The 72,089-nt window shown below is 43.6% G+C and overlaps 1 protein-coding gene across 1 annotated transcript; it reads right to left on the reverse strand.

The window, feature by feature from the left end:
• Window positions 1-4,021: 4,021 nt before the first annotated feature.
• On the reverse strand, window positions 4,022-43,304 carry LOC147430868 (junctophilin-like protein). Its single transcript, XM_086493409.1, has 7 exons — window positions 42,864-43,304; window positions 42,725-42,756; window positions 5,424-5,521; window positions 5,249-5,331; window positions 5,034-5,111; window positions 4,780-4,944; window positions 4,022-4,677 (listed from the first exon to the last, which is right to left on the reverse strand). The coding sequence occupies exons 1-7, from the start codon at window positions 42,945-42,947 to the stop codon at window positions 4,384-4,386; spliced, it is 834 nt and encodes a 277-aa protein (XP_086349535.1). The 5' UTR covers window positions 42,948-43,304; the 3' UTR covers window positions 4,022-4,383.
• Window positions 43,305-72,089: the final 28,785 nt, after the last annotated feature.

Below are 72,089 nucleotides of genomic sequence, written 5' to 3' on the forward strand. Positions count from 1 at the left end.
ACTCAAAGTTTTGGGTTTGTATCTAGGTACACCAGTTTTCACTCATGGTCAGCTATATGTTGCAGTCCCATGTGAGATCTTCATCTGCCATCAAAATAGTTCTTGATGATGCTCAAAGATGGAATATAAGTGAATCCGTAGAGCTGCCAATGGTTTACGCTTGAAACATTGTGTACAAAGAGGTTTTACAACTAACAAATATATAAGGTTTGATACGATTTTTTTTTCATGTTATTTTTTTCTATTGTTTCGATTCTATCCCAATGTGCCTGATTGTCTTTGGTTTTTCTCAACAGAAGCTATCAACAAAAATCATGTATGCTATGAGAAGTAATGTTTACTTTTGATTATTTCTTTCATTTTGTATTAGTCTATGTGTATTGTGAGGTATGGCTTATCTTTGATCTTTCTTTTTGCCGCGGCAGGCGGCCCCTCCGCCTCCAAGGGAGTCTCACTCGTTGAAATAACAATCAAAGAAATCGCACAAGACACCATGCAAGCATTTTCCTTCCACATCTTTGTTTAGCCATTGGTTATGAGTTACATTATGTAAGCAAACACTAATAGAGGGAGCACAAAAGAGAATTTATCACAAATATAGCATACAATGGGCCAGAAGTATGTCTTCGAGAGATTTTCTCTAACGAAGGTTTTGAGTGCTTCATTTGGCTTTCAAGGGGGAAAAGATCAAAGTTTTATGACCAACATGCTCCCAAAATGCTTGTCTTCCTTATAGCGTTTCAAGGACAAGACTGTTGTTGAGAAGGTGCGCACACGTTTTGATATGATTTTTGGAGTCTCTTTACTTTTACCTCATGTAGAATGAAAGGTAAAGTAGACTACTATTTAGTCCAAAGGAGCTGGTTTGTTTGGTCAAGTCTCCGACCTCCATAACCTGGATCATGGGTTTCAAGGCGACCAGACAGCCCGTTAGTGCTCACGGACGTGTTTGTGACACCTCGCAAGGTAATGTGCAATCTGCTACCAAAAAAAAAAAAAAAAACTACTATTTATACTACTCTTTAATTATTATCAAGAATATTTACATCCTTATTTATTTTACATAAAAAATACATGAATTGATTACATAGCGATAGAATTAACCATGGAAGAAGAAGAGACAAAAAAAGAAACAAGGGAATATTAAAGGTCTCGGAATGTAGACATATGCAAAGAGCCTACTACTTATATTTCTTGATATCTATAAATTTTCCATCTCTCGTCCATTTGGGGAGAGTTTTCTCTATGTGCTTCACGTAGCAGAAGCCATAGCTTCATCCCATAGCACATGGGAGGAAATGAAACTATCTTCCCTAATTTAATACAAGCAGGAGTACCTTAAAAATCTTACATGTGTGGAAAGTAAAGGCATTAATGCCTCCCCAATAGTCCACACACAATGGTCCTTAGTTGCCAAAGTAGAAACTTGCAATCTTAGTATCTTAGATGAGGCACCTATTTCACACAATAAAATTGAAATAAATGAAGTAATTGTTGGGGTAATGGTCAATATGGTCGATCAGACACATCCATATTAACTCACAACTAACCTTATTCTTAAATCGAATGTGAATAAAGAGTAAGTACGCATTATATCACTACGGACTCCACTGTACACTGTGCACTCTTTCTCACCGCACGCACGGCGATGCTTTGCTTTTTAGGAGACCTCCCTCTCCAATCATAGCTAAGGCTTGTAGCTTTAGGTGAAGTACACACAAGGGAGAGGGGGGAAACGATACGAGGGACACAAGGACACAATGGGAATGAAAAAGATCCAAAGGAGGAAAGATGAGGGAGACATGTGAGCAACAGGGAAGAGGAAGAGAGAAAGATAAAGGGGGAAGGAGAAATGGGAGAGAGGAGATGCAAGGTGGAGGAGGGGGGATCTCACAAGGAAGGGACCAAATCCCTCACATTTAGGGAGTGAGGATGGCGCGAGAGGGGGCGGGGGGGGGGGGGGGGGGGGAGAGAGAGAGAGAGAAGAAGAAGAAGAAGAACTAGAGAGAGAAGATTGAAGGGAGGAACCCTACCCTCTTCAGGTGAAATGAGAAACAAGGAGGTGAGGGGAAGGGGAGAGGTAAGAGATTAAGAGAGAGAGAGAGAGAGAGAGAGAGAGAGAGAGAGAGAGATAGAGAGACCTATTGGTAAAACTTATTGCATCACTGGTCTATGCTCTAACTTTTTTTAGCAAGTTTTGGAGCCAGGGGTAGGTTCACATGGTTGATTTTGGTGCCCACTCCTCTTGATCCTTTAATGTGAAAGGGGAGTCAAGTTTCTTGTAATCTACTCACTAGGGCAAAATCCTTGATAAGGTGCCCACTCGAGCTATGCAATTGAAAGAGGCATTAGAAAGATGCTTATAGCTAACAAGTTGGAAGAAGCCAAAACTATCATCTCGTTGAATGAGAATCTTGTTATGCGTCTCCTTGTTAATGCCTAGCATTCAAGAGGTATTCTCACCCCTAGAATGCCCAAAGGGAGATTAAATATGGTGTACCTTGATTGAGCACATGGCACGTGTCCATTCACTTCTAGCACAAATAGAAGAGAATTTTTTGCGGTATTGGAAGAATCTCCAAGAGATCTCAAAGATCTAATTGACAAGTCTTGAACTCGACACCTAATATACAAGGGGGGATTGAGATAACCACGCTTTAGTTTACTTTAGTCCAATTTCTTCTTGTCATTCACACACACGTACACACCCATGAGAAGAGAATTTTTTACGTGCAGGAAGAATCCCAAAGAGAAACTTGCCTCTCAAATTGAAAGGAGAGTCTTCGAGAGGCTTCCCTTTCACGGGAAGACAATTTGCTTGTTTGAGAGAGAAGTCTCCTAACGACTGCACTTTCAAACTTGAAAAGCAATGTCACCAAAGGGAGGAACGAGAAAAAGATAATGCCTCTTTAGAATTGGCATAAAATAGACTAGTTTCTTCTTGACAAATTTTACAAAAGGAAGCTTCCTAAGGGTTTTAGAAAAATGATTTTTCCCCAACACAAGTAGAGCCTCTCCCAAAGACTTTTCTCCGCTTTATTAGGCCCTAAAATAATAAGTCAAATTGCATCTTCCCCCCTCTCACCTAACGTCTCTATCTCTCTCTCTCTCTCTCTCTCTCTCTCTCTCTCTCTCTCTCTCTCTCTCACACACCTACCCTTGGTCAAACTACCTACCCTCAATTGGTCCAACCTAACATCTCTCTCAACAACAATACTTTTGTGAGTGATGTTCTTTATAGGAGGAATTGCTAATGAAGGTAGAAGTGAAGATCTCCATGGCAAACATGACTCAGCACTATATTTTTAACTGGCTAAACTTGCAATCCCGGCTAGATTTTGAGCTTTCCATGAAGGAAGCCGCCAGGAGTGTAAATTTTGGCAAATGCTTCAAATTTGAACTTGCACCGGGAGATTTTTAAGTGGGCCCTTTTTTTGGTTGGAAAAAATTGTTTTTGGCAAGCCCTGCTGAAGATGGAAGAAACATTCTTGGGATGGAGTCCTTCCAAGTGTGGACCCATCTGTTTCCTTTTGCCCCCCTTGTCAAGTCTCTAGTAGTGAAGCCTGTTACAGGCTGACTTGTAGCCTTATGAAGAACGAGGAAGAAACAAATCAAGGTCACATACAGAAGCAGTGACCTCGTAAATACACGGTGTGAAGGAAAGAAACATGTCAAAATTAGGGAATTCAATAGAAAATGTGTGTGTGTGTGTGTGTGTGTGTTTGGGGAGGGGGGCGGGCGGGCATGCACACCTCTATGCACTAACCCTTTGACCAAACTTGCAACCTCTTACTGATCCAACAAGTAAATTAATTAGTGAACGAATAATAAGACATTCAAGAATGGATTGAGTCATTTAGAATACTCCAAAAGAATTATTGAACGAAGTAGCAGTGATGCCAAGTGTGTTTAGCAAGAATTAGCTTTGGCCCTTGGACTTTACTTGTGTATTCAAGAAAACTCGTCAGCATGGGAAAAGTTGCAGCCCATCAAGCTATTAAAATTTCAGACAGTCCAAAAAGAATTTGAAATGAACTTTGTGAAGCCAGAGAGCTGTCTCATCATCAAATTTATATCACAAAAGTTATAATCTTAATAAAGGGGGAACTCTCCATGGTGCCACGTTGGTGGGATATTTGGAAAGATGAGAGCCCTTTGATGAAGCCTTTTGAATAAACCAAATCCAAGATAGCTACAAGTTGTGGAAATAGCACCTTGGTACAACAGAGAGTGATCCAAAAAGCTTCTTATGTTCTTGTGGCTTGAGATGCAATCAGGTGATAGATAATTGAAGCCGCAACAGACGGAAGCTTCACTTCAAGCTCAACGGCCTACTACTTTCCAATCGCGACTAAGCACGACGTCGGAAGGTCTTCCTACTGGTTAGTTATTTGCTTCTGATCTATCATCAACATCAAATCCAGCTCCAGTCCAGCTATTGGCCTTGGTCTTCTGAGCCAATTGTCCCTTTAGAGGCCCACTACGACCTCTTGTAGGTCTACCGACGTTGTTGCGATTTCGTGATTCGCCTTGAATAACTTGTTGAGCAGTACTTGGCTTTTCTCCATCAGGAGGTACAGACCTTGCCAAGACCCTTTCAGCTACCGGTCTGGAGGCCTCTTCATCAGAAATCTTGCTACTTTTCTCCATTGCAGCTGATTTAAGATTTGAATCTTCCTGAAAAACCCAACTCAATGAGGTTCACATTTAAGCAGCATGCTACTGAAAAGAAAAATGGATTCGAGAATCTGGGCTCATGAAATGAAAATAGAAATGAACCTTTGGAAATTCCTGCTGGGATTGATCTTTGGGGTGAAGAGAAACTGCAAGGGACTCCTTTCCATTTGATAACGACCCACCTCCAGTCACTTCAGGATTCAATGCTTCTAATTTTTTCTTTAATTCTTCCAAACGAGAGTACTGAGATGCTGCACTCTCCTGGACCTACCAAACCAAAGAAAAAGCAAAGGTGGCAGCAATGTACGAAAGCATAACAGATGAAATGTCAATGCACAAAAATTACAAGTGATTACCAATCTGTTAAGGTCTTCACATAGTTTTTGTTTGTTCTCCTCTTCGTCTTTCAAAGCTTTGGCAGCTGCTTCCCAAACCTAAAGACAACAAACTTCTATCAACCAACAAAATTTCTTGCAGCATCTATATCTACAGCTACAACTAGAAACATGACAGCATGTCTGTGTGCATCTTAATATCGATAATTAATAACATCGATGGAAACTATTTTAACCTTTTTTGCCTGTTCCTCCCTCTGCTTTGCTACTTTGATCTTCTCTGCTGATAACTCTATCTTCTTTCTGAGGTGTTCAAGTGCTACAGAATAAAACCGGATTTCCAATTAGGAGGAGCATACAAAAGGAAACAGTGATAAGTGCCCTAAACCTAAGACACCCTACTTAACCAACCTGCCTTCTTTGGCCCAGCAGTAAGTTTGATTTCAAAGGCAAGTGAAGCTAGCTCCTTCTCCACATTTCGAATTTTTGAATAATTATCTTGAATGTATCTAACCAAAACAAAGTGTAAAATGAAAACAAGAAAACTTTGCTGAGTTTGCAAAAACAGTTACATGAGGTTTAAGAAAGGTTTCCTTCTTTTCTTCCTTAGGGGCCTTTTTAGCCTAGTGTATGAGAGCACATAGTTCTCTAGTTAATTATAGAGAGCAAAATTGTGCTGCAAACAGTGCTGCAGGGGCGACTATACGGGTGTGTGCGTCTTTCACTCTCTATTGCCACTAATGAAGTAGGTTCAGTCCAAACAGTGTATAATGGATACATGACTCATATGTTTGTGAAAAATGTTGAGGTCATCTATAATTCAACTTTTTTAAAATATGGTACGTACTGATATGTACATTAATTTTTTATCGGTGCAGGCATTACGTACCTTATATACTAAATCCATACCATACACCTACCTACCTTTCCACCTTCGGCAATGGTGACACGCATAAAGGTGTGACAAGTGTAAAGCTTGGAGAGTGATTCTAAAGGCAAGAGGTGAGCCAGCTCAAAAGATGCTTTAACCGTATGCACAGGTGGACCAGGTACCAAGGCTTGTAATAGTGGACCAGTGTACCATAATAGCCATGTAGACCAGTGTACAAGATGAAGGTTATATCTTCAGCGGCATGTGCCATAGGGGTTATGAGTCATTCAGTACGTAGTCTTATCCGTCATTTTGAGTCAAGTGTCGTACTCTCCATAGCGTGTGGTACTAGTCTGAGTCTTGAGTCTTTAGTCAACGCCTCACTGCACCTCTCCATTGCAATTTGCACCTCAGGCTCTACATCACCATTTTACCTCTACTTGAGTGTTGCTTTGGAGCTAGGTGTGCTGCCAGCCAGTCATCAATGTCAGGTCTTGTCTTGTAGTCGTCTTATGGCAATGCCAAAACAGTAAATTGTTGTCACAAGAGGGGTGCCACGTGCCAACGGAAAAGAACAAACTGAACAACTTTAAGCACTTCAATAACAATTGAACTGAAAGAGAGAGACAACACGGGGAGTGGCGAAGCTCCACCCCAGAGAGTATTGGCCCCAAACCTTGGTGCCCCTTATGGTATTTCTTTATATTACTTGAACTCAATACAAAGCCGGTACTCCACCCTCTGCACCTTCGTACTGAATCATGCCAGAGAATGAGCCCTTGGCTCATATTTAAAGACCCTTGGCCATAAAAAGCAATTACATGAAAAGCATTCAATTTCTAAAAGCACCACCACGTGCCAATGAAAAGAACAGACTGAACAACTTTAAGCACTTCAATAACAACTATATTGAAAGAGAGAGACGACACGGGAGTGGAGAAGTTCCACCCTAAAGAGTATTGGCCCCAAACCTTGGCACCCCTTTCGGTATTTCTTTATATTACTTGAACTCAGTACAATGCCGGTACTCCACCCTCTGCACCCTCGTACTGAATCATGCCAGAGAATGAGCCCTTGGCTCATATTTAAAGACTCTTGGCCATAAAAAGCAATTACATGAAAAGCATTCAAGTTCTAAAAGCACCACCACGTGCCAATGAAAAGAACAGACTGAACAACTTTAAGCACTTCAATAACAACTATATTGAAAGAGAGAGACAACACGGGGAGTGGCGAAGTTCCACCCCAAAGAGTATTGGCCCCAAACCTTGGCACCCCTTTCGGTATTTCTTTATATTACTTGAACTCAGTACAATGCCGGTACTCCACCCTTTGCACCTTCGTACTCAAGCATGCCAGAGAATGGGCCCTTGCCTCATATTTAGAGACCCTTGGCCATAAAAAGCAATTACATGCAAGCATTCAAAGCACCTGGCCTTCCAAAAGCAGCCGACACAAAATAGGGAATTCCGTACAACTGCCATGTCAGCATTCAACAACGCAAATCATAGAATTCCGTACTGGTTGCCACGTGGCACTGTCAGTGCAAATCACGAGCGTCTGTACAACAACCACGTCATCATCTTTTACGCATCTCTATGTGTGTGTAAGCGGGTCCTACTTTATTTTAATCTCTTTAGGTTCCCTGGGCCCAATCGACGGGGTCCCATAAGTCGGTAAGACTTCCTCTTTAAAATACGCCACTCGGCAAGACTTTGGAAGTTGGTAAAACTTCTTTTGCTGCTTCTGCTTCTTCACTTAGGGTTTAAGCCCCTCAGCCAGGATCTGTAGATTGGCTCCGTTCTTCAACAGCTTGACATGTCAGCAATTTGTGAAATCCTCCTTGAAAGAAAGTAATCGTCCGCGATTATAGCATATTTACAAAACAACTCAAGTTAGCTCAAAAATTTCCGAGGGACATTTCGAGGGACAATCCATTTTCTCATTCCAAATCGGAGCTCTTGATTTCCTCCGTGGTTGGCTTCCCAAAAGAATCTCATCCAATAAGGAGTCTCATTCCAGATCGGAACTCTTGATATCCTGGGTCGTTGACTTTGCAGAAGTATCTCATCCAATAAGGAATATTCAGTGGTTGGCACATCACAATGCAACATACGTGTTACAAGACATAGAAACATAGAGCCGCTGATGAATACTCCCCCCGCAAATAACCATCCAGGTCCGGGCCATGAGTTGTTCAACGACTGCCTCATCACTCCTCCCGCAAATAACGTGAAAAGGTCCGGGCCATGAGATAAAGAGGCCTTTTACAACCAACACAGCCCCCAGACTGCAGCCTGCGTCGTTTGGAGGTGCTGAGAGTAACCATTGCTCAAGACTTCCTAATACTCCCCCCGTAAATAACCACAAGGGTCCGGGCCATGAGTAAAAACGGCACTTTTCAACATTCAATACTCCCCTCGCAAATAACCACAAGGGTCTGCGCCATGAGTATGAACAAGCGTTCTCAAACAGCATTTTTCAATACTCCACCCGAGAGTAAAATGACAAATCAGTGAAACCAATATTAAAACCAAAGTCAAACAGTGCAAATCAGCACCAATACAGGTTCAAAACAGATACCATCCATTTCAAACAAATTCCAAACAAGATCACCAAACAAGTCCTCAAACAGAACTCAAACTTAACAAGCAATCTCGACATCAGTCGAACTCAAAAAGTCGATTGACTTCTATCTTGAAACCTGCACCAAAAATTAGGGTTAGGTTCCTTCCACAAGGTCGTAGCCGACCACAGCATGGTCCATCAACTCTTGGACAGACAGTGTTCCTTTGGCGGCAATGGTAGTCCCAAGACATAGCAATCACACCGGACCTCCAAGGTTATCAGCTCAAGAAGAGACCTATTGAGAGATGTCGAGAAATTTCAAGTTATAATCTGCTAGGGTTTCCATGGCAAGCATTTCAGGATACCCCACTCTGCCGGAAGTTGCACTCCGAAGGAAGATGTCAGAAACCATAACTCCGGGAAAAAAATTTCTTGAAAACTTGCCAAGTTCTTGGAGCATGCGGCTTGGTAATTATAGACTTCCACCACTATATGGCATTGAAGCAGCTCGAAACAAATCTTGGATCCTTCTCTTGCAAGTGATCTTTATGGCTTATGCCCTCTAAGACAGAGCGATGAAGACAGGAGCGCGCCCGATGCACGATGAAGTAAGGGTAGGAGTGGCTAATAAGTCCGGGTCAGCACACGAAGATTCTTTCAAATGAAATTTCCAATGAACTTTGAAAGTGCCACCTTGCTCTGTCTGCTCTCTCGCAAGACCGATATGCTTTGACAAAAGCACACGCCTGAAGCTCTGATACCATTGTCACACGACACACACCACGTGCCAACGGAAAATAACAAATGTACAACTTTAAGCTCTCCAATAACTACTGAACAAAAAGAGAAACCACACGGGGAGTGACGAAGTTCCACCCCAGAAAGTATTGACCCCAAACCTTGCGTCCCGTTCGGTATTTCTTTATATTACTTGAACTCAGTACAATGCCGGTACTCCACCCCCTACACCTTCGTACTCAAGCATGCCAAAGAATGAGCCCTTGGCTCATATTTAAAGACCCTTGGCCATAAAAAGCAAATACATGAAAAGCTCTCAAGTTCTAAAAGCACCTGGTCTTCCAAAAGCAACCAGCACAATACATGGGAATTCCATACAGCCGCCACGTCATCATTCAACAATGCAAATCACGGAATTCCCTACATGCTACCACGTGGCATTGTAGGCACAAATCACGAGCATCCGTACAGTTGCCACATCGTCATCTTTTACGCATCTAAGTCCGGGTCGGCACACGAAGATTCTTTCAAATGAAATTTCCAATGAACTTTGGAAGTGCCATCTTGCTCTGTCTGCTCTCTGGCAAGACCGATATGCTTTGACAAAAGCACACGCATGAAGCTCTGATACCATTGTCACACGACAGGCACCACGTGCCAACGGAAAATAACAATGTACAACTTTAAGCTCTCCAATAGCAACTAACAAAAAGAGTGAAACCACACGGGGAGTGGCGAAGTTCCATCCCAGAAAGTATTGGCCCCAAACCTTGCGTCCCGTTCGGTATTTCTTTATATTACTTGAACTCGGTACAATGCCGGTACTCCACCCTCTGCACCTTCGTAGTCAAGCATGCCAAAGAATGAGCCCTTGGCTCATATTTAAGACCCTTGGCCATAAAAAGCAAATACATGAAAAGCACTCAAGTTCTAAAAGCACCTCGTCTTCCAAAAGCAACCAACACAAAACATGGGAATTCCATACAGCTGCTACGCCATCATTTAACAACGCAAATCACGAAATTTCGTACATGCTGCCACGTGGCATTGTCGGCACAATCGCAAGCATCCGTACAGTTACCACATCATCATCTTTTACGCATCTAAGTCCGGGTCGGCACACGAAGATTCTTTCAAATGAAATTTCCAATGAACTTTGGAAGTGCCATCTTGCTCTGTTTGCTCTCTGGCAAGACCAATATGCTTTGACAAAAGCACACGCCTGAAGCTCTGATACCATTGTCACACTACAGACACCACGTGCCAACGGAAAATAACAAATGTACAACTTTAAGCTCTCCAATAACAACTGAACAAAAAGAGTCAAACCACACGGGGAGTGGCGAAGTTCCACCCCAGAAAGTATTGGCCCCAAACCTTGCGTCCCGTTCGGTATTTCTTTATATTACTTGAACTCAGTACAATGCCGGTACTCCACCCTCTGCACCTTCGTACTCAAGCATGCCAAAGAATGAGCCCTTGGCTCATATTTAAAGACCCTTGGCCATAAAAAGCAAATACATGAAAAGCACTCAAGTTCTAAAAGCACCTGGTCTTCCAAAAGCAACCAACACAAAACATGGGAATTCCATACAACTACCGCGTCATCATTCAACAATGCAAATCATGGAATTCCGTACATGCTGCCACGTGGCATTGTCGGCGCAAATCACGAGCATCTGTACAGTTGCCACATCATCATCTTTTACGCATCTATGTGTGTATGTGTAAGCGGGTCCTGCTTTATTTTTTTAATCTCTAGGTTCCCTAGACCCCATCGGAAGGGGTGTCACAAAGTGATGACGTGGCGGACAGCAGAAACCCTAATTTCTGCCAGAAACCCTAAAATTCCTGCAAACCCTAATTTTTGCCAAAAACCCTAAATTCCGGAAATCGCGGAGGCGGATTATTATTATAAAAAAAACAAAAAAAAAATTTGGAAAATGATGAGCGACGCGAATTTTGCTTTTGCTTTTTTTTTTATAAAAAAAAAGAGAAAAGACTCTCTAAGAGAGAGAGAGAACTGATGCTTTTGATTTTAAAAGCTTTTGGGGCTCTGCTTTTGGGCATCCCTTGTAACCTTTAAATTAGTGGTGAGGGCCTCACTTCTCAGAGCATCTGGACGCAGAGTCTGAGAGTGAAACCCTAACCGCTCTCTTGTACTTTGATGATTGATTAATACAAAAAGAAATACCGAAAGGGGCGCCAATCTTTGGGGCCAATATCTCTAGGCACGGAACTCCGCCGGGCCAGTGCAAATCTATTGTGATCTGTGAATTGTTTTGAAGTGGTTATTTGGTGCTGTCGCGGTTGATTCTTGACTTGGAGTGTCCAAGTTTGTTACAGTGGTATCAGAGCATGGCCGATTTCTCTTCTACGGGAAATACGATCCCCGAATTTTTTTTTCCGCGGCACCTATGGCTTCAGGCAATGATCAGTCGACTCCCTCTGCATCTGGAGATGCGGGCTGGGATCACAACGAAGATTCAGACAGAGAGTATGGCCCGCCTCAGCCTACTCAGGCGGAGCAAACAGAGATGGAGCGTCGTCAATTGATTGGCGATGCAACAAAGATGATGCTCAATTTTGCCAAGGACCCGAAGATGGTAAAATATATGAACCAGACCTCTTTGAAAGAGGTACAGATGGAGTGGCAGAGAACCACAACACCACTCCCGAAACCCGCTCTCAGGAAACCTTCTACCTCCAAGAAATATACGGAGAAGGAACTGGAGAACGTGGTTGATGCACGGATTGCTCAGCTTTTCGACGTGCAAAAGAAAGGCAAAAAGCACGGCAAAAAGCAGAACAAAGGTACTGACTTCCCGGGATATTTGGGTCGTCAGTCGACATTCGACAAAGCAAAGAAACGGAAGAAGCGTGTTCGATTTGAAGGAGTACCCAGTTCTTCTTCTTCTTCTTCTGACAGTTCTTCTAGCTCCTCGGATTAGAGCGAAGAAGACAGAAAAAAAAGCAAAAAGCGAAGCAAGACACAAAGCTTCGGAACGGGCAAGAAAAAGGCAAAGAAGGCTACATCTCGCCCAGAGACTGACAGTTCTACTGAGGACTCGTCTACAGACAGCTCAGATTCCGATGATGGAAAGTTTTAGCGAACAAGAAGAATTTTTACAAAGCCAACCAGTATGACTTTCTCGAAGATAACAGCAAGAAAGTCCGAGAGTTTAAGGAAGGTGGCCACTCGATCAAGTTTGATACTTTTCAGGATACTCAGATGCTTCGAAGGCTTTGTCTCTTATACAGCAGTTTGACATCGCTTTCGCGGGAGGACGCTATTCAGAGCACTCCAAGATTCGGAGAGCTGCCTCTTACTCTGAGGGGAATGCTCCTACTTGGTGGTCCACGCTTCTATTAAGCAAGACTGTGCCAGTTACATGGCTGAAATTCAAGAGGCTTTTTATTTCTTCTTGGTTGACTCAAGAGTTTGAGCGAGATATACGAGCTGCTTGGAACCATCTCCGGATGACCAAGAGCGATACAGTGAATTCTTATTGTGAAAGATTCTGGAGCTCTTTTCTACCCGCCTCTTCATTCAAGAAGATCTCGTTCAGAGAACAAATTGAGCGGTTTACCTTGGGTCTACCTACAGAGATCCGAGATCACTGCTTGGAACAGAAGTCAGCTTCTATTCAGGAGTTGATGAGTCATGCGAAGCGGGGCTTTGCCATTCACTCTGGCAGTCTGACTTACCCCACAGATGAGGCCATGACACAACGAGCCAAACAGACTTCTGGGAATGAAAGTAGAATGAAAAAGAGCAACCCAGAGAAAAAAAAAAGGATGCACGACCCAAGCTTACTCCTGAGGAGAGAGCTCGCTTCATCAGAGAGGGGAAGTGCTTTGGATGCGGGAAACATGGACATATTTCCGCAAAGTGCCCTGATAAGGCACAGAAAGAACAGAATGATAAAGACGACGACAGGTCTGAGAGTTCGAGAGCAGCTGAGGAATGTGGCAGAAAAGGCAGATAGAAAAGCAGAACTGGTACCACATGGCGTGGGACTTGCACCGAATCAAATGAATGAAAGTACAAACTTTGCCGTTTTTTTTTTGGGGCAAAGTGAAGGATGTAGAAGCTCTTTTGAAGGAGCCAAGGCCAACTTCTTTTCACTTGGAATTGGCGGCTCGATTTGGAACTGCGCCCGACAGACTGACGCCACTGGCGGAGGTAGTTCGACTGGCACCCGGATGGGATGTTGCCATTACACCGAGCATTGGCAAACTTCGTTTGCAATGACAGGGGTGTTCAGGGCACGAGAGTGACGTTCTACTCGAGATCCCTTGGTACCACAAGAACTACGCCGTGGTTGACTACCGGGCCGAAAAGCGACTTTGATAAATGAAGGGCTTAGAGATTGTACTTGATGAACTTCAGTTTTCTTACTCATTCTTTTGGAAGAACTGAACCATGGATAAAAGTTGAATATGTTTTGACCTGAAGAAAAGAACGCCAAGATTTTTTTCTCCACGCTCATGCCGATTGCTTTTGAGAGGGCCTGAAGATCATACCATTGATCTGATATCTGGAAGCACACCACGGAATCGGCCACCTTATTGTGTGAGCCGAGTACAGAATGAAAAGATTATGAACTCAATGAAAGACCTCTTGGAAAAGGGTCTTGTCCAGCTTAGTACTTCTCCGTATTGCTCTCCAGTGTTGTTGATTTTGAAGAAAGACAGATCTTGGAGAATGTGCATCGATTATAGCACTCTCAACGAAATCACCATCAAGAACAGATTTCCGATTCCTAGGATCGATGATATACTCGACAGGTTACAGGGATCCTCGTGCTTTAGCAGGATTGACTTGAAGAGTGGATATCATCAGATCAGGATAGCGCCAGGAGATGTCTACAAGACAGCTTTTCGGACGACTTTTGGGTTATTTGAGTTTTTGGTGATGCCTTTTGGCTTAACCAATGCTCCTGCGACATTTAACCGGATGATGGACAGGATTTTTCGAGAGTACAGGCTATTTGTTGGCACTTTCTTTGACGACATCATTGTTTTCTCGAAGAATGAGGCATAACACAGAGATCATCTGCTTCAAGTCTTTTAGGCATTACGAGATCACACGCTAGTGATTAATGCAAAGAAAAGTGAATTTTTTCCTACCATGGATACACTTTTTGGGACACATTGTGTCAGCAACACAACAGGAGTGCAAATGGACCCGGCCAAGATAGAGACTATCCGTGATTGGCCCGATTTGAGGAATGTCCATGAAGTTAGAAGCTTCTTGGGACTATGTTCATACTACAGGCGGTTCATACGAAAGTTTGCAGAGGTTGCTTCCCCTTTGCATATCTTGACACAGAAAGGAGTACCTTTTTCGTGGGGACCCACAGAGGTGACTGCCTTTCAGACATTGAAAGAGAAATTGACTACGGGACCTATTTTGACTTTGCCGGACTTGCAGAAGTCATTCGAAGTATATTGTGATGATTGTGGTCGTAGTCTGGGTGCGGTCTTGATGCAAGAAGGCCATGTCATAGCTTACGAGAGCCGTTTGTTCTCTAGGCCGGAGATGACAGCACAGATTTATGAGAAAGAGCTTTTGGCGGTTATCCATGCTCTTACTCAGTGGCGGCATTACCTACTCGGAGCGGATTTTATTGTCTTTACAGACCATCAGAGTTTGCGCTACTTCTTGTCACAGACGCAGCTTTCGGAAAAGCAGATGCGGTGGGCGAACATCTTGTCATAGTTTCACTTCCAGATTGTCCATGTGCAGGGACAGAAGAATGTGGTGGCAGATGCTTTGTCTCGGAAACCGTTGGTTCTGGCTATTTCCGCGATACATCATAGGAGCTTCGAGGATATGGTCGATCAGTGTGCCACAGATACAGATTTTGCAGATATTTTCACACGGATACGGGATGGGGAGACAGTAGCTGGATACTCCCTTCGGGAAGGCTACTTGATGAAAAAGACTATGTTGTGCGTTACACAGCCGTTGAGGGAAAAGGTTATGACTGATTGCCACTGTCCACCTTTTACGGGTTACCGCAGCATTGCTACCACCATGAAAGGGGTAGAGAGAGATTTCTTTTGGCGGAGACTGAAGAAGGATGTGGAAGAGTTTGTGCGCAGTTGCTTGGTATGCTAGAAGGTCAAGTTTGACAGGCATAAGGCACAGGGATTGTTACAGCCTTTACCCATACCCACCCACCCGCCCCTGGGAAAATATTGAAATGGATTTCATTTTTTTTAATCTCCCGAGAATACAGAATGATCACGATGATTTTCCGATTACATGGCACGCCTGAGACGATTGTCTCCGACAGAGACCCCAGATTTATGAGTTTGTTTTGGAAGGCAATTTGGGAGAACATTGGGACGCGGTTGCAGTTCTCGTCATCGTTCCACTTGCAGACTGACGGGCAATTTGAGATTGCCAATTCAGTGATTTTAGATTTATTGAAGTCTTGTATCTCGCATCAGAAGACTCAATGGGAAAAGAACTTACCTTTGGTGGAATTTGCCTACAATAACACGATACACTCTTCGACGGGGAAGACGCCATGAGAGATTGTTGAAACTGCTGCGAAGGTTCCATCCTTCCTGAGCACGAAAGATTAGAAATTTGAAGCGGATGAATATTCGCGAGATTTGGATACGGCTTTTGCCAAGGTTCACGAGACTTTACAGAAGTCTCAAGAACGACAGAAAAAGGCAGCGGATCGCCATCGTCGCGACTGGAAACTGAAGGAGGATGATTGGGTGCTCTTACTTTTGAGAAGGCACGCCTAAGAAAAAAAAAAGGGAAAGGAGAGGCTTTTTCCAAAGCTTAGTATGTGATACTACGGACCTTTCCAGATTACTGACAAGATAAATGATGTCTCCTTCCGATTGGACCTGCCAGATACTTGGAGGATTCATAATGCATTGCATGTGAGTCTCTTGAACCCTGTTAAGGGTGATGTGCCTGATGATGGGGAGCCTGATGAGCAACCCGAAGTGGAAGAAAACGAGGAGATCCTTGTTCCTGAACAGATTTTGGCACATAATGATACGAAGAAAGGTAAAGTCCGAAGGCGGTTCTTGGTTAAGTTCAAGAACTTTCCTGCATTTGATGCGAAGTGGATGGAGGAGGAGGACCTAGCAGATACTCCTCGGATTGTGAAACTTTACCTCGATGTTTTGGTTTAGCATAGTCTACTCCAAACGGAACCCAGAAACTCAGCTTGGCCGAAGATCTGGTGCAGTGGGATGCACAAGAGGGGAGTCGCTCCACTCCTTTGTCAACAGATGCCTCGATTTTGATACTAAAGTCACTGATGTCTCTTTGAGCTTCAGGGATATTGAGAGCTGACAGTATTCTGCTGGATGACTTTATGAAATGGAATTCCTGATTATGATACTGATTTGTTCTTGACTTCTTGTGAGTGCAGGAACTGATAGCCGAAATGACTGCAGCATTTTGGTCTGATTGATCTCGAATAGACATGGTTGCAATAGGGGTTAGTCAATCGGACATCGATGAGGTCCCGATTGGACCTAGATGTGATTGCTAGCTACATTGCCGATAAATCATGGTCTAAGATCCGAATGAATGTTGAATGTCATGTGATGTCCTGTGATGTCTGGTGATGTCCTGTGATGTCGTGTGATGTGACTGTCGATTTTGTACATGTGCTAGATGTGTGTTCCTAGTACGTAGGTACTAACAGTCAGTGTCTGCTAAGACGGTTTATCGCTTTTGTCAGTTTTGCAGGCGTAATCGCGGTCGATTACAATGCTTTCAAGAGGGGGGTATGTCACAAAGTGATGACGTGGCGGACAGCAGAAACCCTAATTTCTGCCAGAAACCCTAAAATTCCTGCAAACCCTAATTTTTGCCAAAAACCCTAAATTCCGGAAATCGCGGAGGCAGATTATTATTAAAAAAAAACAAAAAAAAAATTGGAAAATGATGAGCGACGCGAATTTTGCTTTTGCTTTTTTTTTTATTAAAAAAAAAGAGAAAAGACTCTCTAAGAGAGAGAGAGAACTGATGCTTTTGATTTTAAAAGCTTTTGGGGCTCTGCTTTTGGGCATCCCTTGTAACCTTTAAATTAGTGGTGAGGGCCTCACTTCTCAGAGCATCTGGACGCAGAGTCTGAGAGTGAAACCCTAACCGCTCTCTTGTACTTTGATGATTGATTAATACAAAAAGAAATACCGAAAGGGGCGCCAGTCTTTGGGGCCAATATCTCTAGGCACGGAACTCCGCCGGGCCAGTGCAAATCTATTGTGATCTGTGAATTGTTTTGAAGTGGTTATTTGGTGCTGTCGCGGTTGATTCTTGACTTGGAGTGTCCAAGTTTGTTACAAGGGGTCCTTGTAACAAACTTGGACACCCCAAGTTTGTCGCGACACAGCAAAGATTCACTTCAAATTAACTGACAAAAACAAAAGAGAGACGACGCGGCCCGGCGTAGTTTCGTACCAAGAGGTATTGGCCCCCCTTTCGGTATTTATTTTTATATTAATTTGTGCGCAAAGTACAACTGAGCCCGCGCGTGCTCACTCTCAATCTCTGTGTCCAGATGCCCTGAAGAGTGAGGCCCTTGGGCTTATTTATTCTTACAAGGGATGCCCAAAAGCAGGTCTTAGGGTTTAGGCCCCTCGGCCGGCATCTACAAGTTGGTTCCATTCTTCAGGGCTTTGACACGTCAGCAGTTTGTGACACTTGTGCAAACCTGCTGCACTAGATTCACCATTCACCCTCGCTGAAGTCGGGGTTCTATCAGAGTAGTCTATGTTAAACCGAATGCTTCAAGGTAAAGTTCCAAAAACTAAGGAGTATCTGCTAGGTCCTCCTTCTCCATCCACTTCGTATCCAATGCAGGATAGTTCTTGAATTTAAACAAGAACCGCCTAATCACTTTACCTTTTATCTTTCTATCTTTGTGTCCCAAAATCTGTTCTGGAACGAGTGTCTCCTCGCTTTCCTCCACTTCGGGTTGCTCATCAAGCTCCCCATCATCGGGTACATCACCTTTAAAAGGTTCAATAAACTCACATGAAATGCATTGTCAATCTTCCAAGTATCGAGCAGCTTAAGTCTAAAGGAGACATCATTTATCTTTTCTTTTATCTGGAAAGGGCCATAATGTCTCATTGCCAAGCTTTGGAAAAAGCCGCTCCTTTCCTTTTCGTTTTCTTAGGCGAGCCTTCTCACAACGTAAGAGCACCCAATCATCTTCCTTTAATTTCAAATCGCCACGATGATGATCTGCTGCCTTCTTATGTCGTTCTTGAGATTTCGCTAAAGCCTCCCGAACCTTGGCAAATGCAGTGTCCAAGTCCCTCGTGTGCTGATTGGCTTCAAAAATCTGTTAAGGAAGGGTGGAACCTTCGGAGCACCTTCAATGATCTCAAATGGCGCCTTCCCCGTCAAAGAGTGGATCGTGTTATTGTAAGAAAATTCCACCAAGGGCAAAGAATATTCCCATTGAGTCTTCTAATCAGAGATGTAAGACTTCAATAAAACCAGAACGGCTGAATTTGCAATCTCAGATTGCCCATCTGTCTGTGGGTGGAATAATGACGAGAACTGCAACCGTGTGCCAATGGTCTCCCAAATAGCCCTCCAAAACAAACTCGTGAATCGGGGATCTCTATCGGAGACTATTGTCTCAGGCATGCCATGTAGTCGAAAAATCTGTGCAATGAACAGTCGCGCTAAATGATCCGGCTTCACTGTTTTCTTCACTGGAATGAAGTGAGCTTGCTTACTAAATCTGTCGATGACAATCCAAATGCCATCATGCCCACTCTGTGTCTTCGAGAGATAAAAAATGAAATCCATGGCAATACTTTCCCAGGGGCAGGTGGGAATGGGTAAAGGCTCTAGTAATGCATGTGCCTTATGCCTGTCAAAGTTGACCTTCTGACATACTAAACAACTATGAACAAAGTCGTCCACATCTTTCTTGACTCTCGGCCAAAAGAAGTAACGCTCCACACCTTTCAAGGTGGTGTCGATGCTGCGGTGACCCGTAAAAGGTGGACAATGGCACTCACTTAAAACCTTTTCCCTCAACGGCTGTGTAATGCACAACATCGTTTTCTTCATCAAGTAGCCATCCTGTATGGAATATCCCCCTACTACCTCCCCATTCTGTATTCAAGTGAATACATCGGAAAAATCCGAATCTGTAGCGTACTAATCAACGATGTCCTCGAAGCTTCTATGATGAATCGCGGAAATAGCCAAGAGTAGGGGCTTCAGAGACAATGCATCTACCACCAAGTTTTTTTGTCCTTGAACATGGACAATCTGGAAGTGAATCTGTGACAAGATGTTAGCCCACCGCATCTGCTTTCCCGAAAGTTGCTTCTATGACAAGAAGTAGCGTAAACTCTTGATGATCAGTGAAGACCATGAAATCGGCTCCCAGTAGATAATGTCGCCACTGAGTAAGAGCATGGATCACTGCCAAAAGCTCTTTCTCATAAATTTGTGTTGTCAATTCTGGCCTTGAAAACAATCGGCTTTCACAGGCAATCACATGCCTTCTTGCATTAAGACCGCCCCCAGACTACGACCACAAGCATCACAAGATACTTCAAATGACTTTGGCAAATCCGACAAAGTCAACACTGGTCCAGTAGTCAGTTTTTCTTTAAGTGTCTGAAAGGGGCAGTCACCTCTATTGACTCCCACGAGAAAGGGACTTCTTTTTGAGTCAATATGTACAAAGGGGAAGCTACCTCTGCAAACTTTTGAATGAACCGCCAGTATTAAGAACACAAGCCCAAGAAGCTTCTAACTTCATGAACATTCTTCAAATCTGGCCAATCACATATAGTCTCAATCTTGGCCGGGTCCATCTGTACTCTTGTTGAGACAATGTGTCCCAAAAAGTGTATCTCCGGTAAGAAAAATTCACTCTTTTTGGCATTGATAACTAACTTGTGACCACGCAATGCCTGAAAGACATGTAGCAGATGGTGACGATGTTCTGCTTCATCCTTGGAGAAGATTACAATGTCATCAAAGAAAGTGTCGACAAAAGATCGATACTCTCGGAAAATCCTATCCATCATTCCGTTGAAAGTCGTTGGAGCATTGGTAAGGCCAAAAGGCATCACCAAAAATTCATATAAACCGAAGCTTGTCCGAAAGGCTGTCTTGTAGACATCTCTCACGATATCCGCTTTTCAAATCAATCCTGCTGAAACAAGAGGATCCCTAAAGTCAGTCAAGAATACCATCAATCCTTGGAATTGGAAATCTGTTTTTGATAGTGATTTTATTGAGAGCTCTGTTGTCAATGCACATTCTCCAAGATCCATCTTTCTTTAATACCAACAACATCGGAGAGCAGTAGGGTGAAGTGCTCGGCTGGATAAGACTCTTTTCCAAAAGGTCTTTCGCTTGGTTCATGATCTCTTCATTCTGGGCTCGGCTAACACGATAAGGTGGCCGATTCGGTGGTGTGCTTCTAGGAATCAGATCAATAGTGTGATCCTCAGGATGAGATGGGGGCAACTCGCCGGGCAGGCCCTCATAGAAACAATCAGCATGTGTGTGGAGAAAATCTTGGCGTTCTTTGTCAAGCTCAGACATGTTCGTTCTGTGTTCATCGTAGATCGAGTAAACAAAGAGACTGGATTTCATTAATTTGGAAATCGCCGAAGCCGATATAATAGGGACGGACTCGCCCTTCAGTTTTTCATCAAGTACAATTGTTCGGCTCTTTTCATTTGTCAAGGTTTCTTTCTTTGCCCGATAGTCGCCCACGGTATTGTTCTTATGGTACCAAGGGACTCCTAGGAGGACGTCACAACCTTCCAAAGGCACGATGTAGAAGTCTACGTGACCTAAATACCCCTGACAATGCAACCGAAGTTTGCCAATGACAGGTGTAATAGCTATGTCCCGTCCGGGCGCCACTAGAACTGCCTCTGCTGTTGGTCCCATCCTGTCATGTGTAATCTCGAGTCGTGCCGCCAATTCAGGTGAAATGAAGTTGGCCTTGGCTCCTCCATCGAAGAAAATCATGGCTTCTTGATCTTTCACTTTTGCCCCAAGCTCGGTAAAGTTCTATACTTTCATCAATCATGCTTGGGTCAGTACCCATGCAATCTGGTACCAGCCCTGCTTTTATCTTGCCTTTTTTTCCACGTTCCTCTGTTGCTCTCAAGCTCTCTGGCATGTCTCCAGTTTGTCCTTGTTGTGCCTTTTTCGGGTACTCTGTGGAGACGTGCCCTTGTTCCTCGCAACCAAAACACTTCCCCTCTCTGATATAGTTTTCTCTTTCTCGAAGAGTCAGTCACGATCATGCATCCTTATCCTTCTTTTCTTGGGAACTCTTTTTCTTTCTACTTTCGTTGTTGGAGGTCTGTCGGGTTCTCTAAGTCAAGATCTCATGAGTGAGGTAAGTCAAATTTTCTGAATGTATTGAGAAACCCCGTTTCGCATGACCCATTAATTCTTGGATAGAATTTGACTTTTGTTCAAGGCAGTAGTCTCGGATCTCTGTAGAGCAAAACCGCTCAATCTGTTCCTTAAATGTGACCTTCTTGAATGAAGAGGTTGGTAGAAAAGAGTCCCAAATCCTCTGGCAATAAGCATCCAAAGAATCTCCCTTGGTCATCTGAAGATGGTTCCAAGCGGTTCTTATATCCAGTTTGTACTCCCGGGTCAGCCAAGAAGAAATAAAGAGCTTTTTGAATTTCAACCAATTGACTGGAGCTTATTTCCTCAGAGGAAGAGTGGACCACCATGTTCGAGCATTCCTTTGAGAAAAGATGCAACCCTCCTAATCTTGGAGTGCTCTGAGTAATGCCCTCCAAAGAAGGCTTGTCAAACTGCTACATGAAGGCCAAAGCCCTCGGAGCATCTCGAAATCCAAAAAAGGATTCAAATTTTATCGATTGTCCACCTTCTTTAAATTCTTTCGCTTTCTTGCTTTTGTCTTCGAGGAAGTCATATTGGTTGGCTCTGTAGAAGTGCTTCTTCTTTGCATAAAACATATGGTCATCTGAGTCCGAACTGTCAGAGGATGACTTCTCTGTAGAGCTATCAGAAACTGGGCGGAATCTCGGTTTCTTTGCCTTTTTCTTGCTCTTTCCGAAGCTTTGCTTTTTGCTTCGCTTTTTGCCCTTTCTATCCTCCTCGCTCGAGTCCAAAGAGCTAGAAGAACCGTCAGAAGAAGAGGTAGAAGAAGAACACGCTTCTTCTGCTTTCTTGCAGATGCAAAAGAAGATTGACGGCCCAAATAACCAAGGTAGTCACTATAACAAACTTGGACACCCCAAGTCAAGATTCTGCTGCAACACAGCAGAGATTCACTTCAAATTAACTGACAGAACAAAAGAGAACACGACCCGACGTAGTTCCGTGCCAAGAGGTATTGGCCCCAAAGACTGGCGCCCCCCTCTTTCGGTATTTATTTTTATATTAACCTGTGTGCAAAGTACAAATGAGCCCGCGGATGCTCACTCTCAGTCTCTGCGTCCAGATGCCCTAAAGAGTGAGGCCCTTGGGCTTATTTATTCTACAAGGCATGCCCCAAAGCAGAGCCTCAAAATCAGTAAACTCAAAAGCAAAAGTTCTAAAAGCAACTGGTCTTCAAAAACTTGCAAAAGCATTCAACGTAATTGGCGGAAATTCCATACGACAGTCAACGTTTTTTGCGGAAGTCTGTACGCTGCCACCTCAGCATGTCAGCGCATAATGCGGACCGTCTGGACAATGCCACGTCGGCCTGTCGACGCCTTTTTCGGGCAGCTCACAAGGTATGTGTGTTTATGTCCGGATGGCTTTGCCACGTCACCAGTTTGTGACAGTCCCATAAGTTGGTAAGACTTCTTCTTTAAAATACACCACTCGGCAAGACTTTGCAAGTTGGTAAAACTTTTTCTACTACTTCTGCTTCTTCACTTAGGGTTTAGGCCCCTCGGCCGAGATCTGTAGGTTGGCTTCGTTCTTCAGTGGCTTGACATGTTAAGAATTTGTGACAATTGCTCCATTTTCTCAAGTGTTCTCCTCTTGTGTCTTGTGGTGTACCTTGACTATCTTGCGGTGTACTTGTGTGTGAGTGACGTTAGCATATTGCACAAAGACAACCCATCTCACAAAGAGCACATTGCTTACTTCTTGCTACACTGGTGGTAATCAAAACAATTCTAATCCCATAATAAAGTCCTAAAAAATTATAACGTACGGTATCTTAACGTACGTACCAATTCATACCATATCGAGGTACCATACGTATAGATCCAAGCCATATGGACGTAACACATGGTATGGATCCATACGTACGTACAAATACAACCTTAAAAGTGCCATAGATTATATTTGTACCACCTTAGTACAGATTGCCTGCCAATAAGCACTCACCATCCCGATGAGGTAGACAATGAGGAAAACCGGAAGTATTAAAGGAATTGTACTACTACTACTCAAAAGAGAAAGGATACGGCAAGAGAAATATATACAGATGGCTATGTACACGCACCATGGTAACACTCAACTAGATCAATGATGATAATAATATCAAGACAGTGAGCTGAAGGCTTATCGACACTTGCAAATGGTAGTGGGGCCACAGTTGGCTGTGGAGCACGCAAGTGGAGTGCAATTGTTAATGTGGCTTGCCACTTCTGAATTTTTCAAGTTGCCTCTGCAGAGTGGTCTCGGGTTACGCCCAATCTCAAACAAGAAATATGTGGTTCTTTACGTTCTTTACTTGAATGATGATACCGAACACTGCCAAAGCGTTGTGATACCAATGTAATGTGCAACAGAAGTGATTTAAGGTGATAACTCACGATGAGTGCTCAGTGTGTACTCAAGGTTCCTTTTATTTCATGAGAGAGATGTGCAAAGACTAAGAGAGAGGGGAGAAATACTGTGCATAAAGGTTATGATAGAGAGAGAAAGAAGACTTCACACCAGATGGGGTCCCAAACCCCCCTCCAAGGGACCTCCTCTCACAAATGCTGATAAATGGATCTAGGTGCTAAGAAGCTGATGGGATCTTGCGGTAGATGCTTGGATCTGCGAGGCTAAGGGCTGAAAACTGAAAACGCTAGTGAAGATGACTTGGATCTCTGATGGTACTTGATGCGGGTATGGCTGAAATCTACCATCGATGATGCTTGAGGGCTGAATGCTGGGATCGATGGTGCTAAAGGGCTGAACCCTGAAATCGCTGATACAAAGGGGCTCAATTTTGCGGTGATGCAGCTCTAGACCAAAAAATGCTAGGGCTGAAAGGGGCTGATCTGCTCTAGATGTTGTTGCTAAAGGTGCTTAATGCCTAATGGCTGAAATCTGCAGGTTGGTTGAGAAAACGCCAAGGTTGGTGATGGAGTGGAAACGCAATAGGGTTAAAACACCAGATGGCTGGGATGCTGCAAGTATTGCTCATGAGAGGTACTAGAGTACTGAATTATGCTTCTATGGATGACACCTCCGGGCTCTTATATATCATCTAAAGACTGGGTCCAGCAAAGATAGATGTTGAGCCCCACTATTTCATAAAATAATGCAAGTCACTTATTAATAAGTTAATGAACCCTTAATAAGAGGTGCTTCCTATGTAGTGAACTACCTAGGCCGAGCACTAGTGCTAGACTATGGGAACACTCCCCACTGCCTACAACTAGCAGACATTGGCAGTGCTCATTTCCAATCAAAGGGTATGCAACTAATCTAAAGTGTCTGGCCTACAAGCTCAGAAGGGTGCCAAAACACTTCCTAGATTGTCCTAAATCCTAGAAATAGGAGTAAGCTTGTCCACATGCACATACGGTTAGATATGCACATGATAGGGTTGGTCAAATCTAGCTCAATATTCAAGCATCTCAAGAGAGTAATTTGCATGGCATAGGTAAGACACATCTCTTTCAAACCACTCACTACCACTATATGGTCTTATTCACTGCGAGCTCCGCACCGCCCACGAGTGAGAGGTAAGATCGGACTGTCCTTATGGGTGGTTCCCTTCCACCTGAGTAGCGCCTCCTACTCACAGGCATCTCTGCCCCAAAGTCAGTTTTCTCTATCTTTGCAACAAAAGTGTCACCTCCTGACACTGCAGCCCCACCTTTTTGCCTTGAGACGTGTGCTCTCTTCCAAAATTTTAGGCAAGCAGAAAGTGCTAGGTTCAGCGGTGGACAAGGTCATGAGAGGATTCTTAGGCTAACGAGCTTTGGCATGTAAAGAGATGGAAGGGATGCGGACTGGCGAGGCATCATAAATTATCTTTGGGCTCTCTTTATTGTTGCTTTTAGTAGTGTCACGAGGTGACACTTCTGCCCCAAAGTCAGTTTTCTCTATCTTTGCGACAGAAGTGTCACCTCCTGACACTGCAGCCCACCTTTTTGCCTTGAGTCGTGTGCTCTCTTCCAAAATTTTAGGCAAGAGGAAAGTGCTAGGTTCAGCGGTGGACAAGGTCATGAGAGGATTCTTAGGCTAAATGGACAAGGTCGTGAGAGGATTCTTAGGCTAACGAACTTTGGTATGTAAAGAGATGGAAGGGATCGAGGCATCATCAATTATCTTTGGGCTCTCTTTATTGTTGCCTTTAGTAGTGCCTTTGGGCTTTCTTTAATGCTGCCTTTAGCTCAAGCTTCTTTCTGAAACTTGCATGAAACCCATAGGGCTGGTCTCAGACACAGTGGTTTAAGCATACTCAGAGAATCTGTGAGGACCTTGAAGCACTTATTAGGCTTTGATTTAGCAGAGGACGAGGACCACACCAAAGAGGAAGGTGTTGCCACTGATACGGCCCCAGCACAGCAAAGACCACCTTAAGGTTTATCTACCAAAGGATGTTGCACCAGCCAAGAAAGTAGCTGTGGAGAATGGCAATGAAAAGTGCAAGAATGTATCTTTCTTGAACTGGGCCTGAAATCTTTTATTGCACTCTTGCAAGCTGTGTACAGAATTGAGTGAAGCAAGTTGGTAGGTTGTTGCAGCGACAATATAATGCATCACAAATCTCCAATCAGCCACAAGTTGCCCTCCTACTGGCTGAAAATTGCAGCCCAATCAGCCCTTCATGCATGTCACGTGCACATCTAACCCTATGTGCATGTGGACAAGCTACTTCCATGGCAAGGGTTCAGTTAGCTTAGGAAGTGTTCTGGCACCTTCGTGAGTCTATTCGCAGTACGTGCATGTCCAGGCACTTAGAGTAGATGCATATCCTCTGGTTGCACACAGCATGATCATCAGCATTACCATCAAAATCCATTAGGAGCATTTTACAATGCACAGGACCTATTTCCCTATTTTAGCCATTTTTCACTTATTATTAATAAGTAACTTTGTTGGGAAACTGGGTAGGGCAATTTGACCAAGCAACTATATAAGAAAAGCTAGCGCTAGTGTTTTCTGGCAAAAGAGGCAGCAATGACCAAGTGTCTGACAGTGCACCTTCTGAGCAAGACCCCCAGCGGAACAACTTAGCGTTTTCAGCCATCAAGAAGCCTAGCGTTTTCAGCATTTGCAGATCAGCCCCAGCGTTTTGCAACTTGCAGATCAGCCTGGCGTTAGGAGATTCACCAGCGTTTTTGTAGCAGATTCCCCCTCATGCCTAGCGTTTTTGGAAGAACAGACCAGCCCTAGCGTTTGCAGTTTCTAGCAACAGATCCTCTCATTTGCATCGGCGTTTTCAGTTTTCAGCAGTCCGACTCCGCACCGCAGCCCCCAAACCTCGCAGATCTCACCTTCCTGCAACAGATCCTCGCCGCACGGTCAGATCAGCCAGCGTTTGCAGATTCAGCCGCTATTCGCAGATTTCAGCATCTACGTTTTCAGCATGTCGTCGTCGCCGTCGTCACTGACAAAGAGTCTAAATTCAGCAGATACAAGATTTGCAGATTTCAGCCCTTAGCGTTTTCAGTTTTCAGCCCGTCTCGTCATCGTCATCATCATCGTTGACATCGTCGGCAAGACCATTTCTTTCAGACCATTGTAGAGATTTGTGCAATCAATAGCATAGACTTCTCTCGCCATTGAGAGAGGGGCCCTTGGAGGAGGGTTTGACAACATTCTGGTGTCGTATTCCTCTCTCTATCTCTCATTCTCAACACCTTCATTCACAGTGTTTACCACTTTGTTTGTGATCATTTGCACTCTCTCATTAAAGGAATGGAAGGCTCTCCCTTCCGCAAGTAAAAGGAACCCTTGAGCACAGTTCGGAGCACTCATCTTGAGCAAAGTTCAACAGACACTTCCGCTTCACCTTACAATGCACTCCCGAACCACTAGGTATCGACAAGCCTAGGATATGATACCATGTATGTAACAAACTTGGACACCCCAAGTCTAAATTCTACCGCGATACAACAGAGATTCACTTAAACAATTCACAAAAATCGACATGGCCCGGCGTAGTTCCGTGTCAAGAGGTATTGGCCCCAAAGACTGGCACCCCTTTCGGTATTTCTTTTTATATTAATCTTGGTGCAAAGTACAAGGGAGTCTGGGAGGACTCACACTCAGACTCCGTCCAGATGATGAGGGCCCAGCTACAAGGGATGCCCAAAAGCAGAGCCCCAAAAATCTCAAACTCAAACGCTCTTAAACTCAAAAGCATTATGCCCAAAAGCTGCTAAAAGTCAACCAGCGTGACGTCCGTACACTGCCACGTCAGCATGACCAGCGCAAAAGACGGAGATCCATATGGCCTGCCACGTCAGCATGTCGGCACATTTTCTGGAGGTTTGCCACGTCATCTGCCCAAAGCGTTTTACGGGCTACTGCCACGTCAGCAAGGGCTGTGTGTGTGTATCCGAGGGCTTGCCACGTCACCAGTTTGTGACATACCCCCCTCTTGAAAGAATTGTAAACGCCCTCGATTACACCTACTAAACAGACAGAGGCCATAAACTGTCTTAGTAGACACTGACTGTTAGTACCGACGCACTAGACACAACACATCTAGCACTTGTACAAATCAACAGTCAAATCAACGGACATCACTTGACAAATCACATACAAATTCATTCCAAATCTCAGACCATGATTAATCGGCAACGTATTTAGTAATCGCATCTAGGTCCAGTCGGGACCTCACGGATGCTCGATTAACTAATCCTTATTGTAATCATGTCTATACAGATTTATGAGACCGAAATACTGCAATCGTTTTGTCTTTCAATTCTTGCACTCAAACAAGTCAAGTACAAATCAGTCATCTTCATTTTCGGAATTCCAGTTCATAAAGTCATCCAGCAGAATACTGTCAGCCCATCAGTATCCCTGAAACCCAAAGGGACATCAGTGACTCTAATCAAAATCCGGGTAATCCATTGACAAAGGAGCGGAGTCACTCCCCTCTTGTGCAAGCCCGATGTACTAGATTCACCCATGCTGAAATCGGAGTTCTATCGGAGTAGACTATGCTAAACCGAATGCTTCAAGGTAAAAGTTCCAAAATCTAAGGAGTATCTGCTAGGTCCTCCTCCTCCATCCACTTGCATCCAATGCAGGATAGTTCTTAAATTTAACCAAGAACCGCCTAATCACTTTACCTTTAATCTTTCTATCCTTGTGTGCCAATATCTGTTCTGGAACGAGTATCTCCTTGCTTTCCTCCACTTCGGGTTGCTCATCTAGCTCCCCATCATCGGGCACATCGCCTTTAAAAGGCTTCAATAGACTCACAGGAAATGCATTGTGAACCTTCCAAACATTGGGCAGCTTCAGTCTAAAGGAGACATCATTTATCTTTTCTTTTATCTGGAAAGGGCCATAATACCTCATGCCAAGCTTTGGATAAAGCCGCTCCTTTCCTTTTCGTTATCTTAGGCGTGCCTTCTCACAACGTAAGAGCACCCAATCGTCTTCCTTTAATTTCAAATCGCGACGATGTCGATCTGCTGCCTTCTTATGTCTTTCTTGAGATTTCTCTAAAGCCTCCCGGATCTTGGCAAAAGCAGTGTCCAAGTCCCTCGTGTACTGGTTGGCTTCAAAAATCTTATCCTGGGTCTGGGGAATGTTCCGATCTACCAACTGATTCCCTTTTTCCTTTCTTTCCTTGTGCCCTGGGACATGCGAGTAGCATCTTTCGCTTCCTTGTTCATTGGCACGTCAAAGTCAATCATCGAAACCCTAAGACGCACTATCATCTGATTCCTCTTTCTCTGGAATCCTTTGATGAACTTGCATCTGGTTTCCTTAGTTCGTCGGAACCCTCGGATTCGCCAGAATCCTGTGATGAGCTATCATCTGGTTCCGTTGATTCATCCTCTTCACTGGCAGACTCTTGTCTTTTTGAGGTGGGATACTATTATGCCCGTCGCATAAGCCAATGAGCCTGCATGCATTCCAAATCGTTGCTTAGTCATGTGTAACAGACTTGGACACTCCAAGTCGAAAATCTACCGCGACACCACAATAAATCACTTCAAAACAGTTCAAAGTTCACATTCGATTTGACACTAGCCCGGCAGAGTTCCGTGCCTAGAGATGTTGGCCCCAAAGACTGGCGCCCCTTTCGGTATTTCTTTTTATATTAATCTGTGTTCAAAGTACAAGAGGATAGGCAGGCGCTCACTCTCAGACTCTGCGTCCAGATGCTTTGAGATGTGAGCACCTACCTACCCTCTTGTACTTTGAACATTGATTAATATAAAAAGAAATACCGAAAGGGGCGCCAGTCTTTGGGGCCAACATCTCTAGGCACGGAACTCCGCCGGGCCAGTGTCGAATCAACTGTGAACTGTTTTGAAGTGATTTATTGTGGTGTCGCGGTAAATTCTCAACTTGGAGTGTCCAAGTCTGTTACAGTGGTATCAAAGCACGGCCGATTTCTCTTCTACGGGAAATCCGATCCTTTTTACGCGGCACTTATGGATTCAGACAGAGATAAGTCGAATTCCTCTGCAGCAGGAGATGCGGGAAGAGATCACAACGAAGATTCACGCGAGGAGTATGGCCCGCCTCGGCCTACTCAGGCGGAGATCAAAGAGATGGAGCGTCGACGATTGATCGAAGATGCAACAAATATGATGCTAAATTTTGCGAAGGACCCGAAATTTGCAAAATTTATGAGCCAGACCTCCTTCGACAAGGTGCATGCGCAGTGGCGGCGGACCATAGAACCACCCATCAAACCGGCTCTCAAGAAACCTCCTACTCCCAGGATGTACACAGAGCAAGAATTAGAAGAGGTGGTTGATGCACGAATTGCTCATCTTTTTGACGCGCAAAATAAAGCAGAAAAGCACAACAAAAAGCAGAAGAAAGGCACTGACTTCCCAGGTTATTGTGGTGTCGCGGTAGATTCTCGACTTGGAGTGTCCAAGTCTGTTACATCATATCCCATAAGTCTCTAAATGGAGTCAAACTTCTGGTTTAAAGCATAGTCTTGAATCTCTTTAGCAAATCATAGCAAAACTGCTCAATCGGGTCTTTCAAAAGAATCTGCAACAAGTATCCCAAATCCTCTGGGCAATAGGCATCCAATGTATCTTTCTCAGTCATTTTCAAGTGATGCCAAGGCATGATGACATCTCTTGCATATTCATCGTTCTTTTCAAGTAAGATGCCACCTTTCGCTCCTTGGAATGTTCTGAGAAGCACTCTCCAAATTGTTGTTCAACTCAAGGGCTCGATGGGTGTCTTGGCCTGACTCCCTTCCTTGAATTCCTTGGTTTTCTTGTTGATCTGGTCATTGTCAAAACAGGACGACCTCTCCTCCTTTAAACGGCTAGATGGCCTTCCATGCCTTCTAGACTTTGTTTCACAAATCGTCTTCAAAAGAATCTTGTCTTAGGTGCTTAGAAATTAAGAAGCTTCTTAGCACCCTCGAACACTTCAAATGGCGTCTTTCTCGTGTGTCGTCGTAGGCAAACTCCACCAAGGGCAAATACTTTTCCCATGTAGTCTTCTGATCCAAAGAAGAAGACTTCAACAAATTCAAAACCATTGAATTGGCTATTTCCAAATTGCCCATTTGTCTATGGGTGGAACGAGGACGAAAACTGCAATTATGTGCCAATGTTCTCCCAGATTGCCATCCTAAACAACTAGTAGATCAGGGATCTTTGTTCAAAACAATGGACTCAAACATGTCATTTATTCGAACAGTTTTGCCAAAGGATTGGGCTTAACTGTCTTCTTTACTGCAGAGCAGTGAGCCTGCTTATTGAAGCTGTCGATGACCGTCCAAAGGCCATCATGCCCACTCTGTGTCTTCAGGAGATCAAAAATGAAATCCATATCAATACTTTCCTAGGGGCAGGTGGGAATGGGTAAAGGCTGTAATAATCCCTGTGTTTTATGCCTGTCAACTTGACCTTCTGGCATACCAAGCAACTGCGTACAAAGTCGTCCACATCCTTCGTGAGTCTTGGCCAAAAGAAGTAACGCTCCACACCTTTCAAGGTGGTATCAATGCCGCAGTGACCCGTGAAAGGTAGACAATGGCATTCAGTTAGAACCTTTTCCCTCAACGGTTGTGTAACGCACAACATCGTTTTCTTCATCAAGTAGCCATCCCGTATGGAATATCCCGCTACTACTTCCCCATTCTGTATTTGAGTGCATACATCAAAAAAATCTGGATCTGTGGCGTACTGATTGACCATGTCCCAAAGCTTCTATGATGAATTGCGGAAATAGCCAAGACTAATGGCTTCCGGGACAAAGCATCTGCCACCAAGTTCTTCTGTTCCTGTACATGGACAATCTGGAAGTGAAGCCGCTTCTGTGACAAGAAGTAGCATAAACTCTGATGATCAGTGAAGACCGTAAAATCGGCTCCGAGTAGGTAATGTCGCCACTGAGTAAGAGCATGGATAACCGCCAAAAGCTCTTTCTCATAAATCTGTGCTGTCAATTCCGGCCTTGAAAACAATCGACTCTCATAGGCAATGACATGGCCTTCTTGCATTAAAGAAGCACCTAGAATACGACCACAAGCATCACAATATACTTCGAATGACTTTTGCAAATCCAGCAAAGTCAATACTGGTTCCGTAGTCAATTTCTCTTTCAATGTGAAAGGCATTCACCTCTGTGGGTCCCCACGAGAAAGGGACTCCTTTCTGTGTCGGAATGTGCAAAGGGGAAGCAACCTCTGCAAACTTTTGAATGAACCACCGGTAGTAAAAACACAAGCCAAAGAAGCTTCTAACTTCATGAACATTCTTCAAGTCAGGCAAATCGTGGATAGTGTCACTTTTGGCCGGATCCATCTGTACCCTTTCAATTGAGACGATGTGTCCCAAGAAATGTATCTCACGCAAGAAAAACTCGCTCTTTTTCACATTTATAAGCAATTTATGCTTCCTCAGTGTCTGGAAAAACCCACAAATGATTGGTATTCTCTGAAAATCCAAAAAGTCGTCCTGAAAGCTGCCTTGTAGATGTCTCTAGAAGCAATACAGATCTGATGATAATCACTTCTTCATATCAATTCGGCCAGTAGAATTCTGAAGTTTGTCGAGTATATCATCGATCCTCGTAATGTGGAAATCTGTTTTGGTTGATTGTTTCTTTATCTTGGCCTCGGCTAACACTGTAAGGTGGCCGTTTCGGTGGTGTACTACCACAAATCAATCATGTGATCATCATGACATAAAGGAGGTAACTCGCTTTGTACGCCTTCAGAGAAACAGCCAGCCTCTATTGCAGAAAAATCTTGTCGTTTCTTTTCGAGGTCAATCTTCTTTTGGTTCATCTTCTTTTCAAGAGTTCTTGTCTCCCTCTTTCTGCAAGTACATGTTCTACTTCTCTGCACTCGTCTGTCCTTTCGGCTTTCCTCCCTACCTAAGAGGAGAAGCAATGGCTACATGCCATCTCGAGTAAATCTTATCAATCGGGTAACTCTTCAATTGTCTCGCCAATATGGGGCCCCTGGAGTACTTAATCAATCTGTTCACAAATATGCTAATTTGCAACTGACGTTTGTACTCCGTTCTGGCAAACTGGTCCGAAAAAAAATTTGCCCAAATCTTCATTCTTTTCTTCAATTCCCGCGTTGGATCTTCAACTTTTCTTTGCCTTCCCACTCAGAGGTGTCATCTTTGCCACATTCTTCACGAGAACCCATGTGTAATCTAGGATTCTTTATGGCTTTATGCCTGTAAGACAGAGCGATGAAGATGAGAGCGCGCCCGATGCACGATGTATGAAGGGTGGGAGTGGCTAATAAGTCCAGGGTCGGGGCATGAAGGTTCTTTTCCAAAAACTGTGTGCGTTGTAAAAACAATCGAATCCTCCGTAGAAGAAGAATCTTTCTATGCCCTGATACCACTATAACAAACTTGGACACCCCAAGTCTAGATTCTACCGCAACATAATAGAGATTCACTCTAAAACAGTTCACAAAAATGGACATGGCCCAGTGTAGTTCCGTGCCAAGAAGTATTGGTCCCAAAGACCGGCGCCCCTTTTGGTATTTCTTTTTATATTAATCTTCGTGCAAAGTACAAGGGAGTCTGCGGGGACTCACACTCAGACTCTACGTCCAGATGCTCTGAGTAATGAGGGCCCAGCAGACATACTTATTGTTACAAGGGATGCCCAAAAGCAGAGCCCCAAAAATCTCACTCAAAAGCTCTTAAACTCAAAAGCATTATGCCCAAAAGCTGCCAAGAGTCAGCCAACGTAATTTACGAGCATCCATACATTGCCACGTCAGCATGGCCAGCACAAAAGACAGGTATCCGTACGGCTTGCCACGTCAGCTTGTCGGCGAAATTTTCGAAGGCCTGCCACATCATCTGCTCAACGCGTTTTACGAGCTGCTGCCACGTCAGTAAGGGCTGTGTGTGTGCGTGTGTATCCGAGGGCTTACCACATCACCAGTTTGTGACAATGTCAAGTGCAATAGAAGGTGTGGTGACACCGGAGCTTTGGGGGGGGGGGGGGGGGGGGAGGGGAGAGAGAGAGAGAGAGAGAGAGAGAGAGAGAGAGAGAGAGAAGCCCAATGGGGTAACTCTGCTAATCAAGAGAGGATACAAAGCTCTGTACTCACAGCCATAATGGAGCCCACCCCCCCGCCCCCCAATGCTCCAGCTCTCTTCAAAGTACCCCACGACCCACAAATGTGGGAAACTAAAAGGTCACCGAGTAAAAACAAGATGCACACTACAAATGGCCACGTGGAAAAAATCGAACAAAATTTAGAGAGCCCCCTTATTGCCTAGAAGCTAGTAAAGCCTCACAAGGCCTAGCACAGCCACAAAAAAGCCCTCTCTCACTAGATCTATACGGGAAACCCTAGAGATGATCTCCCAACTCTACTAGGTTGCTACAGCATATACTTTGGCTTGATCATCTATGGGCATACAATCCTAGGGAGATCAATTCATTCTAGTCCTTATTGGCTGTTGCGCACTCCACAGGGAGTCGGGACCTGTAGATTGCTTTGGATAAATCAAAGGACACATGAGATATGGCCGTGACATCCACACATGGAATCACTATGTTCCCAATGACAACAAGACCATTTTGGGTGGACGGAGACTTACCACTTAACTTTGGCAAGACAATACCTTGCCTTTAGAAGAGCATTTTCATGGACTTGGGAGAGGATCTCCGATATCTACATGGACAAGTTCATTGCCTCGGTCTGCAAATTGAAGTGTGACTTCAGTATTTTGGACTCCTTTGAGGAGTTACCTGTAAGAACGAGAGATCAAGTATGATTCCATTGCATCCGGAGCCTGTCACAAATTGCTGACATGTCAAGCCACTGAAGAACAAAGCCAACCTGCAGATCCCGACCGAGGGGCCTAAACCCTAAGAAGCAGCAACACAAGAAGAAGAAGTCATAAAAAGTCCTACCAACTTATGGGACCCCATCCGATGGGGCCGAGGGGACCTAAAGGCATTACATACACACACACACAAAGCATAGAAGATGATGGCGTGGCAACTAAACGGACAGCCTGCAAAACGCATTGACATGCTGACGTAGCACCCAAACGGATTTCCACGTTTTACGCTGATGACATGGTAGTTGTATGGATTTCCGTAAATTGCTTTTGGGACCAGATGCTTTTGAGTTTCAAGCTTTTCATGTAATTGCTTTTCATGGCCAAGGGCCTTTAAATATGAGCCAAGGGCTCATTCTCTGGCATGCTACGCGTGAGGTGCAGAGGATGGAGTAACAGCGTTGTACTGAGTTTAAGCAATATAAAAAAATACCGAAAGGGGCGCCAAGGTTTGGGGCAGTGCTCTTGAATGGAATTACGCCACTCCTCGTCTCATGTGATGTGCATCCCTTTCAGTTCAGTTGTTATTGAAGTGCTAAAAGTCTGTTCAGTCTGTTCTTTTCCGTTGGCACATGGTGCCTGTCTCGTACCAGAGCTGCCTTGAGATTGGCTTAAATGGCAGTGTAGATGCCCTTCTACACTCCTGCTCAAGTTGTATACACTCACTCTCGATAGCCTCAAAACATATTGATCTCCCCACCTCGCCAAAGATTCTTGTTGGAGTTACACCTTCTTGTCCGATGGACGCTCCAACATCTCCCAGGAGCAAATTAGGGAGTGAGGACTATTTTGTGGTTGTGCTCGGCCATACCTGAGGTAGACGTACCTTCTTGGCGATAAGTGTTATGCTCACCCAATAGGCTCACATGAGGCAAGACCCCTGTTCCCAAGGTTTCCTAAGGTAAGAGTCTCTAGTAATTTGCAGTTTTCCTTTCATATGTCTACTTTATCAATTTTTATAATAATATGGCATATTCATTAAAGCACTCCCAATTTTACCAAGTTGTGGAGTATTAGGCTGTGAGTAGGGCATTTTGGGGGAGTCCCTATATAGGGACCCCCACCCCCCTTGTATTCGATCATGAGATCATTGAGCAAATTGAGCCAACATTTCACCACTCTCTAGCGTTTTACCTCTCTAGCATTTAATGTGCATTGCGGTCCCTCTTTCTCCCAGCGTTCTCTTGCGATCTCACTCTCTCTCTAGCGCTCCCTTTCCCTTCTTGTCCCTTCCCTTTCTGCACATGTTTCACCCGAGGTCCGTGCGGTGGGCCGTCGACACTTGAAGGACATTACGGAAAAGATCTTTTGTCACATGCACATGGCTCTGTATGCCACATGGGCATGCTTCATAGACTTCCAAAACCAATTTTGTACATATCTCTAGATAAGAGTGTCTAAAATCCTAGGAGGATTAGTTGTAACAAGATGGCACCACGTGCCAACGGAAAAGAACAGACGAGACAACTTTAAGCACTTCAAAACAATAGAACGGAAAGAGATGCACGACACACGAGATGCAGAGCGGCAAAGTTCCACCCTAAAGAGAGCATTGGCCCCAAACCTTGGCATCCCTTTCAATATTCATTTATTTTGCTTCAACAAGGTACAATCCCAGAGACTCTACTCTGCATCTTGCACCAAGGCTTCTTATTTAAAAGCCCTTGGCCTCTAAACTAAAAAGCATCAAACTAAAAGCATTTGGTCTAAAAGCATTTGATCCAAAAGCTGCCAGCATTAATTCCATAAAGCTCTACCACGTTGGCAGCTGTCAGCGCGTTTTACGGCAGTCCATACAATGCCACGTCAGCTTGTCAGTGTGAGTTGCAAGATGTCCGTACAGACCTGCCATGTCATTAGCTGCCTACACAATTGTCTTTTCTATGCTTGTGGGTCCTACTTCTTAATATAGGCCCCATCGGATGGGGTCCCAGAAGTTAGGAACTCTTTTTTTTAAGTTGGGCCACTTGGCAAGACTTTGCAAGTTGATAATACTTCTTCTGTTGCTTCTTTTGTTCGGTTTAGGCCCCTTGGCCAAGATCTGCAAGTCGGCTAGGTTTAGGTCTAGAAAACCCTAACCCGCTGCATCTTCAATGGCTTGACACAACAGTTTGCAACATCCCCCCTTCTTGAAAGAAGAGTAATCATCCGCATTTACAGTATATCTGCAAAACAAGTGAAGTTAGCACAAAAATATACGAGGTCACTCCAAGGGACATTTAGTTTTCTCATTCCATATCGAAGCTCTTGATATTTTGATATAGCAAAATTACCTAGACCGTGCTTGTCTGTAAGTAGTGTCACTTCCTCCGATAATGTCACTTCTCAACGCAACTGTTGCAAAGTAGTTCCGCCTTCAAGGCTTCCCGCTCGACATCACTCATCTCGTCTTTGGTGTTGTTGCTTTTCTTCTTACCCTTTTGCTTCTTGTTGTTGGAAGAGCTTGACTTCTTCCCTATATTGAGCCGCTCCTCGTGGTCCAACACCATTGGAGCAATTTCGTCCCAAGAGATAGTAATCAACCGACCACTTATAATCAAAGAAGAATAGAAGTTGGTGTACCGAGGAGGCAATTGGGCCAAAAGCTGGATGGCCATACCCTCTGAACTGATAAGATTTCCCATATCAAGTATCTCTTGTTGAAGCTCCTGCATCGTGTTGATGTGATCCCGCATGGAAGAGTGCTTCGCATCCAAGGTTCTCAATTGCACCTCAAGGGCTATCCGCTTCATTGGAGAAACTCGATCATAAAGTGAAGAAAGCCGATCCCAAATCAACTTCGCATCCTTCATCAAATGTATGTGGCTAATAATTGATGGTGTATTGTTGAGGATAATGAAAGACCGGTTTTGAGCATTGACACGCTCCCATAACTTTGCTCTTGCAGGGTCCTTTGGCTTTTGAAAGTTGCTCGAGACAAAACCTCCAAGCTCGTAAGAGTCAAAGACCGCCATCATGATTGCTTTCCAAATGGCATACTTGTCTCCATTCGATTCCCGATCCGAGGGAAAAGTAGAAAGGGTAGGTATCTTGATTGGTTGATCACCTACGCCGGAGTAGAACTAGACCAATCTCCCCACTCCTCATTAACGGGTGGTTCACCACCACCGCCGATTGTACACTCACTACGTACTTCGTCATCACGGGCTGAATTTGTGTCAGAATCGTCACACCTCTCATTGGTGTTGGAGAACTCGGGTATGTGACGAGGCTAGGTCGAGGTAGAAGTGAGAAAATCTGCAAATCAACCCACTACATCCAAAATCAGCCCCGAATGATGGCACACAAAGCCATGTGCACGTGACAATTAAGAGTTACATGTTCCCGTACGGTGATGGCTCCAGCATCTCCCAAAAGCACATTAGGCATTGAGGGTTGTTTTGTGGCTGTGCTCGGCGATACTAAGGAAGGCGTACCTTCTCGATGGTACAAGCTATGTATACCAATGTAAGGTGCAGCGGAATGAATGTTGTATTTTCTCAAGATTAGTAATCCTTATTGCTCAAGGTTCCTTTTAGTTCTTAGGGAAAGAGAGAGCTTTCCGTCTTATGGAGAGTGCTATGATCACGAACAAAGTGAGTGGATATTGTGCGTGCAAGTGAATGAGACTGAGAGAAGGAGAGAGAAGAGATACGACACCCGAGAGGTTGTAAAACCCTCCTCCGAAGGCCCCACTCTCGTCAGCGAGAGTGGTCTACTTTGATTGCACAAAGGTGTACAATGCGTATGCAATGGACTGATGCAACTTGGACTATGCCGATGACGACGACAGTGATGACGACGGCGACTTGATGGCTGAAATCTGAGATCTTCTAATCGCTGAGTTTCGGGACTGTTTTGGTGGCTGAAAATGACTGTTTTGGCTGCGTTTTAATGGCTGAAAATGGGGGAACATCTGCAACCAACTTGGGGGCTGATCTACTTCTGTCCATAGGGCTGAAAATACTGTGGTCTGATGCGGCAAAGGCTGAGAATCAAAAACGCTGGCTGGATCTGCCCCTTGCCAAAAACGCTAGGCTTGTGGAGCCAAAAACGCTAATGGCTGAAATAGCAAAAACGCAAATTGTTGATGAATTCCTGGCGATGGCAACAATCTGCTAACGCTAGGGTACTGAGGTTGATGGTGATGACTACAAGAGAGGAAACGCCAATGATGGGGACTGGCCCCGTGAGGATGGAATCCAAGAACGCTGGGGGTGCTGGGGGTTACTGTTGAGAAGTTGCCTGTTGAGCGGGAAGCTCCTGCTGCCTCTTCTGCCAGAAAGTGCTAACTTGGGTTTGCTTAAATATTAACTTAGCAAAATTGCCCTACCTACTTTTGTTGGAAAGTCACTTAAAAATAATAAGTGAAAATAACCAAAAATAGGGAAAATAGGCTAAATGCACTGGAAAATTCCCCTAACTGATGCCAATGGATTCTGATGGGAATTCCGATAATCATGTTGTGTGCAACCGGAGGATATGCATCTATGCTAAGTGACTGGGCATGAACGGTCTACGAATAGACTCACAAAAGTGCCAGATCACTTCTAAATCTAGACTGACTGAACTGACTGAACCCTGCTGTGGTGTAGCTTGTCCACGGACACATAGGGTTGGGATGTGTCAAGTGACATGTACCCGCCCAGAAGGCTAGCATGAGGCAAGACACCTGTTCGTAAGATTTTCTAAGGTCACAATCTCTAGTGATCTACAGTTTTTCCTTCATACATCCAGTTTTTACTATTTTTAGTATATGGCATATTTATTAGGGTGCTAATAGTAATACACAATTTTTCCTTTATATATCAAGTTTATTACTATTTATCGTAATATGGCATATTTATTTGAAATTAGGGTGCCCCCAATTTTACCAAGTTATGGTGTGTTACATTGTGAGAAGAGTATTTCTTGGGAGTCCTGATATAGGGACCCCCACCCCCTTGTATTTAGTCATGTGGTCATTGAGCACATTGAACCAACATTTTGAGTATCACCTCTCTCTAACGTTTTACCTCTCCTCTCTAGAACATTTAATGTGCACTTGATCTCTTCCCCTCCCCTCGCCCCTCCCCCCTAACCATTTTCCCTTGCAATCTCACTCTCTCTATAGTGCTCTCCTTCCCTTGATATGCCCTCCCCTTCATGCAAGTGTTGCACCAAGGCCCATGCGATGGGAAGGTCGACACTTGTAGGACATTGTAGAGGAGCTCTATCGCGATAGATTTGAGATCCAGTGGCTGCCCGGTTCTCAGAGGAGATTTGCTCGCGGTAGCAGACTTGATCATCATCCGATTCACCTTTTCCATTGGACCTTTAACAGTTCTCTGCTTGCTCATGTAGATAGAGAGCCACACTGAATTGTAATGTGGTGGCATTGTACTCACATAGATTGTTCTGGTCATCCCTCTTCTCGACGACTCTTCACAAAGCAAACTATTTTGGCTAGCTTTCCCTCATCATAAAGGATGATCGTAAATTGTATTATTTCGTCTGGCTTCCCCTCATTTTGGAGGACCCAACCAATAGGACATCATCCAATGGTAGTGCGTGCGGTCTATTAGTGACTATTGCAGCATCCGGTAGCTTCTACAATGCAAACCATAATTCTGGTTATCCCTGTTATAGAGAACATCTCCTATAGAAACTTCGTAAACTTTTGTGAAATCAACCATCTAGCCACATTGGATTATGGCTTCTTCCTCTTTTCTCCAGATGTGTGACTACAAACACCACAAATCTTTCTTGGTGTTTTACCGAACGTGACTTTTGCAGCATATTAGCACTCTTTTTACGACTGGTGGGTCTATCTCAGGAGTAGTTTTCATACTCTATTCAAGACCTATCTCTTGGAGCAATACCTTTCCTTTGTAGAGGTGAAGCAGTAGTTTTCTATGCTGCCTGTAATGACATCTTCCTACAAAGATCTCTTCGCATTTGAAATCCCCACACTACTGCAAGGTGAAAAGGTACGTAGTGTTCGATACATTTTTGGTGCGTAAAATACGTAGTACTGAACTAAATAAGTTTTAAGGTACGTAAAATTCATACCCTTTAAAAAAAGTAACAACTTAAAAGATAAAACAATTTAGGATATTGGTAATGTGTTTAACACCATACAAGATCACAAATTACAAAATAATTCTTGATGTGAAGCTATTATAGGAAGAGTCAATTGAAGCAATTGGTTTATGTCTGTTCTATAGGACCTTACTTGATTGGTCATTTTCCAACCTTCCAAGAGTGATTAATGATCGAATACATGTATGTTAAATGTTTTGGTAATAAAATTGTTTTAACGTATCCATATATGGTACGTACGAATCAACGTACTATACGTTTTGTATGGTATGAATGACCCATACTTTGATGGTTGCACATATCCTACCTTGGACTATTGCTACACTCATCGAGTATTGTCCACCTTGGATTGTGGCTACACTCATCGAGTATTGTCCACTAGTGTAGCCATCTTCATCGTAGGCCCCACATCTTCGGCTTTTGGTAGTAGTTTGGTATCAGATGCTGAGAGGAGGTGTTTGGAATCCAACACTCTTGCTACTTCACCTTCGTCAAGAGCTTGTATGGCTAGTGTCTCCTTGGTCATTCCATCCCCCCAACTTTAAGGGACGCTTTTCTTCTACCCTCTAGAACAGGGAAAAAAGGGGCGTTTGAGAGAGAGAGAGAGAGAGAGAGAGAGAGAGAGAGAGAGAGAGATGGCTGAAGGCTGAAGGGTGTCTTCTTTTTGTGGGGGGGGGCAGATTTGGACTTGCCCCCCCCCCCCCCGTTTAAAGGGGCTGCCAACATTTATAGTGCGCTGCTGATTGCTTTTGGTGACTTTAACAAACTCATCAAACATTGGTCAGATACACCACTGCTTGCACCAATCCTTGCACCCACACTACCCAAGCATCCTTGGATTCAGTCTCGTCCAAATGCCACAGATGCAATGCTAACATAAACTCCTTCGCAGAAAACCACCTGCTTCCCTAAACAGTAACTTACTTTTTTTTAAAGCAATTGCTTTTCCGAAGAGTGTTTTGAGAACCTATCTTTATTCATGGCCTTGACTCTAGCGCACGGCTCTTACTCAACCCAGAATCTATTCTGATCATGGAATATTCCAGTCGTAACACTCCCATCCCCACCTTGTAGAAATACCCATATCTTAGTCTCTCGCTCACCGTACTTATGGGAGCAAATCCTTATCTAAGGCACCCATCACATGACGCATCAGAAATGTGACTACATGAAGGCACAATAGAATCCCCAGAAACCATAATGGGTTCAAGAGATGCAAGTGGTATCTCTACCGAAGAAGATGAAGCCTAGCCAATGCCCCATGTTCATTAACTCCTGTTGAACTTGCTATTATGAATCTCCTATTAGATCTATCAATGACTATCTGGGGAACTGGATCCTTTCTTGGAGGTAGACAACTTCGCCTTCACCTTCATCTTGGTCTTTGGCTTAGGGTCAACCCATCCCTTCCATTTTGATAAATGGTATTCATTGGCTGACCCTTCATATGCTTTGCATACCGAGGATCCTATGAGTGAGTAAATGCCCCATCAGAAACTTTACTTTCTCCTGCCTCTTTCTATCTTGAGCATCAGCAAGATTGGGAAACTTATGACAAATATTCAACCACAAAGCATTCCGAAAACCTACAGGTAAGAAAGTGAGACCATATATCATGTGAACAACAGCGAGTGACTTTGCATGGAAATGAAGCAAACTAGCTAAGAGTTGCTCATGTGTAAACTAGGTAGTGCTAATAATGAAAACCTCGATCAAGCAGTGCCATCATATATACACAAAACTTTAATTTCAACAAAAGATTGAAAGAGGGCCTCACCTCTTCAGCTCAAGCTCTTTCTCTTCAAGAACCTGCCAAAAAGGCACAAATCTTTCCGTTACACTAAAACAAACAATTCATTAAGCTACAGCCAGAAAAGATGATAATGCAAGTTCTTTTGATGTAGAAAAGACAGTGCCTTTTCTGTGTACGCGATCGCAGGATGCTCCATGGCAATCCCATCGGGTCCGAGCTGTGGAACGAGATGAGTAAAAGAGGCCATTCACACTTGTGTTTGAGGTAGAATGCTGGCCTACGCAGGCGAAGGGTCAAGTTCTTGTTTTGCGTTTCTCTCAGAAAGTGCGCATTCTCTATCAACATGCTGCTACTGCCGAGCAAATGCACGTAGCGGCTTTGTCGGCAACTGTGAAGATAATGGCAAGCGAAATGCAGACACTTCCAAGGCAGATGATGGTTCCCGTTCCATGGCTGCAAAGAAACCAGCAATGGTTTTGCCACAGATCTGTGAGGATCGTTCTCGATTGTAGGACTTGCAAATTTTGAAGTGTCACGTTTAGTAGGTATGCATGTAAAACTGGAGAATTTACACGATACTGGCTAGTGAGTCCTCACTCGTGAGTAGGGTCGCCTTGATCTCATGAGAGGGCTTCATCGAATGCAAGCTAGAGTCGGAGTGACTAAACGGGCCTCAACACTAACACCTTTGAGAAGGGGGGGGGAGGGGGGGGCGGGGTAATGGGATCAACAAGGGCGGGGAAGTTCAAGCACGAAAGCCGTGAGATCACAGCCGCAAGAGTCAAATCAAAAACTAAACCTGGACAACCTGGGGAATGCATGTCACCTTACAATATAAGGTCATAAAACGATTGTGCATACATGTTGCGTGTGCGGGTGATGTGGTTAGCCTACGTGACCCAAAACCCGGATTGCAAGGTCATCGATTCAAATCCCAACGACACGCCTCGTTTTTCTCACTGGCTAGATTTATTGCGCTTAGTTTTGTGCGGCCGTGTTTAGTGCGCCTCGAGATCCCGCCCCTCAACCCGAATCGTCGATCCCATTACTCGCCCCCGCATTAAAGATGGGTGTTACTTAGTGCCAAGGCTAGACAGGAGATGAACCGGGTGCGAAAGCAGAGGCAATCCACATTGTCCATGTGGCACGAGGGTGGGGGTTGCCCTATAAAACATGTAAACCCAGGCAAGTGGGGATACACAAGGCCTATGTGGCATCGATACATAGCTGACTATGACTCCCGACTGGGCTCACACGACAAAAATAGTCCATGTAGGACATTTCAAAAATAGAGGTTTTGTCGGTGGGTGGGGAGTAGGCATTAATTGCGCACACAAGGGATTGAGGAAAGACAAACATGTAGAACAAGGAAGACGACGAGCACGGCATGCAACAAAAATGCCACGCAACTTGATTGGGTGCTCAGCCAATGCGATCAGAGGGTTCACATTGTGTGTGTGTGTGTGTGTGTGGGTGTGGGTGTGGGTTGGGCTTTTTTTTTGGGGGGGGGGTGGGGGGGGGGGGGGGGGGGGGGGGGGGGGGGGGGGGGGGGGGGGTTGCAATGAGATTTTAATGAGCAGCCATGTCTTCAAGATGGAATGCCCAAGAGGCCCGTGTCCTCATCTCAGGTGCTTAGGGAGGACCAGTCGCCAACCTCGTTGGAAAGTTCTACATAAGCCAGTAAACCTCGAGATGAGCAACGAGATTCTCAAGACAGAATGCCCAAGTGGATAGTTCCTCCATCTCAGATGCTTGGGGATGATTGGTTAAGGGAGATGGACTACGCTCTTAGTGGCTCGGACTCTGATGGAGATGACGCTTTGGAGGTGGAGGATGATTAAAGTGAAAGCCAAGAGATGGAAGATTGGTTTACAAGTGTTGAACATACGCGGATTGATGCTTGACATAATCCCTCACATACCTGAACCCTAGAAAATATAAACCCAAGTATATTGAAACCCAGACATACATAAACCTAGGCAGACATAAACTCAGACAAGGAAAAACGGGTGGGAAATCAAAATAGGTATACCAATCTCTTGCTTCTTCTTGAAGAACTCAAATGTGGTATCGCCCATTCAAGTCCCTGAGCACAAATCACCGACGAGGGCATGCAACAAATTCAAGGCTGGGCGATTGATTCGCGCATCCATAAGGGTGTACTTTACATACCAAATTAGTTGTGTCTACATGCCCATGGGGGGAAAGCCAATCAAAATTTGGCGAGGATTTGTCATCAATTACATGTCTTTGCAGCCCAATTATTGCTAATGTATCTAAAAATTATGTCAATGCAACCTAGGTTCACAAGTTTGTTTGGGTTTACCTGCGTAGTTTGTTTCTTTTGCAGTTGACTCTCAGAAACACACACATCTATGGAAATGACAAGATGCAGATAGCATGTCTTTTTGGTGGGGAAGAGATTCTTCATAGATATGCAAGTGACCCATCTATGGTTCAAATGGCAGATCAAGTTGCACTCCTATTCAAGGTCGTTAGCATGTCATAACCAATCAATGCAAACAGTTGGATCCAACCAAGCAATTCAAACCCAAGCAAGCCTCTCAACCTGGGTAACTTCATAAGTATCTTAGCACAATTTAAACAACAAAACTTTAGGCAACTCAACTTGGCGCAAACCACAACAAAACTTGGCATAACATGACAAATAATCAAAATAATATATCATGCCATAGAGGTAAACTAGAGCCAGACGTAGTTATAATAGTCTTGACAATAAGCAATCATTCAAAGAAGTAGCTCTCTTCCTGCATTCACACAACAGTCATCCACAAGCTTCATATCCATAAGTCCAATGCACACGTGTTGCACAAAGACTCTTCCCCAGCTACACCAAAACACAAATCATGTGGGCACGAGCAGTCTTTGTAGCAAGGGGGATACATCCTAGGGGAGGCACCCAATATGTCCAATGCAACCACAATGCCCATAGTGTCTCCGCTCCCCTTGAGATGCCCACCATCACTGCTACCCATATATCAAAATCCTTGTCATCCTCATCATCTAGGCCATTGTCCACCTGCAAGCTAGTACCACTTCCATCACCCCAACTATCTTCATCATCTAGGCCTTCGTCCACCCGCAAGCTGCTACCACTGCCATCACTCCCTCATCAGAGCCTTTCCTTCTCTCAACCCCGATCCACTATCTAGTGCGTTTTCATTCTTGTCATCCCCCCAAATCCATTGTCATTGTCACTACCTTACCACTGCTATCACTCCCTCGTCAGGGACTTTCCTTCTCTCGATCCACTATCTAGTGCATCTTCATCCTCGTCATCCCCCCAAATCCATTGTCATTGTCACCACCTTCCCCCATTGGGCTAGCCTTGCCATCATTCTCGTCATCCGATCCAATGTGCCCCATACTATCATTCCCATCATCAACTCCTTCCTCATCCCCATTCTCATTATCCCCTTCCTCGACATCATCAACCCCCAGGGCATTCCCCTTCTCATCATCACCTTCGTCATTGTAACCAAGTTTGTTATCACTATTACTACTTTTGGACATTTTTATTCTCAAAAACCCTTCAAAAGAAGAAATGTAAATAAAACTTCCCTTTACCTACTATTCTGAGAGTTTAAGTGAAAAGCAACGAGTTCTATTTTGGGTGCTTGCATGCAAGCGATAAAGAAAGAAAGGGAATCTTAAAATCGCATCATCTCCATGAGGAAGATGAGTGCTCCAAGAGTGTCTTGAGAAGGTGACCTACGATTTTATCCCCCTTTCAGAGCTAATGGAGCCATCAAATTTCCATTAGAGCCAAGCTGCAGAAGATACACTTTTGTCCCTTTTATGCTAATTTTCTCTCTTATCTTTCGTATATTTATCGTATTGTAATTTATGCGCCATAAAATGAATAAAGAGGTGGAACGCAAATACTCAATCATATTGATTGAGGGGAGCCGTAGGTACCGAATATGGTGTCGTGTATTTTGATTCTTGTTTATGTTGTTTTTTTTATAAGTTGTGATTATTCAATCAATGATCTTGCTGAATTAATTTTGATTAACTAAATTGATGTAGTTTTGGAAGTGTTGGAAAGATAACACGACACCAATAATGGTATCAGAGCTTTGAAAACGCAATGCTTCAGACAATGTGTAGAAGCAAAGAAGAGTGCTTCTTGTGGAAAATTCGAATAAATTTTGGTATGAAGACTCTCAAGAAGATCACTTATGGAAGGATCTCTCTTTGCCAAAGATGCAAGAATAAAAAGCTTCTTCATCTCAATAGTTTCAATCACAACTACAAGCAACCTACTTCGTAGAAAACAATGCAAGCAATTGAAGAAAAACAACAAAGGTAATTCGTGCATTTCTTACACTCTTAATGGACAATCACAAAGTGTTGAAAACCAGTCTTATTATCAATCAAAGTATCTAAATCATCAACAAATTAAGAAGATACTCTCTCAACTACTTCTAACTACCGTTTTGGATTGTTTAAAGTTTTTGTACATTCACTAGAGGTCTTCTTGGAATTTTTTGGCTCGTTCAACATACAAAAATATCTTATTCGTTTTCTTATGTTCTTTTTCCCTTTTTATAATTTAAATCTTGCATATGTTTTGGATTTGCATCTATGTTTTTACTTTTCTTTTACTTGAGTTAACCAACTATGACCACCCAAGATTCTCTTGTTATGGTTCAAATGATTGATGTTCTTTTTGAAGAGCGTAAAAAAGAATGCATTGCCTATAATTTCCTTTGAGAAGATACAAAAATAGAGTTCCCACAATCGCAGTTACGAGTGAAAATGAAGACAAACGGCTTATCAAAGTGATTAAGTATACTTTGGATGCTCAAACCAAGACAAATAATAATAAGATCTCTAAAAAGACATTTACTTTCATAAAGTATGATGGAAGAAAAGATGCACACATGTTTCTCTCTAGGTTATCATCCTTGGATGACTACTTTTGAAGAGAAATTTAGCAAACAAGACAAAATCAAGTATGTAACAAAGCAAATGATGAAACTTGTTGCTCTTTGGTGGAATGTAGCTCGTACACGACACAAATGACCATGAACTTGGAAGAAATTTCAAACAATGGTAATGAAGTATTTTCTTTCTTCTTAATACAAAAAGAAAACTAAACATGCACGGGATACTCTTCAATTTAGGACATGGAAAACTGTCATGCAGTACACAAATAAAATTTGGCAAATTCTACTTGCTCTTCAAAATGTATAAAAAGTTTCTCACTCTACTTCATACGCATGTTGAGGACAAAAAAAATCGTCCACATAGATTGGAGAGAGTTAATTATTTAGCTCATGATATTGAAGCTACAAAACACAAAGACTCAACTCCAAAAGGGCCACCATCAGAAAGAATTATCCTTTGCTTCCACCACAATGTACAAATCCTACTACTTTACAAGCAAGAACCAACGACATCAAGGGACAATGGTTGATGCAAACCTACAATCAAGCAATTCCAATCAAAATGGTTCTGGACAAAGGAAAGTAAGTAGGAATGGTACAACTAGTGCTTTTAAACATTCATCTATTCCTTTCTTGAAGTCACATAACAAGGCTCCGTATAATCACAACAACAATTATAATGGCAACAAGAATAATGAAAATATGAAGATTGTTATTTGCTACACTTTTCACAAGATGGGACATATAGATAACAAGTGTCGTGAAAGTAAGTGAACACCTTCCTCACACTTTATTGAGGGGAATGAAGATGATAATGACCATTAAGCGCACAACATGGAGAATCGAGATGAATATCAATATTGTCAATACTTTTGATGATAACAATCAAGAACCTTAAGGTAACTTGGAATACCAAGATCACACAGGTACTCCAAATTCTCAGCTACGTATTCTTTTACATTTGCAAGTTAAGATCGGTGATGATGCTTTAAGTTATTACATGATGATGGAAGAACACATTAGTTCATTTCTACAAGTGTTGCACAAATGTAAAAGCAACTTTCCAAAGAACCAAATTTAATTGTGTGTATATGGTAAACAATTTGCAATACTAGTTAGGAGACTTCATTGAATCGCGAGATTTTCTAGTAGCATCATCACAAAATGTTACTTTTAAGCATCATGCTTATTATTTATTTGCATTGAGTCATAGGCCAGGCTTGTCGGTTCCACATGTGTAATTATGGGTGATCGCCAATGATAGGCACACACCAAATAGAGAGATAAGGAAGCCATATGCGGATGGGACAACCCACATAAGAGGCTTGTAACCTAGTTTTTGCTTATTCTCTAATGTACTGACATTGCTCTTGCTCTCCTCCTCTCCCATGTTATCTTCTTGCTTTTGTGTGTGTGTGTGTGTGTGTGTGTCCCGAGTACAATCATCTCCTTGTGAGTTAACCTAAGGTTATAGAGTCATAGGTCCTTTTTTTTTGGGCCAAATGTGATTCTCAATCCGGTAACTACTCTCTTTGTGACAAAGCCATTGGTCCACATGAGGGATGTAATTGGTTTTAGAAGATGAGCATATGCAAATGACGAGTCGATAGTCAAGGGTTGGATGTCCTATACTAGTATATTGGGCATATAAAGATCCTTGAAGTCTTGCATTTTTCACCATCATAGATTTGAGTTAATATACATTGTCACTGCACAATATAAGAGCTATAGTTGAGCAGCGACAACAATCTTCCTCTTCAATGGGCACGATTTTCCTTTGTCGACGGCTACACAGAGGTGAGTGACACACCGATTGCATCTATTGAGCTTGCCTGCATCCAGGTTGTGTGTTTGCAGCTCTAAGGTATCACACATGACACACATCAAGTCCCCTGTGACCCAATATTTTTGTCATTGTTTTCGGGGAGCGTTGTGCGTGAAGCTCTAGGTGAAAATGTGCTGCTGGTTTTAAGGTTTTTCTACAGTTTTGTAGAAAAGATTGGGAACAATGTCTGTTCTTTTTTTGGTTTACACAAATCTATGCTCGACAGCACAGATCAACCATTTTTTGGTTGCGGTTGACACAGATTTATGGTCTAGACTGCAAATCTCTCTTCTTTTGGCTGTCGAAATTGATTCTGCAGTTCCTATTTTGCTTGCTGTTAATTCTGTTTTGCACAGATCTAATCTTAGTAATTGTTATAGTGCTTGCTACTAATTTTGATTGTTTGTAAATTTACAAAATCAAGTTGTAAATTTTTAAAAAGAAAAAAAAAGAGAGGAAAAGAAAAAAAAAGGAAAGAATGAAAAGTGAGCGTGTACAAGGAAAGGAAATTCTCATCCTTAGTCTCAATCTCGATCTTAATTTATCTATATAGGAAGGAGGATCCTCCATAGCTTCCATTAAAGTAAGGAATAGTGTGTCCCAACTTATATATACTCCACTTTTCAAGGGCGAAAGGAAGCATGTGGGATTTAGGCTTCACCTTTCCCTCCACCAGTCTCCTTTAGACTTTCACATTTTGCCTATATACCCAAGTAGATTTTGACTATTTTGGGGGTTACAAGAGCTTTGAGTAGCCAATCCATGTGCTATAAAGCATGCCACGTTCCTCCAAAACGACATGCTCATTCCGTGCTATCACATGACCTATTCCACATCATGCACATAAAAAATTTAAAAAAATAAGAAAAATCAAGTGAAAACGACCAAAATAGCTATTGGCGAGGCCTCTTAGGGTACTCGTTAATGCTTTTAGGATACCTACGTCACATGTATCTATGCTCCGATCGAGTCTTAGAGTCTAAAAAGCTTGAGAGTGCTTCAACTTACTCGGCACTCACTATCCATCTACATTTGGTTTTGGGTCTTCGGTCGGGACCCAAGGTAGTGCAACCCAAGATCCATTCATCGCGGCTAGTGACTCTTTCTCCAACTACTACGTCATGGAGGGGTACCCTACACAACTTTGAGAGTTTGAGTCAAGATATGCATGCATTGGTGCCCCCGACCTGGGTCTAGCGAGCTTAGTCGCTTAAAAGGGACCCTTAGTAGAGCCACCCACTCTGAACATTCGGCTAGCTGTAATGCCAAGGGCAAACCCAAGGGGGTCATGGACCCATGCCAAGGGCCGGATGCTAGGTGTGGACATGGGATTCTAAATAAGGATGTCCAAGGGCCTATATAAAGGGTGGTAGGGCGGATAATCCTCAAGGTAGTTCCCATGGGTCTCATATTGGTATCAGAGCTCAGGGAGCAAGCAGCCATGGAGGAAGGGGGAAATCTTGGAGCTTGCATGACTTCTCTCTCTCTCTCTCTCTCTCTCTCTCTCTCTCTCTCTCTCTCTCTCTCTCTCTCTCTCTCTCTCTCTCTCTCCCCCCCCCCCCCCCCCCCCCCCCCCCCCCCCACAAGGCATGGTATGGGGAAGGAGGTTTAGCAAGAGGATGAGGTCGAAGTTAATAGCGTGTGCAGCAATCCTAGTCAAAGGGGAGGGAGGAATCGAATAGCATGAAATGGGCCTTGCTTGGACTTGTTGGCTTTGCACTGGAGAGAGCTACAAAAATCGCAATAGTGCCGCATGGAGATGACACATGCACGATGCTCTCTCTCTCTCTCTCTCTCTCTCTCTCTCTCTCTCTCTCTCTCTCTCTCTCTCTCTCTCTCTCTCTCTCTCTCTCTCTCTCTCTCTCTCTTCCATCTATGCAACGACAGCCATCGCCCTGACTAGGAGAAGCTTCATTTTTTTTTTTAATTGTGTTCTCATTACGACAGCCCATGGTGGTCTCAAACCTTGCTTTCAAAGAGCTAGGGAGAGTCCCCCCCCCCCCCACACCCCCCCTCCCCTTTCTTGGAGTTCGAACATTTTTGAAAAGCCAAGAAACCAAAAAAAAAAGCTAAATTTTTGCAGTCTTTGGTATTGTGTGAATCATGGTTGACGATCGACAGCCATGGTAATGAGTAATCGTTTGAATTTAAATAAGACCTCAAGCATGGCTACAACAAGGGTGATGAATACCATCAAGGCTACATGCATCAGTCATGCAAGGCATGCGCATAGCAAGTATAGACTTCACAAGCTTCAACTTGGGTTGTGAATTGGGCAAGGCCATCGGTAGTAAGACATCAAACATCTATCAAAAAACAATAGATTTATTCTATGAACCCAACAACGGTAACGGATAATTTATCAATTCTCTTCTTGATTGCAAATCATTCGATTATTACGGCAGCAAGGCAAGTTTCCACGAGAACTTTATGAGGTACGCAATTGTTTTTTCTTTTCGTTGAGACTGTGCTTGATAGCTATGGCATAAAACGCACATGTGTGCTGCCATGGACATTCTTCCATAATTAAGGAGCAAGGCTCCACCAAGGATAACCCATATACAAGTTTCAAGAAGCTCCTCAATCTTGAAGAAGGCAAGGTTGCCTAACAAAAGCAGGTCAAACATGGCCTGCGACTTGTACTACAAAGATACTCGACAAGGCCAATCGTTAATTACAATTCTAAGAAGTCAGCATGCATCTTTCTCTTCTCGTTCAGAGTTTTGGGGCATGGCTACTAGACCAATTTACTGAACCCAATGCAGTCAAACACGGTCATGCTCAACCCATACAACAAAATTTCAAGGACAAATGCTAGCAGAGTTGGCCAATGCAGGTACACTTCGCTTTTGCAATTATGGTACTTGTTTTTAAGCTTTCAATCTGGTATATTACTCGACAAGGGCAACATTCGCCAGGGTTAATTTTATTTTACATGTCTCAAGTATGACAATGCCATAAGATGCATCACGAGAGCAAGGCTCCGTATAAAGATACTCAAGAAAATGGCTTGTGCATGATGTCGGCTAGTATCTCTTTCATGTATCCTCTTTTTACTGTCAAGCAAAGGGAAAAGGCAAGGCTTTTTGTCATAAAATCTAATATCTAACTAGCCCAAATGATTTTCTCATATTAAATTGATCATTTAATGTGGGAGAATAAACAGGAACAAGGGTTAGAATATAGACATGTGCTTACAGATCTATCTCAACATGGGGCCAATGGTAAAGGGAGCCAAATTGGAGATGGTATGTCAAAGAGAAAGGCTAACCACTGGATCTTAAATACCTTAGAGTTAGCTTCATCGAAGACCTCCAAAGGTTAGTGTCAAAAGTCCTTCGACCTTAGGTAAGTTAGGGCTGTGCTTGAGGTGGGAACCCGTCCCAAGCTTGAGGTGCTTGTCGTGCCTCATCACCGAGATGCTTGAAATGATTTGTGATTGAGATGCTTCAGGTGCTTGTTATGCTTGAGATGCTAGGGTTGTACTTGAGGTGGGAACCCAACCCAAGCTTGAGGGGCTTAAGGGCCGAGCTTGTGGTGAGAGTTGGGCCCAAGGTTGAGGGGCTTGAGGTGTCACAAAAGTCAACTCATATCCCTACAAGGAGGGGGCGAACCATGCAAGTAGGGGGGTGGTTTCTTGACCACTCTCTCTCCCAAAGCGAACCCATTGTTCAAGCCGCAAGTAGGACACATGTCAAGCTCCTAGCTAGGTTACCCTCAAGGAGTGTCCAAAGTTTATTGGTTAACCTCCCAAGGGTTCCAATGATAATTTAGTGGGTTTAAATATTTTTTTTGCATTTATAAAGTCCTCTATCTCAAAGGGGAAAGGGGGACACTTGTCCCAAGCCTACCCTTGTTGCTTGATATGCTTCTTGCAGGTGATTCGCTAGACTTGGGAAGGTCCAATGAGCTTCAAGCTTGTGCTAGAAGAGGGGGTCAACCAAAGCAAGTAGGGGGCATGCTTGAGGGGTATACTCTACCACACACACTTGCACACACTCTCATTGTGTGAAGTGCATGGTGGAAGAGCTCCAATATTAGACCCACTCCACTACTCTCTATAATTAACCACTTTGAGTCGTGGGTGTAGATACTTAAGTGCAAATTTTCAAAGGCTAAGAGGAACAACAACTAAGGTTTTGAATTGCCAAAGCATACACTAAGTAAGTACTCAAAATTTTGTTAACATGGCTGACAATAACCAAGAGAGTAGAATGAACAGTGATAACTTTGATTTTGCATATGAAGGTGCTAATGATGATGCCCCCATGTTTGTCAATTATCTTGTTACTAGGTTGCAGCAAGCTATGGGAAACCCTAGTTTGTAAGCCGAAGCTACTCAACAACTTGTGCTTATGGAATTTCCCTTCCTTCCCAAGAGGAGAGAGAGCTTAAGAGGCCTCTTGAGAAGAGACCCCCAAAAAAAGACTCTCTCCCATACGAGAGGAGGAATCCAAAGAGCAAGAACGTAATGAAACTTTAAGTTCCTCTGAAGATGTGGCTACAAGAAGACGGCGGTCTAGACGATCGCCAACTCCTCCCAAGAGGAAACGTTCAGCTCACAATCCTTCTCCTCGTCACTCTGAAAGGGAAGAGAGGAAACAAAGGAAGAAAAGGGCAAGAAAGAGATCACCCTCTTCTCCTTCTTCTTCACCTTTCTCCTCTTCCGACAAAAGCTATGGCTATTCTCCTAGAGAATACAAGAGGGGAGGACATCGTAAATCATACTCTGCATGGCGAAGGTCACAAAGGCTCAAGAAGTTCAAAGAGGGAGGAAAGAGTATCTCTTTTCCCACCTATGATGGTAGCTTTGGTGCCATCAACAAATTATTGGCCTTCATCCAACAATATGATGCGGCCTTTGGCTTCACAGAGTCCTCCAAGCTACACCATGTAGCTATGTACTTCCAAAAATTAGCTCATCAATGGTGGGCTAGCCTTCGTGGCAACGACGAAGCCCTAAAGACATGGAAAACTCTATGAGTTTCCATCATGAATCAATTCCTTGCAATCGATGCAAAGGACAAAGTGCTCACCAAGTTGTGCACTTTGAAGCTTCTCTCTCATGAGTCTATCCACAAATACGTAGACAAGTTTTGGGACTTACATCTCAAGGCTACCGTCTTTGGTTGCATAGGATGGGGGTTACACACAAAATTGGATTCTTGATTCTGGTGCAAGTTTTCATGTCACACCGCATAGAGAGTGGTTTTCCCCTTACACATCCATGCATGACATAGTCAAGCTTGGTGATTCCTATGAGCTTGACATTATTGGCATTGGTGATGCGAAACTTGACATGCATAATGGCACTACTTTTGTGTTGCAGAATGTCAGACATGTGCACAAGTTTACAAAGAGCTTGCTTTCTATAGGGCAATTGGATGATCTTGGCTACACTACAATTTTTTTAATCGTTCTTGGTTGATCTGCAAGAACAACCTTGTCATGATGAAAGGTCGTAAAAATGGATCCCTGTACTGTATGTTTGTTTCAAGTGTCGACAAAAACTCTATCTATGTTGCCGAGCTGCCGTCTACTGAGTTGTGGCATAGCCGGCTAGGGCATATTGGCCAAAAGGGAATAAAAACACTTTAGCATTTTGGCTACTTACATGTGTTATATTACACAGACTTTCCATTGTGTGAACATTGTCTATACGGCAAACATACTAGATTAACATTTGCGATTGAACAAGAAACCAGGCAAACCCTTAAACTTAGTGCACAGTGATTTGTGTGGTCCATTGCCATATAAAAGTCTAGTAGGGGCAAACTACTTTCTCACGCTCATAGATGATTCTACTAGAAAGGTGTGGGTGTATCTCCTTAAGCCTAATGAAGAGTTCTTTTCTACGTCATAGAAATTCCTTGCCATGGTTGAGAACCAATCAGGAAAAAAGCTCAAAGCTTTTCTCACAGACAATGGTGGAGAATACGTCTCCACGGAGTTCAAGTTTGTTTGCAATCAAAGAGGCATGTTTCAGCACTTTACTTCTCCATACACACCTGCATAAAATGGGATAGCTGAAAGAATAAACCACACGATTCAAGAGCGGGTTATCTCTATGATTTTTATGGCAAAGCTTACTCGAGAGTTTTGGGGGGAAGTTGTTCTGACAACAGTGCACGTCATCAACAGGTCACTTAGTTCTCCTTTGAATTTCAAAATTCCAGAGGAATTATGGACAGAGAAAACGCCAAGCTATGAGCATTTATGTGTGTTTGGATGTGAGGCATATGCACACGTGCCCAAAGAACTTAATCGCAAGTTAGATCCTAGGTCACACAAATGCATATTTATCGGCTATGGTGCATGGGCTATTGTCCTTGGCACCCAGAATCCCGCAAAGTCATTCATAGATCACACATTATTTTCAATAAATAAAAAATGCACAAGAAGCCCATTAAAAAGTTGAGTATAGACGCGTTCATTTTGAGGATGTAGCCTCCGAACCAACTTAGTTCAGTAGTGTTCCATCTAATCCTCAAGTGAAAGATACTACTATTGCTCCGGAGAGAGCATAGTCCAGCAGTCAAGCACTGAGATGCTCTATAAGAGTATCACGTGCGCTCAAGCAATTTGAGTCGGGTATACACCACATTTTGGTCACTGACAGTGGAGAGCCAACCTGCTCTACAAAGAAGCTATACAAATAGACGATAGCGTTAAGTGTGTGAGCAGGCTATGCAATTAGAATACAATTCAATTGTGGCTAATGAGACATGGGATTTGGTTGAATTACCAAAAGGTAAAAATACTTTACCTTGCAAGTGGGTATACAAGAAGAAGTATACAGCGGAAGATCCTGAGCCTAGGTACAAGGCTCGTCTAGTTACCAAGAATTTCAAGTAGAAAAAAGGTGTGGATTTCGATGAGATTTTCTCTCCAGTAGTCAAGATGACTACAATGTTCTTGGTTTGGTTGCTATCCAAGACATGGAACTTGTCCAAATGGACATGAACACATCATTTCTTCACGGGGATCTACATGAAGATGTCTACTTGAAACAACCAGAGGGTTTTGTATGTGAAACCCAAACATGTCAGAATTGGTTTATAGACTTAAAAAGGCACTTTTTGGCCTCAAGCAAGGTTCAAGCTAGTGGTATCAAAAATTCGACAAATTCATGCAGTCTCAGAGTTACATAAGAAGTCAAGAGGATCACTGATTATACACAAAGAGGGTGAATGATGTTTCTCTAATCATCTTGATCTTGTATGTAGATGATATGCGTATTGCATACAAATAAATTGATGACATCAATCAGTTGAAAAAGATGCTAAGCACTCCGTTTTCCATGAAAGATTTGGGAAATTTCAATCACTTTCTTGGTATGCGAATCAAGAGAGACATGCAACATGGAATTCTTGAATTATCTCAAGAAAAGTACATCCACAAAGTCTTGCAACGTTTTAGTATGTAGGGAGGGAAGTCACTGAGTACCCCAATGTAAGCATACTCCAAACTTAGAAAGGAAGATTCTTCCAAGACAGTTGCTGAGAAAGAGGAAATGGCCAAAGTGCCATATTCTTTAGCAGTTGGCAGTTTGATGTATGCTATGGTAGCCACAAGACCAGACGAGGACCAGACATTGCACATGTAGTTGGAGTGGTTAGTAGGTACATCACAAACCCTAGCAATAAGCATTGGTAAGCAGTGAAGAAAATCCTCAGATAGTTGAAGGGTACAACTAGCAAGTGTTTACGCTTCAGAAATAGTGATGCATCTATTGTAGGCTACACGGATGCGGATTATGTGGGTTGTGTGGATTGTAGAAGATCCACATCTGGCTATGTGTTCATGTTTGCTGGAGCAGCTATCTCTTGGAGATCGTGTCTCCAAGACTGCACGTCTTCATCTACCACTGAGGCAGAACATGTTGCTGTGTCTGACGCAAGCAAGGAAGCCATATGGTTAGCTTGTCTAGTGGGAGATTTGGGCATTCACGCGGTTCCAATACTGCATTGTGATAGTCAGAGTGCCATTGCTTTGGCAAAGAATCCGGTGTTTCACTCAAAGTTGAAACACATAGACCATGTCATACGAGATGCATTGGCTGGCAAGCGCATTGAGCTCGTCAACGTTCACACTAACAACAACCCTGCGGATGCTCTCATGAAGAGCCTAGCCTCAAAGAAATTTACACATTTATAGAATTTATGGGTGTAGGATGAAGCCTAGCAGATGCTTCATGAACTTTGTATAGACTAACTATACTGATGCCACTATTGGCCACCATGACCTTCAAGTGGGAGGTTGTTGGGATGTAGGCCAGGTGGCCATCGGAAACCACCCTTAACTTTTTTTTTTCTAATCAATATAGGGAGAGAAAGTGAAAGAGTTGACTCACTCTCTCACTTTTCACTCCACTAACCCAGTGTGATGTGCATCTTCTCCTTCTTCCCCAATTCCCCCTTACACACTCTCCCTTGTTGATGCACCTACGCACACATGCATCTGAATGCAAGTGCACTCTACAATGAGGTGAGCACTCACCCCATGAGCATGACGGGAAGGGAGGGAGAGTATATAACACATATATATTTACATTTACATATGTGTGTGTGTGTATATATATATATATGCATACATATAGATATATGTGTATATATATGTGTGTGTGTGTGTGTGTGAGAGAGAGAGAGAGAGAGAGATAGACAGAGATAGAGAGAGAGAGAAGGGAGGAAGCTCCCTCCAAAAGCTCTCTCTCCTCAAACCTTTCTAAGGGAGCTTTGGAGGAAGCTTTTTTTTATTTTTGCTACTGCAAGTAAAAATCATGAAAAAATCTCCGTAAAAAGCTCCCTCAAAAAGCTCTCTCCAACCCTCTACTCTTTCATGAGGGAAGAAAAAATGATGCATACAGTTACAAAAATCTGTCATTCGAGTTGATCTTATAATCAATTGAGCACATCCTTTAGGGAACAAATTTATAATTGACCATCAATCTGGAACCACACTTCACTCAGTCCCATTGCAGTATTGTTACATGTAAAAAGGACATTGATATTGGGAAAGATTCCCCTTATATGGATGTTCTACTTGGAAAGGACGAGTCAGAATGTGGACTGGGTCCACCTACTGTTAGGCCTAAGGTAAGACCGACTGGGCAGGCCACGGGCCAGGACATACAGGGGTAAAGGGCTTCCTATAATTAGCATGGCCAAGGGCCTATGTAAGGCATGGTTGGGCAATGATTTGCCTGTGCTAGTCCCCTCTGTCTTAGATTGGTATCAGAGCTTAGGGGAAAAGGGCATGGAGGAACAAGGAAGAAGAATGGTCTCTCTCTCTCTCTCTCTCTCTAAGCTTGGCATGTGACTTTGTTCTCTCTCTCTCTCTCTCTCTCTCTCTCTCTCTCTCTCTCTCTCTCTCTCTCTCTCTCTCTCTCTCTCTCTCTCTCTCTCTCGCTCGCTTGTCAAGGCTCCATGGTAGCACGGGATGGGGGGAACGAGGCATGGAAAGCAGCCCTTGTAAGGTAGGCATGGAAAGCAACCCTTGTGAGGGGTCGATCAAGGACCAAGGGCGTGGGTAGGATCCTTGGCGAGGAGGTGCAAGACCAACAAAGGAAGGAAATAACATCTTATGGCGGAGTTGGACTCTAGGGCCACCTCCATCAAATCGCTAGTGCTCTGGCTAGGCAGACTTATGCTATCGAGGCGGGTACTAGTTCTTGCTTCTTTCTCTTTGGTGTCGCTACAGACGGGCTTGCCAGATTCAGGCCTTGCAGTCACATTAAGCTCATAAGATTTAGCACTTAGAGTAACCCTAGGATCGGTTCCCTTATAACGACAACGAATTTGAGCAGTTCCAAATTTAAGCAAATTGACCATCAAGCAAAGACTTTGAACTTCAAACTCTGATTTTTTGCAAAGAATTATGAGAGTGTACTATCGGAGATTATACGCATATGATAGATTTTTAGAAAGTCTTCATAATCTTAAAGCTTTTTATTTTTCTTGAGTGACATCCAAATGGAATTATCTTGGTTGAGCAAGAGGCAGATCCAAGGATGGGTGTTTGGAAGTATTCAACAGAGATTTTAGAGAGATGAAAGCTTTTAAAATCATTTTGATGATTATTTAGAGCCAAAATTCTAAAGAAATCAATGCCGAAATTCCTTCTTATTTAGAGATCTCAACAATTTGGAAATGGCTTTGCAAGACGATTTATGCCCAAGGACTTTCAAGTGTCAGCTCAGCAAGCTGCCAAAAGTCGAAGACAAGGTACCATGATGCAAGCACAACCGATAAGGGGTCTGCGAAACACAAACCTAGCAACAGACACCCCTGCATCCACAATCAACATATAAGTAAGCATGGGTTAAGAAAGCAGAGCTTGGATAATTTCCGCAGACCAAGCTTACAACCACCAAAACAAAGGCAAATGGTAAACCCCAAAAACCAACCCAAGAGTACAATCAGGTATGGGTACCGAAGATGTTGATTGATGCACAAGGTCATCCAGTGCAAATCTGGATTCTAAAGTGACACGACAAAGAAATCCCTTCAGTACAAACCCCTCAAATCCATCCCAAACCATAGCCCTATCACCAAAGACAAAATGTGAGTAGATTTGGATACCCAAGCAATTATGGCAAGCTGAAAAAGACCACACTCAAATTTGGGTAATTAAACAAAGGCCAATACAAACGCCATATGTGGATCTTCGATTCAAACAAGACTGTCTCGACAAAATTGGCAACACAAACTAGAAGTATCAAAGCAACCATTGGCAATCAAACAGCGAGCAACACACCTTAGCATGTTTGTTATTTCACCACTATCCTATTGGTAACGACTTAACAGGAAACCTCAACATCGAATGCCAATAAGCACATCACTTATACCCTCATTTTGCACATCATTAATTTTTCCTGTGCATTGATCAAGTATGCATATAGGGCCGCCTTACATGGCCTGTATTAGCACTGCTTGGTAACCTATGCACAACATGTACCCTAGGGCGATATTGTTGTCCGGGAGGACTCAGACTAGGAGGGGGAGGCATTCTCAATGCGAACCCGACGATAGACTAAGAAAAGTACTAAAAGGGCACTGTTTTCTATGTTTTGGGTTTTGATTGCACAAATTTGGTGAATCGAAGTATATATGCCCTTATCTAATGTGATTCTGCAGAGACACGAGGACAAACGATAGTAATGATCCTCTAGGTGTGTATATATATAAAAATAGTAGTTTTTATACATAAAAATGAGAAAAATAGAGCAATTTAGCAAAAAATATTATGAGTGACTATACATAGCCGTTTATTGTGTTTTTTTTAATCTATTTTGATTTATTGGTATTTTTTGGGCTACTTTAGTTATTTTTTCGTTTATTTTTGTTATGTATTCAAAGAAAAAACAAAGAAAATTAGAAAAATCACGTGAGATAGGAGTTGGAATGACAAAAGAAAAATAGAGGGGTGACCAGCAAGTCAAGAACAACTTATGGTGAATTCGGGGTGCAATTATGAAAATGTTGCGGAAAGCCCGATCCGACCAGTTTTTGGACGAAATGGCAAATTGTCCAGAGATGGGTCCAATGGAGTCCAAATGAAGAAACTTTTGAGCCTAAAGTGCACTTCATGATAGGACAGGAGCACATGTCAAATTTCATGGCAAGTGGCCTAGGGACCCCAATATAAGATATTTTGGGCCCACTGACTATCTCATCTCTACTATTCACATTTAGAGAGAGAGCTAGAGAGATCTAAGGCACTGGACTTTGACGGCTTTGTACGACTCACATGGTACACCGACCGGTGCTAGACCTGAGAGGTAGGCTCTTCACCATGTGCCCTCCTTAATGTATGCTTATTGCATCGCGGGGAAGAGACCAAAATGGGACCGTGACGCAACAACTACTAGCCTGATAGCTACAAGACTTGATAGGGGGTTAACCCTAGGCTAAGTAAAGTCATTTGGATAGCTAGAAGCTCACCAATTGCCAGACTTTGTAAAAGATGCTAACTTTTGCACTTGGAGTGCACACGGGATCAATGGATGCTAGCAAGTCGCCAGCAAATAAGAAGAGGCTTTCCCTAAGAGACATAATTGCAGCCTTTGAGCCCTACACCATACCCAAAGAGACACTGAAGCCAGCCAAGGCTTGGGTGGATGAAGCAATGTCTCTCTCTCTCTCTCTCTACTCTACCCTCTACTCTACTTTATAATCTCTCGTGTATGAAAATTATCTCTCTCCTTTAAGTAAACTACTCTAATATCTACTTAGCTACGTCCTATTTTCTAACATTTGCTAGGCTTGCGCCTTTAGCAACTCTTGTTAACTGACTCGCCTCAATTAACATTCCCCCTTTTCAATTTTAGTGCACATCCTCCTTGAGCACTGTTGAAGAGTGTCAGTGGAGGTTGGAAGGTTATTGATTGGTTGTTGATGGCTTGTATTGTCTTCATTGGTCAACAAATTTGTTGATGAGGTTCATTTTGCTGTAGCATCTTGAATGTCCAAATTTATCTCTAGTGTAAGAGATGATATCACATTGTCCATTGTAGCATCATATGGTGAGGTTTGCTCTTTATTTATTAGAAGTATGTACAAGATAAGTAGATAAATGAGGATCTAAATTAGAGTCTAATACTTAGATGACGAAAGGGAAAAAAGCAAGCGAAAAAAAGTATCTTTGGGAAACGTGCATTATTGGAGTACTTATTAGCATGAAAAATATTAATTAAGTACTGAAGCGATTATTTGCTAATGGATATAGAAATACAATGGCAACAAATATAAGAGTAGCAATATGGAAATTTGTTTTGCCTATTGTAGTCCCCTCAAGGTGCATAGGTGGAAGCAAAAAAGAGTGTCTAACGCATATGTCCAGTGATGGGACATCCTATATGCATACAGAGGAATGCATGGAAAACAATATGCTATGGAAGAAAGAATTTTGAGGGATCCTTCAAAAAGAAGGTGTAGCTATAAAATCATATGACGTGGCTTTACAAGCTCTCACTCCTTTAAGAATGATTTTTGTTGTTAAGGATATGTGCTCTCATCTTATTGTGCAATATGCATGAGTGTTAGACTCTGCATCACTCCGCCATGATTAATTTAATATACTTTGACTCTTATGCTCATCTCTTCTAGCATGAGAGACATGACTTAGATATGCTCAACTCTTCTAGCTTGAGCGTAAGCATAATAACTACAACTCTTAGCATAGATTTTATTAAGACTTGAAGCTTTGGGACTAACGCTTTTCTCATTTTGTGGCTTAGCAGCCTGACTCTGACTATGCAAAAGAGTGTTTTTGCACCTTGGCAACTTGACTTTTCACATTCTTATGCTTACTACAAACATTTCACATGGTATAAGTAAGCTTGAATCCTCAAAGATTAGACCTTCTTTGATGTTGAAGACTCCATTGTTTGTTTAATTCTCTAATTAGGTCTACTGTAAGGAGCCTTTGATGTTTTTGTAGGTATTTGTTGACTATCCGTATTTGATTTTTGACTCAGAGCATTGAAAGACTTAGGAATCTAAATCCTTCCATTACCTTTGTAGATTCCTTGATGAGTTTGTCTAGCTTGAGACCTTGTTGAGCTCTTGAGATCTTCATGCAACTCTATCACAATTGTAGTTGGGTAGAAGATTCTTTTTTCTTATTTGTATCCTCTTGAGCGCTGTGGTAGACTTGAGAAACATTTAGTTTTTTTCTGTATTGCTGCTTCTTAGGTATCTTGGAATGTTGTCGAGGTTGATACCTAGTTGGCCTTATTTCTTGGGAGGGTCTTGATTTCATTTCATATGCTGTGATCTTTGGTTTTGGTACCATATTTACCTATTACCTTTGTAGTACTAATGTTCTTGTAAATTATGCTATGATGCTATCCATCCCATGTGTTTGTCTTTTTGTGTTGATCTTCCGTCTTCAATCCACACTAGATCACTGATTTTTACTAGACTACTCGGAATAAACACTTGACTTTATCATGATTTAATGAGTACTTGGGCTAATATACCTTTGATCTAGAGGTTTTGTTTGAGTCAACAAATGATTGGGACTTTTTCTACGGCTAGATTGGCTTGAATGAGTTGATCCATGAGGGTTCTTTGATGTAGAGGCATATGATGTCACATCTTTTACACCGGCTAGTTGTGCGTCCACTTTACTTTGTGTTTATAGGATGTATCATTGGTTCTTGTGACATTTGTAACTTTGAATACAGCATTAGTGGTACCTATAACTTTTGCTTACTACCTCTTGGAAAGGAGAGTAATAGCATTGTATCTTCTCTGTGGTTTTCATGTGGTCTAACCACTGATGACCAAGGATGACATCTATAGGCATTTTTCCTAAAGTCTTTACTTGAAACCTTACCTACTCTTCATGCTTTTGGATGCTAAGAGTAACATTTATTTCTTCTTGACTTGTTGCCTTACCTAGCACTGCTTTGTTGTCTTGTTTCCCTGAAGTAATCCTGAGGATTCTCTAAATGTTCTCTGAGACCATATTCCACATTGTTTCTTGATCTAATAGAGAATTGCATCTGACACTAGCTCCATTTGCACTAGTGAGGACCATATCTATTCTTGTTGGTGGTTCTTTTGAATATATTTGTCCTGCTTTTGCCCTAGTCTTATCCTTATCTAGTTGGGTCTCTATGGAAGGTGATTTGAGAATGTGATTTCCGTTAGGACTTCCATTTGTTGGTTCAACTGACAATGAGTGACAGATCTTTGAACTTTTTGCTACTTCCAAGTTATCTACAATCTTGAATTCCTTTAATTTTGGTTTGGATGGCATTTCCAGTTGCTCAATAGCTTTCGTGGTTGCTTCCTCTTGATCTGCGTCAAGCTCTTTTGAGGTTCTGTTGGGTGAAGATGAATCATCTTCAATAAGCTCTGCTTTGGTATCGGTCTCAATTGGACCGCGGAGTGTGACCATGATTATGAGTTATTAAAAAAGACCTTAACAAGTGCTCCCATTCTACGAGTGCCCGATTGGAATGTCATTTTCCATGTGCATATTGATGCATCGAACTTTGCTATTGGGTGTGTTCTAGCTCAACCAGGAGAACATAAATTGGACTACCCCATTAGCTTTGCAAGTCATCAATTAAATGATGCTGAGAGAAACTACACCACTATAGAGCGGGAAGGTTTAGCTATGATTTACGCAATGAAGAAATTTTGCTACTATCTTCTTGCTAACAAGTTTGTTTTCTATGTTGATAATCAAGCATTGTTGTATATATACTTGAGGACTTTGTGTTGTCTTCTGTCAATGACTATTCACAGTCTTGTGTCCTCTTTGAACTCCATGCTTCTAGAACTTTTTATGCCAGTGGCATTCCCAATTTAATGTTGGCTAGTACACCTTTTATTGTCATCACATGAAATTGAGCTATGAGGGTATGTGAACGAACCTATTTGAATGGCGGTGAAAATGATTCCCCATCATTTTTCTTGTTTGTTTCTAGACATGTCAATAAATTATGGTGCATCTTCTAGTTGTGGTTGGCCCACATTTTGCCAAGTGCGAAAGGACATGAGGTTCTTGTCTAGCTAAACAATTTTTCTTCATGTTCACCAATAATATTGCACTTGATCTTCTCTGGATTTCTTTCTGTAATGACTTTTCTTAGTTTGGTGGTGTCCTCAACTTTGTATGCATCTTCTGATAGCCAATTTTCGGGAATCAAAGAAAAAAAAAGCGAAAAGGTTATTTTTCCTCTGCCGAAGCCTTGACGACACCGTCGGAAGGCTCGACAATGCCTGGTCAACCTCACGGCCCTAGCTTTTACTGGCATGGCCTCGTCACATGCTCCCCCCCCCCCCCCCCCCCTTCACTTGGCCAGCCTTATCACCCTCATGCCCTCGCTCGTTCATACCCCAGCCTAGCAGGCCGCCCTCGGTTTCACTCTCCCCTCCCTCTCTCTCCTCTTGTTTTATTCCCCTGGCGGGCCATCGTAATCCATCTCTCCCTCCATCGATTCAGCCCTCTTCCCCTGTATCTGAGCAAAGGCCCCGCGGGCATGGAAGGAAATATCCCACTCTCTCTCTCTCTCTCTCTCTCTCTCTCTCTCTCTCTCTCTCTCTCTCTCTCTCTCTCTCTCTCATTTTCCCTACACACCCCCCTCTTCCCCTCTCTCCCTTCTCGGCACCCACTCTTTCTCCCTCATCCACTCCTTCTCTCTCGCTGACAACTCGCTCTCTCTAGCTCTTGTCATGGCCACATGGCGCAGTGCTCGGCCATCCTCCCTCTCTACCTCCCTCGTTTCCTACAAGAGGCCGATTCTCTCTCTCTCTCTCTCTCTCTCTCTCTCTCTCTCTCTCTCTCTCTCTCTCTCTCTTATAGACACACACACCCACTCGGCCTTACCTTCTCATTTCCCTGGCCCGCTACTCTCTCTCCCTCTCCCCCACCCCATTGACTCTCTCCCCTCCTATCATTTCTTGAGCAAAACGAGATAATAATATTCTCTCTCTCTCACCACACACCCCTACCTTACCCCACTTCATTGCCAACCCCCCCCCCCTTCCCACGCTCTCTGTTGGTCGGTAGGCTGGCCCGAATATTCTCTCTCTCTCTCTCTCTCTCTCTCTCTCTCTCTCTCTCTCTCTCTCTCTCTCTCTCTCTCTAGCGTTGTGTTCACAGCCCGTGCAGGCCCGAGCCCCTCTCTCTCTATTTCTCACACTCTCTCTCTCTCTAGCTCTCCGCCGCTCCTGTTTCTTAAGCCTGTACAGGTGCAGATAAGGAACACTCTCTCTCTCTTATCCACACACACACACACAATCGCTCCCTCACCTTCTCCCTCCCTCGCCACCTCACCCCATCTCCCTCTCTCTCTCTCGCACTGTGTTCACAGTCCGTAGGCGGCCCATCTCTCTCTCCTTCTCTCTCTCTCTCTCTCTCTCTCTCTCTCCCTCTCAGCCCGAAGGTGCAGCGCAGTAAAACCGAAACTCTCTCTCTCTTTACACACACACACACACACACACACACACACACACACACACACACCCTCTCTTCCCCCACACACCCCGAGCTCTCTCTCCCCCCATTCCCGTCATCGCATTCCCTGCAAGTAGCAGGCAGCCAACCGGAAAAATAAAATAAAAAATAAAAGAATATATACATATAACCATACACCCCCTCATTCCCACGCACACTTATCCATACATACTCACGCTCGTGTACCCACACATATACACACACGTCTACCCACACATGCACACTCACGCTCGCATACCCACACATACACACACACACACACACACGCATATACGCATGCACCAGTAAAATACAAAAAAAACGAAGGACTCAATGACATCGCCGCAATCGACAAGAAGGAAGATGATCTAAATCTCGCGACATTGACACCAAAACAAGCAAAGGTGCCGAAGGCATGCCCCGGTCGACCCCGAAAGTGATGAACGCGCTACACCAATGCACCAGCAAGATTGCCATTCACCAGCATCACATCCACGATGCCCTCTTCAGTAAAACCGTAGGTTATTATCATTTTTTCCCAGTTTCCAACCAAATCTTGTAAAAATCCCAAACTTGTAAATTTTCATCGCTCTAGGTGATGGTCACAACGACCCACCTAGAGGTTTTCCTTATAATAACTCCCAAGACAAAGCAAGGGTCAACCACCCAGGGCCCACCGCTTTGCTTTGTCTCCCCTGATTAGATTACCCTAATCAAGCCAGATTACCCTAATCTAAAGCACCCAACACCTATAAAAAGGCATTGAGAGGTCACTATTCGGGGGGGGGGGGGCAAGTTCATCAGAGGTCAGCACTTGGTAGTATTTTGGTGGGAGGATTGGCAACCTTTGCATCACAAGAGAGGGGACTTAGCGTAGTGATTTGCTTTGGGAATTGTACTATGTCCACATCTCGACTCCAACAGTCGATGCACACACACTCATGTTATCAAGTTTTCATGTCAATGAGTCATCTCTAGAGAACGCACCAAGTAGGTTCACTACTCTCCCTCTATCTATCTATCACCATGATGTGCCACCTCGCCAGAAATAAGGTTGCTGTAAATATGGCAAGAGGATAATTCTCCCTCACACCCCCGAGGGTTTTCATCACCTGTCTATTCTCTCTGTGTGTGTGTGTGTGTGTGTGTGGGTGGGTGTAGAATCCGTGATATTTCAAATCACCGTTGTTTGCGTCCTAGCCTCTCAAAGCTAGGTGGTGCCCCCTGTTCGCCTCACTGTGACCAACTTGCGGCATACATTGGCTCCCGGCATTTTAGAGGCCGTCGAGGTTCATGTCGCACTTTGCTCCCGTCATTTGGTGCCCCCACGGAGGAGGGATTCTAAGAAATCTTCAGTTTACAATGTTGAAAGCAACACACCTCATCAATCATGGATGAATGGCTATAGGAGTTCTCTAACTGGAGGACGGAAGAGGAGGAGACTAAAGAGGCACTAGTTGCCTTCATTGAAGTACTACTGCCAGGATGTAGTATCGTCAAGTATTCAAGAGGTAAGCTCCCCATCTGATGTTGCTCGTTCTAACCACAAATTGAGAGCATCAGGTAAGAGGCCTATGAAGTGCCATCACTGCTGTCAACCAAAGCATTCTGTCAATGAGTGCCGACAGAAGAAGTGAAGAAAGAACGGTGAGTTTTGCTTTTGAAAACTGCGGCACTCTCACGACAGTCAAATTTTTTGTAGCACCAAGTGTTTTCTCTCTAATGGTTTGAGAGGAGTCGTCAACTACATCAACCACAAAGTCTAAGTCCGAAAGCCTAAAGCATTTGGTGGATGCAAGTGGGCCTACACTCTCTCTAGGACGGGAGAGTTCCAATGAAGTTTGACCACCCAAGTGCCGTCACCGCATGCAGAATGGAAAGCCGATTGAGGTAGACTCTTCTCGCCCAGTCTGTTTTGAACCTAATGTGGAGGATTGTGCGGACTTCTACAAGAGGTAGGAGCATGTGGTGAAGGTGTCACCTCGTCAACACCTGAGGTACGCAACCCTAGTGGTCAAGATCCTTTCCCTACACCGACATGGATAATAACAATAGGCCAGAAGTATTTCCTTTCCATTTCTTGCAACACATGCATGTAAACGTGTATATTGATAGGAAGATATTCTACCAGCAAAAGATTGTTTTCTTATTCGGAGCCGAGATGCTTGATGAAATCTTGAGATCTCCACGTCCCATCATCTTGCCCCTTCTGGATTACTACAACTCTTTTGATGTAAGCATCTTTATTCTGTTTTAGCTGTGTGATCCATTCTTTATCCTGTTTTAATCCATCCGCCCAACCCTGTAAAAAGCCGCTATGAGCCGCTACTGTCATTAAATTCTAATATATATATATATATAATATATGAAAGGAGTTTGTAATTTCCTGAGTCACTACCATGGCAAGTGTTTCTTTCCCCACATTCAGTGGAAGGAAGGGAGAAGACGTCACCACCGACTTTCTGGAGATTTTGGCATCGCTTGTGTGGTTTCCAACAAGGATGATGACGCCTCACGGCTACGAATTTTTCCTCTACTGATGAAAGTAGAGGCCAAGTCTTGGTACAATGCTTTGCCCCAGGCTACCAAAAGTGCATGGGATGTATTACATGCTGCCTTTGTGAAGAGGTTTGGTGGAGGCACAACCTCGGAGAAGCTATGGCAGATACTGACGGAATTAAAGCAGGGAGGTCTGCTAGAGTATGCCACCTACGAGTCCAAGTTTATGGATTTGTGGGAGAGATGGGTTGCTTCACTGGAGGAAGGTGAAGGAGCGCCTAATTTCCTAAAGGACCGTTTCATTGCTTAAGGAGAAGGTGAAGGGAAGGTTTCTTGCAACATATGAGTTGGCAGTAGAAGTAGACCGCCTTAAAGACAAGAAGCTGCGCATGGAAGCAAAAGTCAACGAGTCAGAGGAATCAAGCTCAGTCCGACTAACCCTAGTGACTGCAACAGCCGTTCATAAAGCCCAAACACAAGAGGCATCAAAAGAGCAGCAAGACTTGCTGAGTCGCATCACTACCCAACTAGAGAGTTTGTCCATGCATCTGGTGCAGCAAGGGCATGCACCTGTCAGAAATCCAGAACAAGGAAGAGGACAACGAAGGCCAAACCAAGAGTACCACTGCTATAATTGTGGGGAAGACGGCCATGGCATGTACTACTGTCCACATCCAAGAAGGCATAATTTCAATAGAGGAAGGAGACAGAATCAGATCTCTCCGCCAAGGGCGAGACCACCGCCACCTAGGCAACCAATCTCACCTGTTCAAATCCCACCACCAGCCATGCAACCACAACTATCCCCACCAGTTCAATTCCTACAGCCACGATGCAACCACCACCACAATCACCACTTACACTCATCCTACGCCCACCACCAATTGGTACCCGCACACCAAGTATCATTGGTCTTGCATAAGAGGTCAAGATGAAGATAGCAGAAGAAGGATCAAGCGAGAAGTTTGTTCAAAGGACCGAAGTAGTGGAACAAGAGTCAAAAGTTGCTACCCCAATGGGGGAGGTAAGTCAAGAAAATTGTGTTACAAATGAGAGTACATCTTTAACCCTGGATGAAATAGGCACCAAAGCGATCAATCAACAACATTGGGCAGTAAGGGTAAGAAGGTGTAAAGTGTTGATCAGGCCTTGCTAGAGTAAGAGGAATGCAGAAGGCGTGGAAGATACAAGAGAAGAGGAAGACCAGCCTGCTAGCAAGGCTTTGCAGAAGATGGACAACATATCACGAAAAGGGGAGGGCTTTGAAAACAGAAGCCTGTGCACGAGCATGGACCAAGGACAGTGTAGCAAGCTAAAGGAATCTTGCATCAAGGAAGTTTCACTAGAGAACCATAACGAAGAGGTAAGCAAGACTGAAGGTTTGGAGTTGGGTATTGCTCCAGAGGCTTGGCAGCCGAGCAAGACTTTATTGTGTAGTATCACAGACTTAGAGATGGGTAATGCCTCTAGTGTACTGAAAGGTGTTATAAACTTGGAGATGGGTAATGCCTCCAGTTTATGTAAGGATGTTCAAAGTAAGTTTGATGATCAATATGTTGCCAAACTTTCAAGGATGTTCCAAACTCCTCCACAACACAGCATTGTGTTTGCATGGGATGCATCAGACCTGCGGTTATAGTTAGCCGCTAGAACATATAGAGATAAGATCAGCATGGAGATAAGAGTTAAGGAGCCATGGATAGACAAAAGGCTGATAGAATGCAAGAATGAAGGCCTCATTCCCAATTTGGTGCAATTTTTTACAAACAATGCATCTTCTCTATGAAGAGAGATAAGTGGGTTACGCTTGTATTTAAGCCGCAAGGTAGGTGGCTTACTAGCAACATGAGAAAAGACAGCCGCCGACATGTTTGAGCACACCCAAGAGAAGCATGATATGCTTGCAGGTTTTTCCAGTCATGGCAGTAAGCAAGGTTCTGAAGACAACTGGAGCTCACCACACCAACAAGATGGCCATATATGGTGGATTCTTGGCACACTCTTGGGAATCATAATTTTCAGTTCTGTCTTTGCAGGAGCTAAGATGCTCATTTCCCCTCTACTGGTGGCTACAAATTTGGGCCTATTTGGCATGCAAATTTTATTGTTCGGGCACTGCGTACAATGATCCTATCCTTCACTTGGGATCCAAGAGGACATTGGCACAAAGTTCTGGAAGCCATGGGCTTCCCATTTAATCAACCGACACTATTCCAAGGAACAGGCTATCACCCGGACCTGTTGCAAATTCTGAATATCCCAGAAATCTCACCAATGGCCAAATGGAATGGCTAGTTCAGAAGGCAACTCGATATCGGCTCCTACAGATCATCCGAATAAGAATCTGAGTCAGGGCTAGAGACCTGAATGCCTCTAGCCAAAGGGGAGGGCTAATGATAGCCGATTTTCGAGAATCAAAGAAAAAAGGTTATTTTTCCTCTGTCGGAGCCTTGACGACACCGTCGGAAGGCTCGGCAATGCCTGGTCAACCTCACGGCCCTAGCATTTACTGGCATGGCCTCGTCACATGCCCCCCCCCCCCCCCTTACTTGGATAGCCTTATCACCCTCATGCCCTCGCTCTTCCATAACCCAGCCTAGCAGGCCTCCCTCGGTTTCACTCTCCCCTCCCTCTCTCTCCCTCTTGTTTTATTCCCCTGGTGGGCCATCGTAATCCATCTCTCCCTCCATCAATCCAGCCCTCTTCCCCTCTATCTGAGCAAAGGCCCCGCGGGCATGGAAGGAAATATCCCACTTTCTCTCTCTCTCTCTCTCTCTCTCTCTCTCTCTCTCTCTCTCACATTCCCTACACACCTCCCTCTTCCCCTCTCTCCCTTCTCGGCACCCACTCTCTCTCCCTCATCCACTCTCTCTCGCTGACAACTGGCTCTCTCTAGCTCTTGTCGTGGCCACATGATGCAGTGCTCGGCCATCCTCCCTCTCTATCTCCCTCGTTGCCTACAAGAAGCCGATTCTCTCTCTCTCTCTCCCTCCCTCTCTCTCTCTCTCTCTCTCTCTCATCTACACACACACACCTACTCGGCCTTACCTTCTCATTTCCTTGGCCCGCTACTCCCTCTCCCTCTCCCCCACCCCATTGACTCTCTCCCCTCATATTGTTTCTTAAGAAAAACAAGATAATAATATTCTCTCTCTCTCACCACACACCCCTACCTTACCCCACTTCATTAGCAAACCCA

Source organism: Adiantum capillus-veneris, chromosome 21 (assembly GCF_014529385.1).
Source record: "Adiantum capillus-veneris isolate H3 chromosome 21, ASM1452938v2, whole genome shotgun sequence".
Classification (NCBI taxonomy): domain Eukaryota; kingdom Viridiplantae; phylum Streptophyta; class Polypodiopsida; order Polypodiales; family Pteridaceae; genus Adiantum; species Adiantum capillus-veneris.

Bases quoted from the DNA above. Each gene is read 5' to 3' on its own strand.
- LOC147430868 (XM_086493409.1), bottom strand. From the start codon at position 42,947: ATGGCCTCTTTTACTCATCTCGTTCCACAGCTCGGACCCGATGGGATT. The intron at 5,112-5,248 runs GTTAAAATAGTT...TGTTGTCTTTAG, and splicing joins GGGAGGAACAGGCAAAAAAG to GTTTGGGAAGCAGCTGCCAA. The intron at 4,678-4,779 runs GTTCATTTCTAT...TGGGTTTTTCAG, and splicing joins CCCAGCAGGAATTTCCAAAG to GAAGATTCAAATCTTAAATC.